The following is a 70,302-nucleotide window of genomic DNA, read 5'->3' as shown; positions in this document are numbered from 1 at the left end:
CCCTGATGTTATGAAGGGCGGCGGCACGGTTTAGTGTATTGAAGGCGTTTGACGCATCCACTAGCAGTACAGCATCGGTTTCATTGTGCTGGAATAAACTGTTCATTTCGTGCACTGCTGCCTCACTCCCAGATTTGTGTCCAGCGCAAACTTGAAGCGAGCCACTCGACTCTAATATGTCTTGTATGTCTAATATGTAATAATAATAATAATAATAATAATAATAATAATAATAATAATAATAATAAAAACTGTTTAGATTAAACCACTTGCCTGATAGCTCGGTTATACATGTAAAGTGTATCATTATCATTCCACTATTACCCCTTTTTACGATACTTGGACAGGAGAATGCACAAAATAATAATTATGTTGTCTTTATCATTCGCACGCGCCTTATGGAATCGGTATGCCTTCAAAAACTAGAGGCCGAAATACTAAAATATGGCTAAATAGCGGAATAATAAACCCTTATTCAATGGTAGTAGTCAAAAGCGAAATTTCATATGGTCTCTTTCACATGGTGTCTTTCTTACGCTTTGATTAAAAGAAACTTTGAGTAACGGATTACATAGTTAATTAGGGGGCAGAAATTACTCCAGTTAACTCCAGAAACAAGTGCGAGACTACCTCAGAGACTTGGACGCTTGTTAACAAATACTCTACGGAAAAGAAGGAAAACAGGTGAGGTCAAGTAAGTGGAAGAGGTGTGGTTCAAGAATTTGGGTTGACAACCCTCAACCGTCCAGACCTCAGATTACAGTGAGAAAAATGGTGTTGGCTATTTATCTCGTTCTGTCAAGTGGTGCACATCTTTGTGGGACGTTCTTTCAACTGCGCGTGCGTAGAAGATGATTTAAAAACGACGACGCCAAGAAAGGAAAACGACTACTACTGTCAAAACGGTTGCTGTTATAGGTCAAAAAGTAGTCAAAAACATTAAAAGTAATAGTTGTTTCGGCCTTACTCCGGTTACTATCACATGAACATGCAGATGAATACATCTCCTATGAACATTTTGACTCGTTATAAAAGATCAGCTCAAACTAACACGTAGGGGCCAAACCACCCCCCAAATGTTTCGTCAGTTCTTGGGTATTTCACATTATTTCGCATTCCTTAAAAAGTATTGACTCTTTCTACACCAAACTTGGCAGATGGGCAGGAGACATATTGCCAATTATATTCACGTGAAAAATGTCAGTAAATGTCAGAATTGTGACGTCACAGTGATGACGTCATGTTTTTTGCCACTTTTGAAGTTCTTAATATGCATACTTTTTATAATGTGTTCGAAAGAGCACATCAAGGGGAGTTGAAACCTGAAAACATTTTGTCCATATCACAAAAATTAAATGAAATATGGCATTTTTAAATATGAAAACTAACTCTGCAAAATTTGAGGTCCCCCCTTGAGAAAAATCCCCAAATTAAAGCCGTAATTTTGTTCCAGCAAATGCAGCTATGTTGCACATGTGATGTGCCAGATGACTAAACCAAAAATAAAGAAGAAAATCGGAATAAAAATTATCCCTCTAGTGTTCTTGCGTTAAAATTAGTTTTGTTACGTCATAACCTGTGACGTCACCCGTTTTTTACTGTTAATACCATCTTAACAAAGCCGAAAATCAAATTTCTAAAACCATACGATTTTTGACAACGTCAAGCCTTCCAGTTTTCTAGATTATTAGCCTTCCTAGAATAAAACTGAAAAAAATAAACCAGAGAGACTGACATAAGAAGGACAGTATGGTTAAGCAAATTCCGGGGGGGACAGCAAAAAAAAAATTTATTTATCGTATCTCAAAAAATAATCATCATAGCAAAAAAACGGTTTTCGGCATTTTACTCCTCAAGTTAAGGCCTTTCCAATGACAATCTTTACATCAGATTTTACAAAAAAAATATAGCAAGTATTGGTGACGTCATCAATTATGACGTCATAATCTGAGATTTTGTCACAACTTCCAAACTAAAATAAACTGGAGAACAAATAAAGCTCATCTGCCAAACTTGGTTCAGAAATATATAAACCAAGCAAATGTAGCCTTCATGAAACATTAGGGGGGGGGGGGGGGGTGGTTTGGCCCCTACGTGAATGTATTGTCTAGGATGGTTTGTCCAAAGCTTCAATTGTCTTTCTTACGTCATCTGACGAAATCTGCATCTAGTAGATAACGCACAAAGCGTGAAATAATCGATTGATGAACTGACGTTCTTAACTGAACAGCACTTAAGATTCGTGGTATTCCATTTATCGCATCAGTCAGTCAGATTTTTGAGCATTTCATTTACAACCGCTTCTCTGCGATAACTGAAATTTTCCTTAGATGGCTAGTTCAACTAGTTCAATTTTTTTAAAATCAAAATTCTGTTGATCTGGAATTTGAAAGAGCGGTTTCATTCGCTGGAGGCAGCGTTGCCGAGTCGGGCGTCGGATTTAAAATCCGTAGGTCCCGGGTTCAAATCCAGTTCTGACCGCTAGCTGATGTTGTTCTCGGTAACCCCGAGTTCAAATTCTCGGCTGTGCTTGTAAATAGCCAACTGGTCTGCCTCCCGCCAGTTGGGATTCTTAACCTAGTAATTTATTTATCATTGTTTGTTTACATTGGTCCTGAAAAGCCCCAATGGGGAGTGGCCAATTAAGTAAACACTTACATTACATACAATAGTTGTTGAAAAACATATGGAAGAGAGTTGGTCTCAGAAGTAAAACAATTTTCGTTCAGAGAGGCGTTGACTGAAAATGAGGTCAAGTGAGTGGAAGAGGGGTGGTTCAATTTTGACTGGTTGATAACCCTCTACCGTCCGGACCTCGAGCCTTGTCTCATTAACCTAACATGTTTATATTATTTACACAGACAAATGCCTTCCTTGTGGGGGACTGTGGGATACATGACCGCCTGCGCATGCTTCAATAATCTTGGCTTCACTTTAAAGGCACCTGTTTCTGTTTTTTGTTGTTGTTGTTGTTTCAAGTACTCTCAACAACGTTTGGAGAGGCCTACTCAATATAATTATTTAGCCTCAAGAAGCCTAACTAAGTAGAATTAGTAATATTTTTGTTTTTTGTTTGAATGAAAATTAGATGAAAAGGCAGAATCGTGTTACCCTTGAAATAGAATGTCTATTTCAGGTCTATAAAATATTTTAACAATAATATTTTTGACGAGCTACGTTTATTTTAATGCTTGTGGTTAAATCAATAACCTATCGTTAAGAAGTACAATTTATTCTCTTACTTCATTGGTTATTGCTATCCTGTTTTGTCTTACGTCACCCCGAAAGCGACAAAAAACTACGAAATTTGCATACGCACATAAACTCATTCACAGCATAGAATAATTTGAGGTAGGTAGGTAGGTAGGTAAAACTTTATTTATGCAGGGTGGCCCATTCAGCACAGTGGCTGGTATCCAGAGGGGCCCTGCTAAATACAATTTCTAAAAATATAAAACGTCTAATAGTATAAAATAGTTATAAAAATAGAGTTAAAAAAAAACTAACGTCTAGTAGTTGAAATAGTTGTATAAAAAGAGTTTAAAAAAGTGAAACGAGTTACAAGCATGAACTGGTAGGGAAAAAAATAGATATCATAAATTAGGTGCTATAAATAAAAATGGGCTTTGACAAGATTTTTAAAAGAGGAGAGTGATACAGCTTGTTGGATTTTACAAGGTAGTGAATTAAAAAGGGCTGTGCCAGAAAATCTAAAAGTACGTTTGCCAAGGCTAAGTTTGGGTTTGGGTAGATGGAGGTCAGCCTTCCTTCGAGTGTTGTAACCATGTACATTGTAGTTCCTAATGAAATAGTTACTTAAATACTGAGGAACTAAGTTATGCAAACATTTAAAAACTAAAACACATTTGTGGATTTTACGGTTCGTTTCTAAGTCAGTCCACCCTAAAACATTAAAAGTATCTCTAGAAGAGTCACGCTTGAGAATGATACGGGCAGCACGGTTTTGCAACCGCTGCAGACTTTTGCTGGAGCCAACACACAGTTCACCCCAAGCAGTGTCAGTATAACTTAAGATTGGCTCAATAAGGGTATTGTAGACACACTTCGCTGCTTTAAGAGTGAGGCAAGATCGTATGCGTGCTAGAAGTCCTAGACGCTTATTAACTTTTTTACAAGTAGTGTCTATATGCTCTTTCCAGTGAAGCTGTTCATCGAGCATAGTCCCAAGGTAAGTGAACTTCGTCACTCTCTCTATGTCCTTGCTTTGAATCTGCAGGACAAAGTCTGAGGTGGTTTGCAGCAGTTGTCTTGTTCCAAAGAGTAACCCTTTGGTTTTGCTCTGGTTTAGTATTAGCTTACTGTTCACCAACCACTGCTCAACACGGTTGAGGTCTTCTTGTAAATTTTCCCTGATGTTGCTAACCTCAGATCCAGAATAATAGATAACAGTGTCATCCGCATACATGCTAATCGACGAGTGCAGTAAACATTGAGGCAAATCGTTTATGTGTATCACAAATAATAGAGGCCCCAACAAGGAACCCTGAGGAACACCGAAGTCGAGAGGAAGGCTGGATGATAACTCCTTTCCATATTGAACTCGCTGCGAGCGGGTGGTGAGAGAGTTTCTGAACCAGCCGAGACTGTGCCCTCTAACTCCATAGTGCTCTAGCTTGTGAAGGAGACATTTGTGGTCAACAAGATCAAAAGCCTTTTTTAAGTCAATAAAGGCAGCGCCAGTCAACTGTTGTTTGTCCATGTGTTCTAATATATGATCAACCAAGTGGACAACCGCGGTTTCGGTAGAATGCTTCTTACGGAAGCCGGATTGATATACCGATAGAACTTTGTTAACCTCAAAAAATGCTAACAGTTGAACTTGGACCGCACGTTCCATGACCTTGGAAACGAGGGGGAGAACTGAAATCGGACGATAGTTGTTCTCGTCATCCTTTTTTCCTGCCTTAAAAATGGGAGTTACTTTAGCCTCCTTCCACTGAGATGGGATTTCGCCAGACGAAATTGTGAGGTTTATGAGATAAGTGATTGGCTTGGCTATTACAGAGGATACGTCTTTGAGGAGTTTTGCGGGGATTTTGTCAAGCCCGGTAGCTTTGGATGATTTTAGCTTTGACAGCTCATGGCGCACGAAACTGGCGCTAACTTCTTGCAGAGTAAAGTCATTGTTAACTCTGGGGGCTAAAATTCTTGGCAAGGTATGGTCTTTGAAGACGCTGCATAGATTCTTTGCAATTGATGAAAAGAACTTGTTAAAGTTCGTTGCCGACATTGTTTCTGATCCTCCGGACGCAGATTTCTTTTGTTTAGGTAAGATCTTGTTTAGTGTTCGCCACATTTCTTTCGAGCTTTGATCATTTGAGAGCTGGCTGGAGTAATAACATTTTTCTTTACGCATTTTTGTGTTCACAGCATTACGTAATCTTTTGTAGTTGCTCCAGTGAAGCTCTTTGTTTGTTGACATCGCTTTTTTGTGTTGATGATCACGCTGGTGCATGAGGTCTTTTATTTCTGGCGTTAGCCATGGCACGGATCTTCCGCGGACACGGCGCGTGACAACGGGCGCGTGTTCATCGGCCGCTGTGAGAAATAGGTCTTTGAATGACTGCCACGCATCATTAGGAGTTTGGTCAAGTTCTAAGATATCCCATGGGATGCTGTTTAGATCCTCGCAAAACAAAGCGGGGTCGTAATGTTTATAATTCCTGGCCTCAACAATCCTTGGCGGTGGTAGCGGAATTCTGTGAAGTTTCCTAATTCCAAAAATGGCCGAGTGATCGGAAAAACCGATCGGTAATACTCCAGATACATAAAGTTCGGGCTTTGAAGTAAAAAATAAATCAATAAGAGTTCTAGAATTTTGAGTAATCCTGGTAGGGTCGGTAATGAGCTGCTTCAAGTTGAATAAATTTGCAATGCGCTGGAAATTTTTTGTCGCCGCATTTGGTGAAGTATAATCAAAATTGAAATCACCAAGTAGAACAGTTTCGAGACTTTCATTTACGTGGTTATTTAACATTTCCTCCAAGCTGTCCGTAAATGTCGAAGCGTCGAGGATTGGTGGTCTGTAAATAGCCCCAAACAGGATCTTTTTACTGTTCGGTTGTGATAACTCAAACCAAAGAGCTTCGATATTGTCGGCGGGAGTATCGAGGCGATTTAAACTCAAATTATCTGCTATGTAAACAGCTATACCACCCCCATGGCGGTCTCTGTCTCTTCTCATTAGCTGATACGCAGGGAGAGAAAGCTCTACATCCGAGAAAGAGTCGTCCAGCCAAGTTTCATTAAGGGACAGGACGTGAGGTTTGAACTTGTCACAAAACAGCCGCAACTCGTCCATCTTATTCCTCAGACTACAGATGTTGATGTGAAATGCCTGGAGACCTTTCGCTTCGAAAGGCAGTGATGTTGCAGGCCCTGGATTTGAAGACACATCGTTAGCCAGGAGTACTAGGTTTGCAGCTAGTGTGATATTCAGAAGTTTCGCGGCAAGGACTAGCTTCGACGTCTGCGCCATTTTAGAAGATGATTTGGAGCTTGACTTCGTTTCGGATGGTGCAGAGTCGATTTTTGGTCGGTTTAGGTCCTGGGATGTCGATAGAATCTGTAGCCTATCATGCATAGGCAGTTTGGAAGCATTATTGAAGAACTGGACAGCGATTAAACCAACTAAGAGATAGATTATAAGGGAGCGAGAGAAACGTGACCAGCCCGCCATTATGCAAAAGAGAAAATGTGCACAAGGAACAGTCTGAATGAGCACAAGGAACAGTCTGAATGACCTTTTGGCATCATAATCTGTTTGTCTCTCCCAAACCTAGCCCCTTTGACCAGCGAAAAAAGCCGTTAGTGGTGATCTCGACCTGTCGAATAGAAGCCGGTGCGTGTTGTTAGAATAGAATAATTTGAGGACACGCAAAAATGAAAGACCCTCAAGTATGATAATCTGTTTATTTTTTCCAAAACGATTACCGGCGGAAAAAACCACTCGTTCAACCCGGCCGCTGCGGTGTTCTTCACTCAGGGCCATTTCTGTTTTATCCAGAGGAAAGCGATGTGTTTGGGCCTTGATCAAAAGTTTGTCTTTGTACTGTTTAGATTTAGGAAATGCAATATCATTGCCTCGAGCGTGGTGTTTGTTTTCTTTTCTACAAAATTAACTGTGATAAATAAATCAATTTTCGTAAGTGAGGTGAAGTCTATGGGTGAGGGATCTGAGGCAAAAATTCTCAGTTAATACTTGCAGTCTTAACCACTTCGATGGTTACCTGGCGTCAGCCGCTGGGTTTAGAGAAAAATTGCATATTTTATATAGCTCAGGTGAAAGACGACCTTTGTTGTTTGATACCATACGCAGAGAAGACAAACCATGGAAACTCTTATATAATAATAATATGGAAAACGTTTTCTTTTCCTTTCTATAACATCATCAGTGTAAAACTGTCGTTGTGAAGGCCTCTGATCATTGAGGTTATCTCTGTTTCGATCGACCATTGAACTAGGGCTTTGCAGACTTGTTCAAAATGCGATCTGCTTTTGGCCGCTACTTATTTAAAAAATACGTAAAATTATTCTTTATGACAAAATTGAGGTCAAGTGAGTGGAAGAGGGGTAGGAACAAATCAGATCTGTTTCGAAACAATGCTAAATTGATAACCCTCAACCGTCCGGACCTCGCATTATAGTGGCCAGAAGCGCGAGTATTTATATCGTTTGGATTCGAGTCTGCCTTCCTTGTGGGATGATATTATCGACTGCGCATGAGCATGCTTCGTGTGTTGTTTCATATTGTCGTCTGGACTTCAACGTGAAACCAACTGAGCCACACAAGACCGATCAGTACGTCTTTCTTGTCAGTAAATCTATGGATTGCATGCTACGGAAGCCACCCCACAGTTTCAGAGCGTTCATACAGAGTTGGATGATCCTTCTTTTCTGACATTTCATTTCATTTTTCAAATTGTATTTCTCAAATATATTGTAGCGGAAAAACCCACTTAGGGAGCTTCAACAAAGTTTGTATGTATGTATGGAAGTGAAGATTTTATTTGAACTCCAGGATAGCCTGCGTAGCTTGGCGGTTTAAGCAATTTGAGCGCGAGCGCACAAAGCGGCGAAGCCGCGTTTCTCAGTTGTTTCTTTTCCAGGCTGCTCACAGCTTCGCCGCTTTTTGACGCTCGTTATCGCGGCTTCGTCGCTTTCTTAGGGCGCTAAAATTGCGTAAAAACCGCCAAGCCAAGCAGGCTTACTCCAGGAGCGAGGACTAGAACGCTCTTAAATATTGAAATCCCTAGATTTTGTATGTGAAGCTCTGGAGTTTCGCATAGCAAGTCTGGATGGATTAGTTTGTATTAGTTTCCTTTCCAGTCGATTGTTTCCAACAGTTTCTAATAGTTCAACGAGCTCTTCTTAGAATGGCAAGCAAAATATTTTACATGTCAAACTTTCGTAGTCCGGTATTTGAAGCCGTTCTCATGAAACCTCCATTCTGATCTGATGGTTAACGATTAGTTAAGAGCCTGAGGAATATTTAAGATAATTTATTCGAATACAAATAACGCACAAAGCATGAAAGAGTCCCAGGGTAAATCGAGTTACCTTACAGCGTTTGATTATGGCATTTTCGCATCGTATTTAATCAGTCGATCCGGCAGATTCTTCAAAATACAATGTTACATTTCTTATGGAAAACTTTATGTGTATGCCAAAGTTTGGACATGCACCGAAAGGCGAAAGCATCCGTAAAAGGATCAAGAGCTGTTTCCATGGTGAAGAAAATTAATTCATTGTGATTGGCCATTGGCTTAGAGAAGGCAAAGTTTCGGTTTAAGTTTAATTTGCAATGCACTGCAAATTACCTTATAACAGGAATATAACGAAGCATGCTAACAACCCGAACAAAATTTACGCGTTATAAAATTAATGCGTATTGTCGAAAAGTTGTGTTTACATACATTTTATTAACGCGAATTTCCGTGTGGTACGTTTGAATAAGACGCGAATTTGATATTTTTCACACTTATCTCGTTAGAAAACAACAACTTCCATAAAGAGAAAAACTGCTTAGGCGTCTGTGAGAGCCTCTCAAAATTCAAATCGTGCGTCGCCACGCTTCAACAAGAGTTTACATTTGTTACATGGCAAAGCCTATCAAAGTGTTCTTTGATAAGCGCCTTTCAAAGAGTTTCTAGTATTTTAGTGCATTGATATAGAAATACGAGGCAGAAAATGAACCTGACAAGAAATAATATGAAATAAAAGCGTCATGAAAATAGTCAATTGTGAGTGATTTAGTGGAACGCAATCTGCGCACGCGCAGAGAACAGCACATGCAACAGGTATACCACAAAGAAGCGACACTATAACCATAACAATATAAATACCTAATTTCCCCCAAGGCGTTGACCGAGGTCCGGACGGCTGAGGGTTATCCCATTCTTTGAATCAACCCCTCTTCCACTAACTTGACCTCAATTTTTGTACTCCGCGTTAACACCTTTTTGCTTCTTTTTAATTTAAATATTTTATGCTTTAAGCCAGAAAAAGTAGACCGTGGCCGAACAGTTATCTGGATTATTTTTAACAAAAGGCTGGAGGCTTGTGGGAGAAGAGGACCAGCTCAGGATTATCGTTCGTCTGCTTGTAAGAATATTTTAACAGTTATTCTTTGAAATCGAAGTAAATCAGTGCTCTGCCTTTATTCACCGAGATTGAGAAAAGAAAATATTGATTTTAGCGTATGCACAAGACGTGATCTCAAAAACAGACGAAAAGGAAGCCATTAAAAGTCGATTTGATCGACCTCGCTATTCATGCGTGGAGAACGTGTAAACGGCACGCAGGCGCGAAACTATTTACAGAATTTTCAAACATGGCAGATCGGCCTGGAAGATCTAGTTAACCTTCGATAAAATCCTTGTCGCAATCTAGCACAATGGTCTTTTAACACGTCAGTTCAAATACGGCAATCTTAATCGAAAGTCTGCTTGCAAAACAAATTCACCGTTCCGTCAAAGTTTTCATTTTCACTTGAAATGAAAATTGAAAGAGCAGTTGGCGAAGGGTCAACCTGAGAGTGTGCGCAGGACTGTGGTGCAAACTGAGTGTTTTCTTGCACAAAGACGTGGAGGTGCTTCGTTGAAAAGCACTCAGTTGATGCTTCTGTAGATGAAACTTGCGGTATTCATTTCTGCCAATGCCAGGTGAGGAGCAACTTGGCGGTCGGTTTGCTTAGGCTGATGAAATCTGTGATTGCCAAGGACATGACCTGAAACTGCTCGAAAGTCGAACGTCGCTAAGTCTTTTGTTATACCAGTCTTGGAATATGCAGTGCCAGTGAGGCAGGGTTTCCTATCTAATGAAACTTTTACCACAACCTTTCTTAGGCTGAATGCAATATCATCCTGTCAACGTTAATTTGAATTTAAAATGTAGACGTTTTGGAAGCTGGTGGCTAAATCTATTGCTGACAGATAGGACATTTTGATTAATATTTGCTGAGAGAAAGGAAGTTTGCCAGCAATTAGAATGTTTTAAAAATGCATACGTACATTGGTTATGTCGTATCAAATGAAATCTCCCCAATTGGTTAGTTTTACGTAAAGCTCCCACCCCTACCCCCAAGCAATAACTACAACAACAAAAACCCAGCAGCAACAAAGAATAGAGCAGAATAATAATAATAATAATAATAATAAAAAACAAACAAACAAACAAAAAAAACCAAACATAAAACAGCAACAACAAAAATTACACTCAGGATGAGTCATGAAAAGGGAACACATTGGGGGCTTTCCCTTTCACAATAAAAAAATCAATGAAGTCACGCCAAGTGACAAACTAGTGACAAAAAGGCAAAATTTTTGATCACACATTAATCATACGCTCTGATCAAACTCTCAGCTCCCGAAAGACTGAGTCCAGGTTGCGATTTTAATTTCGAAGAAATTTGAGGCACTAAACAAAATGTGAAGTAGAACAACGACATAACAAAAGTGAAACACTTTGGGGTTTCCCCCTTCGCAACTGAAGTCCATAGAGTCACACAATGTAATCTGGTTCCGTCTGTGTCGGTGGGCAAATGAAATTTAAAAAGGCAACTTTGGAGACAGATTTCAAGCGTATCTCGCTCGTAAATTCACATTCTTTTTAACACTGGGTTATCTTTGATAACGCTATACACTTGAATGGAAAATTTGAAGTTCCTCCCTTAAAGTTTTTACAGGTGGCACAAATACCTCTTGCTAGCACCAAGGTCACCAGGGCATCAGTGAAGGTTGTATTATGACGCGCTCATTTAAATCTTAAAACTGAACGCCTCAGTGGAGACATCGATTTAAAGATAAAACAATTAAATTTAAAACGCTCAACATAACTGAACAGTAGAATATAATGAAACAAAACGAATATAATCACGTTACGTTAGAATGCACAATGTACTCATGTTTTGGTTGTACATTTTTTGCTTTTAACATTGCGCTAAACGACTTTCAGCCCCTGCACACATTTTAGTTTTATGATAAAATATAATGGAATAGCTTGCAATCTGATAAGGTGTTTTAAGATGGTACCTGGTTAGCATCAAACTAGTTCTATTTCCCCTGAAGAATTAAATTGAGGGACATTGCCTCTTAAATTGAAATCGTGCCTCATTTCAATCAATCTAAGCAAAATTTCGTGTTTTTCTTTTAGAGAAGGTCTTTGATTTTAACCGAGTCAAATTGACAGACTGAAAATTCGAGACGATAGGAAACGCTAACGAATAGATAAAAATCAATAAAAAAGGTTGTTCTGTATAACATTTTGCGTAAGTCTTTTACGTATGCCCAATCGGTGGTATATCCGACAAGGACACGATACTCTTGCTATGACAATATAAATATCTTACCTTAACCGAATATGTAGCGAGGTCCGGACGGTTGAGGGTTATCAATCCAATTCTTAGAATCATCCCTCTTCCACTCACTTGACCTCACTTTTTTTCTAACGTAAACACCAGTATTTAGTATTTGATTCAATATTTAAAGCCACGGAAAATAACTTATTCAATATTCAGTAAATATCCTTTTTAAATAACTATTTAACGAAAGGTCCGCGAAAGGCAAGACACATCAAAGAAAAAAAAAATTATTGATTGGGTTTTCGAGCGTTGAATCAGACGAAGTGTAACTTACTACGAGCGATTTCCTGCAGATGTACATTGGAAGAACAATAAATATAGAATGGTTTCACGGCTCGCCGCAACGAAACAATCCTAACAATCGAAAGCGAGCTGATGAGTTTTGAGGGAAATTTTCCTTTGAAAGTTTCACGGTCAGTCACGAAAACGATGCGGTAGTCGCAATCATTTCGCTTGTTTGTGAACCAATTGGATGCCAATAGATAACTTGTCCGTGTGTCAGAAGAATAAAAGCCCGAATAATAGATTCCACGTCCAATACTAAATTTGCTATTTTCTCTGTAAATCCGTGGTATCTTCCGCCAAATTCGGGTATCAGTTTTTTAGTTGGAGTGACCGAATATTGCTTGTCTTGTCTGTGATTGCTGAACTACACGTGGTCAGTGAGGAAGCGAAAAAGGTGCTTTATGTTCACGTCAGAGCTATAGCTAATTAGAAAAAATGTACCGAACCGTGAAAGTATTAACGAGTCAGGCATAACTGGTCGAAAGTTTGTATCAACCTAATCTCAAACTTAAAAAAAAAAAGAAGTGTAGTTATGAAGAAGGTTCGAAGGGAACCGTCTCCATAAGTGGACAAAATGTCAGGTCCAGTCAATGCAGTGAATTTATCGCTTATTTAGACTGCTTCAACCTCCGTGTTTAATCCATGTGGTAAACGGGGAATACAGGTATTGCATAACGTGTGCGTGGTACTGTTTCATGAGAAAACGATCTCAAATTATACATAAATATGTTTTTTTTTCTTTTTAACGCGGAAGTTCATCTGTCCATGACATGGACCGTTCAAAGAGAAATAGGACGGCTTAAGTGAAAAACTCAATACGACGAGATGCCAATTATTGGAAAACGGAAGTGGCATATTGAAGAGTAGGAATGAGACATAACAAAAGTGAAACGTGTCGGGGGATTCCCGCTTCACAAGAGGGTCAATTAATATAAGTCACGCAAAGTAATTTATCTCATTCTGTCTCGGTGGACAAGTGAAAATTAAAAGCGCACAATTTTAATACAGATTTCTAGGGCATACCGCTTGTTTTAACACTGGTCTGTCTTCGATAACAGTATATACCTCTGACGGAAAATTTATATTTTCTAATTAAACGTTTTAAAGGTGGCACAAGCGCCAGGCGCCAGCACTAAGGTGACCAAGGCTCAGCGAAGCGTAATTATCACGCGCTAATCCAACTCACATCAGAGGAGGTTGTGATTTTAAATATATGTCAAACCTAAAACACTCAACAAAATGAAAGGTAGAATACAACGGAACGAGAGGAGCGAGAAAAGTCAATACAATTACGCAAAATTGGAATGCCTGAGCTTGCTTATCTTTTGGCTATATTTAATTGCTTGCCTTTAACATTACACTGAACGAAATTCGATAACTCTTTACCCCTAAACCCATTTAGTTTTCTCATCTTGACACCCGATCAAGTGTTTTAAGTCAACAGAAAATTAAAAACGGCAATCTCACGCACACTATTTGTTCAAACCGCCAACGACTTGTCGAGTTATGACTTCAAACTAGTTCTATTCATGTATTCATGTATATCATTTTGCTTAAGTTACTTACGCACGCGCAATCGATAGTTTACCCCACAAGGACGCGATAATCTTGTGAGGATAATATAAATATCTTATTTCAGTGTCACACTACCTCGAGGTCCGGACGGATGAGGGTTATCAATCCAATTCTTTGAATTACCCCTCTTCCACTCACTTGACTTCATTTTTTTTTCCTAATGTAAACAACAGTATTTAGTATTTGATTAAATAATTAAAGCTACGGAAAATAACTCATTCAACGGTCAATAAATATCCCTTGCAAATAACTGACCTTCTGGTGGAACAATAAATTCCGTGTTCACTACTAAATTCGACATTTTTCTCTCGTAAATCCCTCGTTTCTTCCGTAAAATCTGGCGTCAGTCATACAGAATACTATAGCCGAAAAATAATTGTGTGTGGTTGCTGAACTACATGTGGTTAGTAAAGCCTGGTTTTCACTAGCGACGCAAGCACAAGCGCAAGCATAACAGCTTTCATGTCACCTTGAAAATGGTAAAATAAAAACGCTTGTGCTTGCGTCGCTAGCGAAAATTAGGGACAAGAAAGCCAAAAAAGGTACTTTATGGCCATGCTAAAGCTTGGACGCGCGCCGAGCCTTGAAACTATCCGTTTTACGAGTAAGGCATAACTGAACTGCGTTTTCATTAACCTTTAAGGTGAATCTCAAAAGAAAATAAAAAAGGAAGCTATGAAGAAGGTCTACTGTAGACCCCTACATAGCTTGGGTGAACCTCGCAAGGATGCGAGATCCGCTTGTTTCATGGTAACTATTAGTTATTTATAGTACTTAAAACTCTGTGTATCATCCATGTGGTAAAAATCAAATACAGGTATTGCACAACGCGTGCGTAGTACTGTTTCATGAAAAACCGACCTCAAATTATACAAAGGAAAAAAAGTAACAGTGATACGTGTGTTTTTTTTACGTGGAAGTTTATCTGTGAATGGAAAGGACTATTTGAAGAGAAACGGGATGGGCTAATATAAAACGCAATACGACTAGACACTGAGTACCGGACATCGGAAGTGGCACATTGTATGGTTATTTTCCCTAATAAAGTCATGCAACATTGACTAAACCCGCGATCGATTCAATGTCTCCTCTTATTCACATGAGTTTGAGCTCAACAATATTCGATCATTGAAATTTGTATACTCCTGAATAGAATTCTTATGTGTGTAAGAATTATTGAAATGGTAATGATATTAACAATATTTATAAAAGATGTTTTCGTGGCTCATGTAACGGTACTCAAGAAATAATATATTTGGAAGAGGTAGCCTGCATGCATTATTATTATGACAATTATTCACATCACCGTAATGTCACTGTCCATTGTAATAATTTTACAGGCATGCAAACAACCATTTTTAGCATTAATTAAACCGAGCAGCACCTGCTTCTGAGGCCGACTCAACTCTTGTCAAATTTTCCCCCTCCGCAAATAACTTGAATTTCACGAAGGAAGTCGGTCAAGAGTTTAACAAGCTTGACTGTGGCTACAACTGACTTCAATTTCGTTTCTGTTTTAATTCAAGCTCTTTCTTTTATTGTTAAAGTCAAAGAAGGCCTGTAAATTAACAATCAATGTTTTCCTTTTATTTCCATGGCTGCTGGGTTAAGGCTATTAATTATTTAACGCGAGGAAACATTTGCATATTTTTGCTTGTTTTGCAGACAAGAAGCACTTCGCGAACGAAGGAAATTATGTCCGATATCTTTTATTCTTCTTAAAGATACGAATTTTGTCAATAACTTAACTCTAAAGAAAATGCGGATCTCGCTAGTGGTACTTTTCTGCCTCTGGAAGGTAATTTTGACTTCATTTATTTTAAAAACTTTCGAAGCACTCCGGTTAAGCATTTTCTAATGTGAAATGAGTAACGGGGTTTTTAATGTTCACATTTTATAGGCTGAAAAGGTACTTTCTGACACAAGCACAATTAGTGGTAAGTCAAGATGGTAATGGTTAGAAATTTAACTACTTAGTTTAAAATACAGTATTTTATTTATCCGCAAAACCCACTGTTATCAAGACCGCTTTCAGGCATGAAGAGATAACACTAATTCCACTAAGCCACACGCTTTTAATACAGAATAAAAGTGAAGTACTATAGAAAGGAAATAAGGACGTATAGCGACAATTTTGTTTTAAGTTTAACTTAATCTTGCAAGGAATAAACTGCTTCTAAAAATCTAATTCTTTTTCTAGTTCATACATTTTGGTTGTTGCTATATCAGTGGTTTTGCGGGGTAAATAAGTTTCCGCTTATTATTCATTATTAGCTCTCGGTTGGTTCTCGCGGAAAGCTTTATGACGGACAGACCGGACGCTATGTCAGGCCTGACCTGCCATAACGAAGCACAAGTTTACCCTTTTTTCTTATTTTCACAAACCTTGGATTTTTTGTCGAAAACAGCACGGACGTAGCGGAGCAATTGAATCCGCGCTCCACAACGAAAGCGAGTTAAAAACGGTGTACAAATGTTGCGTTTCCTGGTAGCAAGCTGGTATACTATCAAGCTAGATTAATCACGAATAAACGTCTTGCAAAATAAATATATGGAGGCTGACAAACCTAAGAAAGACTGATTGAGGATTGTTATGTGATTACGAACGCCATACTGAAAATTCTGAGCATTTTCTCGTGTTCAGGTGTTTTCAAAATTATGTGCAGTGTCGTTGCTATGCATATGTCCTTGCGTTATATCTAACGCATATACCTCGTTTTCCCAGTAATTTTTTAACCTGCCGTTTCCTGGTAACTCTTTTCGGCCCGATTCTCAATACAGCGCTTTTTCAAATTGTCGCTCTAATGCATTACAATTGTTAGAAGAGTTTGCTCAGTTTCAAGTTTTCTCACTGTTAAAATAGACATATCACCGGTTAAGACATACATTAAGGCCCCGTTTCCCAGCTGGGGAATAAGCAAACATTTTGCATTTGTAAAGCAATAAGTGTGAACTTGCAGCTTTTGTGTTTCTCCTTCCATAGTACTGCCAACTATGCCCATTCTAACTTTATAAGCGTATCTTCTACACATATCTTGATACAATTAGACATTGCTAGTTGAGGAAATGTGGTGACACATTTAGATAAGACTGATCCCTGTTCCAGTTATTTTTTTTAATTCTCTCTTCATACACTGTCTGCTTGAAAACATGTCTCTCCAAAAATGGCGATAAATGTACATGCCCTAACCAACATCTTGAACATTGTTTGTGTTGTTCAAGAAGACATATTCTGTGATATCTACATGTAGCATCATCATATACGATCTTTGCTGACGTAGAATCCTATAAAGGGCCGACCTAATCTTGATAAGTTACACTTGTTTTCAGAGAGCTCGATCTCAGTTTCTCCGTCAAGTTCCTCGGCCAGTCTAGCATCAAGTGCTTCAACGAGTATCTCGGTTGGCCTAGCAACAATGACACTGGATTTGAGTTACTCCATGTTCAATAATGTTCCTAGAAATACCATTGATCCGACGGCAACTGCTAACCCCAAACAACCCTTACAGACTATAAATTCGTCTGAGACGGGTAAGCTTGGAGTTGAGTCACATTTTACGATTTACTCTCTGTATATAAGCTCTATCAATACTATTACCTAATGAACTATTCGGTGTTAACTTTCACAGAACGTAAAATATTCTAATGAAATTTTTGTTATAACAAATACCATAGATTCTGGATAGCAGTGTTTGTGCCAAGACATGGCATCAGAATTCTTGTTACATGACACCAATACCTCGTTATTCTAAGTTTTATTGCGTTACATTTACACTATTCCAGGTAACGTCACTTCCAGGATGTCACGCCAACGAAATGTTCACTAAAGCAAAATTAAAGATTTTTGTCGTTGCTTAGTTTTCCAGTCCTGTCAACTGGAGACAATTTTGACGACACTCCACTCTGGTACTTTTGGATTTTTCAGAGTTATTTAACAGCGTTATATTGTATTTGTCATGTTGTTCATTTCCAGTCACTCCTAAAAAGGATTGCAATGACATCAACTGGAAAAACGCCGAATGCGCTGATACAGAGTGTATAAAGGTAGGTCAGCAAAAAGAACGAAATGCAACGCTTTACTTATTGAACGACAGTGCTTTCCTAGAAATAAAATCACCAACACTGGATTATGAGAATTACCAGAGTGTCCCGGATGCCGCATAAAAGTCATGCACATTTTTGAAAACGTCCAATAGGTTACTGGCAGCTCATTTAAAAGAGCTCAATCACAGTATTTTAGAGTTATTTTGGCCACGTACAAAAATACCTTTAAATAGAAGGAAACCTGATAATAATAGTTTACTAAGATAGGAAAACAGCAAAGAGATAATAATAAACCACGAAGGAAAAAGGATGGTTTAGGATGGAGAAGACTGACATGGATTACAAACGACGAACTTGAAAACTTTAGGCTAAACTTTCAAAGATGCGCAAACTGCGACGTTGTTCCTTTAATTATGTTCCTTGCGCTTTCAGAAAAGTTCTGAAATATTCAGGTATCCTCTGAAATAGGTCGACTATTTGGCATGAAAAACAAATTGGGTTATGAGTTAAAGTGGAAACAACACATACATTCAAGTGTGGAGAAGACTACAAACAAGGAAACTTAAATTGCCGGAGGGCTGGGGGCTCGAAGGTTAAACTTTAGCTAACGTTTCCCGTTAAGAATTCATTGATAATGCAAATTTATGTTTTTTGGCGCATTTTCTCCTTAGGAGCTGATAAATTCGATGTCGACCTGCATCAAGGTAAGATATGAACCACACTTTATGGGATCCTTATGCACCGGGCTGCCCGGGTCGTGTTGAAAAGTTCCATATACAATATACTGTACTTCGTGCATATACAATGTACTATACTTCATATATCAAATTAATTGGGCACACAAACGTATATGCAAACGAGCAAGAACACCATGAGCAAAAAGTAAAAACAAGACGATATTGGTCATATTTTTTATGCCATGCTTGGAAACACACTTTGAACTAAAAGATACATAGAGAACTTTACATGATATCGTCTGAGTAAATCAACAAATAAAATCACCTGAATATTGATGTAAGAACTGTAAAAAGAGAATTTCCCCCTCCCCCCCCCCCCCCAAAAAAAATGAAAATAAAAAAAGAATTCGTGGATTCGTGGACCCTATTACCTTACTAAAAATGTAGTCAGTTATTGCAATGCATACAACACAAATACAAGAAAAGACAACCAAGAGGTTTGGATAAGGTTCAGTTAAAACCTCTGAAGTTGGCAGATTTTAACCATCAGCTGAGAGAGTCTGACTTGAAAATGATGAAATGAGCTGAAATTTTACTGGTCGCTGAGAAATCACCGATTTCTGAGTTATTGCTGGTAACTTAGATTCCTGTACTCCCATCCAGACCCTACAAATGAATACAATTACAAAAACAAAAACAACAACGACAACAACAACAACAACGAAAGAAACAAGAACAACACGATTATTTTGTATTTATAGGAAAAGCCGGGAAATTTGTCATTCTCAAACATGGATATTCCTAAACAAGCCATGAAACTGGGACGGTCCCTCGCTGAAGAAATAAACCGAACACTGGAAAGCGGTGACCCTAATGTTACTGCCACTGCGGTTATTATTACAGAAGGAATGGGTGAGCCAACTGAATTTTGTATTTTGATTAAAAGATATACGTTAGGAATTACCACGAGACGGGCAAAACAAGTATTTTCACTGTTAATAATAAATGTACTTAACGAAGACAGAAAGAAATTTGAATGTTGATGTTTGTTAGCCAAGGAGTCCTAATTAAGTTTAGTATGACAGAGTATAGTACGTTTTTATATCTTGATCACTCTGTCTCAGATGTTGAGGTGCATACTTGGCATGGTGCCTCGGGCGCTTTTTGGATGCTCCCCTCTCCACTCCAAGTTTAGACGGTTCCTGTAATTTTTTACTTGGGATTTCTTATGTTGTGTGGACTAACAAAATAAAATAAACAGGGAAAGTAATTTGGAGGAAAAATCTAAGATGTGTAGTAATAAATTGCTGTCTCTCCTGGAGGATCTGGGGTGCTTACCATTTACAAAAACCATCCGGTTGGAAATTTTAGGCATAAACATTAAACAGTTGCATGCCACGTTGCGGGAGAGGGAATCGCTATAAAGTATATCCACATCAGCTAGAGAGACTTAAAAGAGCAGAAAAATAGCATCACCTCAAATCACAGTCCATATCTTCTGAAGCTTCCCAAACGGAATAGCGCGAACCATTTGATTTTCCTACTGGAATTTCCGGTTTTCCCATGTAAATGGTAAGTACCCCTGGTTTCCCTGCACTAGCTCTGTCACTGAGTCTGGGCCTTACTAACTCTACATAAATCAGGGTAAAGATATTCTGTTGGGTTCAATGTTGCATCTGACTGGTTGAAAAAGCTCTACTGCGATTGGCTAGTCTTTTTTTCAACCAGTTAGCTGAGCCAGCCACAAAGAGTAGCTCCTAGCTTGGCAGCTAAGGGTCACATCAGAAAAGTCTCACATCATATTTTAATGGCCTTGTCCTACCACACCTAGATTATGCAGATATTGTCTGGGATGACCAGCCTGGTCTTACAACACAGATGAAACAATTACAATCTCTTCAAAATCGCTTTGCGAAGAAGATCGTTAAGTCGAAAATGCCATCAGCAGAGGCTCTGACGTCGTTGCGGTGGGTGTCTTCACATGCGAGGCGGTTCGGACATCGGTGTTGTGTTGTGCAAGCATCCCTAACCCTAGCATCCCCGAACATTTCGGTGTATTCAGATCCACCATGAACCAAAAACACGGTTATAATACCCGAAATGGCTACATGCCCAAAGTCAGTAGGCCAAGAACGGAATGGGGAAAAAGCAAAACATATTATAAAGCCATTAACGACTGGGCCACACTACCAAGTGCTTTAAAGAAACTGATACCGAAAACTATTTTTAAATACAAACTGAAACAGTTTTTATTGAACCATTTTAGCCTTAGTTAGTAGTATTTTAATTCTTGTTTTAGTTTTTAATCTTAGTTAGCTTACCGCATAGGTTTTTGTCCTTTTTATTGTATTTTAGATTTTAATGTATTTCAAAGGTTTAACATTTATTTTCTCAGAGGACCCTCCTGAAAACCACCTTATGGTGATTGGAGGCCTCCTCTTAAGATATTATGTATTATGTATTATTATTATAATAATAATAATAATTATTATTATTATTATTATCATTATTATTACATGAACTGTTTTTCATAACCATTCGATTATTATCTCTTAAATTTGTCAAACATTTGATTCAATTGACTAACTTGCTATTTCCATCATTCTCTTTCTTCTTTCAATTTCCTGTATTTCTAGATACGTTTAATCATAGCACATAGTATAACAATTTACACGTTCTACATGACGTCTAACAACAAAGGATGTATTACTTTGAAGAGTCACACGAGGAAGCTGTTCAGTTTGTGTAAAACACTAAAACGTGCTAGATCGCTAGAGTCAGGCTTATTGATTAATGAACGCTTTTTCATTTTCAGCAATGCAAGTCGGTGTTTTTGATAGCGCAGACTATGTAAACAACGACAAAATGAAAATGCTCACTTTTCCAAACTACTCGGACCCAGCCTTCACCGAAAAGTGGAAGAACATGGGCGACTCTGTGGCTTTCCCGGTGGAAGAATTGCCTTCAGAGGGTGAGTAAAATAACATCCATGTTTTAACTTGGAGAGTTCATATGAGGGGAACACCGAAATGTGTTTATCGCGTTTCAAAATTGAAACTGTTTTTGGGTAATTTTTACACGTATTCTATGAATTTTATTCATCTGCAATTTGGGGTATAGTTCATCGTCAAAACATTTCCTTAGAGCCGCTTATTTTGTCTTTCAATCATATTGGTTTAAACGTTTTCTAAGGGAATCCTCGGACAAATATTGAATTTGCACAAAGCTTAAAAAAGTTCAAGGCTGAAAACCTAAACTGAGTAAGATTTGCCTTTTTTCGTATACAAGGCCATTCTGTTGACAAAAAGAGAAAGACACAAGATTATAAATTACAGGAGACACGTCTTAATCTACTTGATGGCTCCACCCTTAATTCCTGCTTGGCCGGACACCTGCATCCGTGGCGAAATCACTGTAAAGTGAAATAACGAGTGGACGCTTTTCTCTTTGCAGGAAAAGTCCTTTACGCTGTCGCTATTTTACCTGATGTACTCGGTGATAAATATCTGGACAGAAATGAGATGGCCTGGCACGAGAAGTGAGTGTCGATTAGTTTCCAGGTTCAATTGGTTATCTGTAACAAAAAAGCCGCCATCTTAAATTTCGTTGGCAAACAATTGTGAAAACTTACGTATTTCAAAAGAATATTTCAGACTTCCAAGAAACAAACAAACAAAATACTACAAATCCTACATGTTTGTTTCTTCCTTGGTTTTAAGCTAAGCACTTGCTTCCTTTAAATTTATTTTATATTGCAAATATATGATTTCAACTTAACATCTCATCATCCATTCGTCTCGCATTATGGGGCACACCTTTAAGGCGGAGTGTCTTTCGTTTAACACATGCAGAATTAATTGAGTAAACTTCAGTATCTTGCTATTACGTAGATTGCAAGAAGTAGATGTAACAAGCTCTTTTTGTTTTTGTGCATCACCAGGGTAAGCGGAAGTATAAAAGCAGACTAATTTCTCTAACTGTTTTGACTTTTTGTCCTACCCTCTATCAAGCCACATTCCAGATTCAGACATATCCGAGCTGTACGTTGTTGGTGACAAGCTCGAGACTCGTAAGAAGGTTCCCAAGAAGCGAATCAACAGCAACTTGTTAGCAGTGGAATTTGTTACAAACACAGGACTCCAATTGAAAGGACCACTGACCCACCCAGCAGTGATCACTCTGAAACACCTTCATGTAAGCTGTAACAAATGTAGACTTACTACTCAAGATTCTGATTTAGACTAAGTTAGACGCTCTCTGTTCTCGAAAGAAAAGCATCACTTGTGAGACGATGGCAGCGGGAGAAATAGAAAAAAAACTACAATATCATGTGTTAACAAAGACGAAATTGCCAGTTACATACCGCCAGGGAAAGGACTGGAAACCAGGACAACAAGGGAACGGAAGCGAAAATTCAGATACTCACTCTCATCCCACCGGAAACTAAATCAATGAGAAACGTAAATGAGCTCTTGACTGAACATGATCACTATTTTTATGTTGGTGAATGGCGTTTTATTTTTTCCTTTTTTTTTTCAGGCGGACCAAGACCATTTTGATCCAGCTTGTGGCTACTGGGACGAAAGGTGAATTTTTCAAAAGTTGAGATGATTTCAGGATTCAAGATCATCATTGATATTAGTAATTTTACGCACCTGCGTTGCCTTAACTAACGACCCGTCATCCATACGAATTTATTCATTCTTTTTAATTCTCTTTTTCGTTCTCAGCATGTGGGCCAAAGACGGATGTAAAGTCGATGAAACTAGCGTGTCAGAAACTGTCTCTAAATGCACACATTTTTCAACTTTTGCAGTGATAATGAAAGTGGAGAAGAAGGTAACGCAGTCAAAAGGCCATACTTGTATTCCCGGTACTGGACTGGAACTAGCTTGCAAGTGAGGCTAATGCGGGGAGTCTTTTCAAATGCAAATGACATTAATCTCTTTTTAATAATATTCCACTGCATAAGCCTCCTTTACAAGCTAGTTCCAGTCCAATACCGAGAATAAGAACACGGCCTATTCTTGCCTATGCCATCAGAGGTTGCTCCGTTCAATAAAAACAATGTTCAAATGTTTTTGATAGCGGTAAATGCACTTAGCTACACCTAGCTACTAGTTCATAAGCATGTCACTTAAACCGAAAGAAACAGACATATCAACTAAACATAATAGGCTTAAAACTCCCAACTGACGAGAGGCACACCAGTTGGCTATTTACAAGCATGACTGTGGAGCTGAACAAGGGTCTATCGAGGAACAACTTTCAGTTTGGTTTAGTGGTCAGAGCGGGACTTGAACCCGCGACCTCCGGATTTCAAGTCCGGCGCCCTAACCACTCACCCACGCTGCCTCCTCAAAGCCGTCTTCTGAAACTTTCATGGCGTTAACTAATTGAACCTCTGTTGGATGTTTTTCACTCAGGTGGATGATTCAGATCGTGAAATGGTCGTGACTGTGGCTACTGTGTTGGGATCATTCTCCATCCTTGGTCTTCTAATCTGTGCTATCGTCGCCATTGTTATCAAGTAAGACACGTGATTCGTCAGGATAATTTATAACGCTAATACTAGGAGGCTAGCTGTGTAAAGTGCGCATACGCATAAAAAGATCACTTCTCAATGAAGCTTCACTCTAAGGCCTTAAGAGCAAGCATGTTTTTCTCTACAACCTCGAATTAGTTAATAATTAGCTCTTATTAAACGGGCAGGAGGTCTGTATGGGAGAATCTTGACCGAGGTCGTGGGTACAGACCGAACGCAGTGAGGTCTGTACAAACGACGGAGGTCAAGATTCTCCCATACAGACCGATTTAGCTCGGTTAATAAGATATTTATTATATGGCAAACAAGAACAATTTAATTCTTTGAATGTACTAACAGACATTTTGGTTGCGAACAGCGATGAACTGGACTTAATTCTGCCAAAGTTTGCTCGTCCTCTTTGCTTTTTTCTCATCAGGTTTTTTGGCACGCCATGAATAAATATTGTTAGAAGAAAATTGTCAATAGTTTTGCATTCTAGGTTGCAACTTTTTCTCCGCAAAATGTAATCGATCTAGATGCCGGTCTAGATGGGAAAATCTAGACCGCTTTCAATATCGATTTCAGCCAATCAAATTCGTGAATTCGGTAGTTCCCAGTCCTTGTGAGACATAGCCATATAATAAATTAGATAAATTAGCAGGTTTAGAAACGTTTCATCACAGTTACTACTAAGCTCACAGTATTATTTTTCAGCCACACTGGAATTTTTGTAGTGACGATCATTTTAAGGTGACTAAGCGGAAAGAATAGTGATATAGAAAACAAGGTTTTGCATTCAACACTCTATCATTAACTCATACAGAATTCGAAGACAGAATTTCGCAAAAAATAGAAACATGTTTTAAACCATGATACTTCTTCTTCAATTTGACAATAGCATTGGAGTTTCATTATAAGGCTTACAACATGAGGGAAGAAGATCGTATGTAGTTTACAGGAATATAATTAGTATCCTTCTACTAATAGTGCCTTGTCAATTGCTTCAAGTGTGGAGCTTTTCTCAATTCTTACTGAAATACCTAGGTTAAAGTAAAACACTAACCGCTCAATTTGCCATACTCCTGTTTTTCAGTTATCACCAGAAAGACCACATGCGTATTGCTTTGAACATTGACGTCGCTCTTCTGCTGAGCCAGTTGGTTTTCTTTATAGGATTGTCGACAGGCGATAACATGGTGAGAAAGTTCGATTGCTTCTTTTACCTATCAAAAGTGTGAACAATCGCGAGGGGTGACGGGTATAGATTTCTTTACATCCTTCGTTTTCAATCTACAAGCCAAAAGTTACAGGCACGTCACTATAACCAATTTGACGCCTTGCGTACTGGATGGCACGGCATAGCATAGCCATAGCCATAGCGTGGCATAGCGTGGCATAGCGTGGCACTGCGTGGCATAGCAGCTGTATTCGCCGGTCAGCTTCCACACAGTGGTAGAGTGTCTGAGATTATGCCAAAAGGCTTCAGCCCCGACTCCTGTTGCGAGAGATGGAGAACTAGGACCATTTGTTGAGTATCTGATACAGTTACTCACGCGTAAAATTACTATCCAAAATTTCTACTGTCACGTCTGAGGTGTAGTTAGTAACTTTAATCTCATTTGATCTCTCCTCAGTTCTTCTCCAAGCCCAAAACTTGTGACGTCGTCAATCCATTCGTTCATTTTTTTGAGCTGGCGGCTCTAACTTGGTTGCTGATGGAGGCATTGTACTACTACTCGACCCTGAAACCGCTGTTCAACGAGAAAAACACCGTACCCATTGTGTTTTACTTCGCTGTGGGGTGGGGTGAGTCAGTGCAACTATCCCATATATTTTCATGCCAGACGCATCATTATAAACAGTGAACGTGTGAATATTTTGTGGAAGAGTTGCTTTGTGTTTGGAACCTAGCCTTACTTCTGTGAGAAACCTTACGCTTTATGTTATGCTCATATGAGAAATCTTCGGAAGACATTAATTGCCAATAAGGTTTTTCAATTTTTTGAAGGTCTTTAACATTTATATACTGCCCTTTAAATTATTTATCACGTAGTTGCTTGATGGAGATATCTATGTAGAAGCTGATTAGTTTATTAGAAGTTATTTTTTGTCTTTTTCATATTTCTCAAACCATCAGGTTTACCCGTAGCGTTTGCAAGCGCATGCGCAGAGTATGCCTATCCTCACTTTGGCACTCCAGAGAAGAGCGAGTTGTAAGTTGATAGACAGCTTACTGTTAACAAACAAATAAAAGAACGAACAAAGAAACAAAGAACCAAATAAACATACAAACATGTAAATAAACAAACAAACAAGCAAAGCAAACAGACAAATAAACAGACAAACATGTAAAAAAGAAACAAACAAAACAAACAAACAAACATGCAAACAAACAAGCTAACGAAGAAAAACAAACAGCAACACTGAACGAAAACAACCAAACAAATCAATAAACAAACAGGACACTAGATTCTCTAAGGAAACAAATGTGCATGTACACGATAACCAGGCATTTAAATTGTAAATGTTCCTCATGTAGCAGGAGCATGCAGTTTAATATATTGGTTTGTTCAAAGATTTTTTTAAATAATGACTTCAAAACTGCATTTTCCTGATCTTTAACCATAATTAGTCATGACGAGAGCTTTCTAGTTGTGGTTCACATAAATACCGTGAACAAAATATGTTTAATTTGGGTATCGTTATGCATTTTGGGTGTAAATAAATTGTAATAAATAATAATATGATTTTCTTTTGTTTGATTGGCCACAGCTGCTGGATGTTTATTGGTGGAGGTGAGGCCTGGTTCTTTGGAGGACCTGTCTTGATTCTTGTACTGGTAGGTCCATAGATTCTGATCAAAAACTTTTTTTCGTTATGATACCAAGAAGACAGAGTAAAGAAATCATCAACCAGAGGACATTGTCTTGAAGTCACCAGTGGTAGAGACCCCATGAGGTCCGATCCAAGATCTTAGCTGTCTCGTACAATTACCTCCAGAATTAGGTTTTGATGTATTTTTAATCATATACTTTGCTGCCCATCATTTCTACAGACGTATTCGGTTATTTTGGGCAGCTAGTGCCCAATTGAAATTTCCTTTTTCCCGAGTGGTACAAATAAATGTTGTTTTTGTAGCTATTTATTGTATTGTCTGATCAATGCGATATTTTTTTAGCTGAATCTTCTCGCCCGAGTATTTGTCGTGAAAGAGATTGTTTGCTGGCAGGATGACCCCGATGATATCAGGATCGAAAGGGCCAAGTAAGTAGTAATAAGTTAATAATAACAACAGAAGATCCATAAATTATACGAATCTCATTATTTTCTTTTGTAGTATACCTAGCTATCCGGAGCTACCTTGTATTCCGTGAATCTTGGAAAACTTACCCGAAATTTCCTTCTCTCCCTCATCATCCAAGCATACAGTCTGTGTTATTCTTTCCTATAATCTTAGGCATCCTTTGTGGTTTTCTACTATAGTAATCCATCAGCCTGATCTCTCTTTAAGTTCGTAGAATTTATTTATTGAAACGAGGAGCACAATTTGCACAGTTTAGGCCACTACTGTAAGCTAATTTCTTTGATCTGATTTGGCAGAACTCGTCTGATGACGTCATCAGCGATGATGGCGGTGATTGTGTTGACGTGGCTATTTGGTGTCCTGGCAGTGAATCACTCCGAGGACAAAATCTATCACTACATCTTCATAGTGTTCTACACATTCCAGGTTAGCAGACTTCACTTCTCGTGAAAAGACGTCTTCTTAGATTGGGTGGAGAAGGGAAGGGTGGTAGAACTCTTAAAGAAGTATTACGTAGCCTATAAAGATGACCTGTGTTTATAATAATCCTCATGAATTTTATTTACGTTGAAGGGTCTTCTTGTCCTGCTCTTCTACTGCATTCGCAACCAAGAGGTAAGCTATGTTTTTGTTTGGCACATAAGTCCCCAGAGATTTTCGGGAGCGGGTAGTTAACATCATCTTTTAATTTCACAGAGCAATGTAATGATTTTTTGTGGTAGAGACCAAGAAAATGACTTTATGAGAAGGCTGGCACAGAAAACATGTTTTAAAACTGAACCCGTACTTACATACGTACATCGCGTTGATCATGTTCAGATGAATATGTTTCTCTTATTATTGTAGATGTGGGACTATCGTAAGGATAAGAGGGACGAAGAAGAAAGAGAAAAGGTACAAAAAGCTTATAAATGTTACTACTGTTTTGAACAAAGCCACGTCATTACCACCGTTAATTTGTTTGTTGTTTTACCAATCGATTGGTTGGTTGATGTTAAAGATTTTCGTGTATGCATTTTGGATGATAGCAGTGTAGACAATTAATTGATTTTAGCTAACTTATCCTCAATTGCGATTTGCGACACACAATCAGTTGTATTTCTGTGAATACTGTCAATAAAAAATACGTGAACCAAACAATTGAACCCGAATTGATTTCCTCTTAATTAAATCACATTGGTCATTTTCTCTTTCAGAACAAAACCTACGACTTCGTGTACCACCCATGAAAGCGACAGGAGCTTCGTGTTACGTCTAATATGCTTACAATAATTAATAATAATTAGCATAGCTCACCTGAAGCAGAATGCACGTTGCTAAGACTCACTAGTTTTCTAGGCCAAACAAGAAAAAACAACAAAACCAAAAAAACAAAAAGCTAAGCCACAGAGTGGTAATTTTGCTTAAACCTGAGATTGTTTAGGTAGGTACTTACGAGAACTACTGTCGAACCTCCAAATGCAAACGCCAGATTTTAACGGATTACACGCGGGCACCTCACTTACTGGGGCTCCCTTTCTGGTCCCAAAGGCGTCTGCTTACGGGAGGCCCGACTGTATTTGAGATATCAATGATTAGATAACCAGCTCTGTTGAATGAGAATCTAACTTACTTCTCCATGATATTCACGTTTTATAGCATATGTTCGATCGGGCATTAACTGAACACACTGATTTCATAATGTTAATTATGTGAGTAAGTCTTTAAAGAAGGACAAGATTTACATATAAGATAAGATAAGAAAAGAAAAGAACTTTATTAACGTGTCGAAGTCGTTAGCATACAATGTATACTATCTGGGGACACCTATATAGTTTAATAAACTTTAAGCCTAGGAATAAAACGGCCTTGGAACAGTGGCAATTTATAATAATCTCTCCGGATCAGTTAAAAACAGAGGGATGTACGTAGGCGAAGACCTTGACCAATCTATCAATATCAGATCCATTGATGACTACAGCCAGCCTCGCTTTGGGAAACCTGACAGTGAGGTTGAACTATTGTCCTTAACAAAGAACTCTCCCCAGGTCTCCTGAGTCTTCTGAGTCTTCTGATCATTCTCTTGACCTGGGAAAATGGCGAGCAGAGCGTAAAAGCCGTGATGTAACGGGAAGGGGGTAAGACTCGGCGAAGAGCTGGTACGGGTATCCATTTACATGTAGTCATCTGTGCTGCCTGTGGATCTATTTTCTTGGCACTTCTTTTTAAAAACGGAACTTAACATACATCAAATTGTAAATGGCGTATCATGATTTCATGGACAGACTATTTCAGTCTGGAATTTCATAGCTTTCCTCTGTAGCATCCACATAAAATAACTTGTTTCAGGCTTAAAGTTCAACAAACACATTGATTTTATTGTTATCGTTTAAGTTAATCACTTTTATACGATATAATACAATGCAATAAAAAACAGAAGCGTTAAGTGAAGCTTGGGAGCAGATCAGATGGTTATTAACTCAGCTGATAAAAACATCATGACCACATTTCTTGCTGGTCCCATGTCGCATCAAGTCGGGGCTCATGGCTTTGTCATATAAAGAAGTCTCTCGCTCACCGTTGTCTTTTCTAATCCCACTCTCGACAGGAATTTACGTGAGAAAGTTTGTGAATTCCCTGCATATCTAACTACCAGCCACAATATTTCGATCGAGACATGGTGGTACTTTACAAAATGCAAGGCACATTTTGTCGGGCTCCTTTTCGAATGGTCTATCGATATGACAATCTATGAGAAACAAAACACAAACCGCGGTGATAAACATGCAACCAAAACGCATGTTAAACAAAGTTAATTTCCTTGACGTTTCCTATGTACAACATACATCTTCAGAAGTGACCGTTAACTAGATTACAATCGAAATTTAAACGCGAAGAAAAAGAAAAAGACTGGTATCTAATAATATGTAACAAGACTAACAGTTAATAACAAACAGATGAGTCTGCGGGAGAGAAAAAAAAATTACCATAATAATAATAACAATACAAAATGCTAGTAAAGAAAAAATTTTTTACTGCCAACGTTTTCATTCAAGGCTGGCTTTAAATCGCGAATTAACAATGTTTCCTTAATTTTACAATGTATATCTGACCTACCAGTTGCTAAGATATCAAAATTGTCCCATTTAATATTATGACCCGTGGAAGTAACGTGATCCGCAATGGTTGAGGTGTGACCGCTTTTAGCAAGGGCCTTAAAATGTTCAGTTTTTCTATCGTGTAGTCGACGCTTTGTTTTTCCTATATAAAAATCATCACAGTTCCAGCAGCTTGCCTTGTAAACCACCTTAGACATCTGAGAACGGCTGAACCTGTCCTTGTACGGGAAAAAAGATTTAATTCGGCGGGTGTTTCGGAAAATTATTTTAACGTTAAAACAACCATAAAACGTATAGATACAAGACTTAAGTTGCTGGGTAATTACTTAACTTAAATTAAGAAATCTGAACACTTCTAGCTATATTTCAACATAGCACCACCCATAGCAGCCATTGTTTACAGTCTAAAAGTACTCACAAAATGGATTCAATTCAGTACATTTTAATGATACTTTGCACAAACGCTTTAAAGATCGATATCATTGTGTAGTTACGAGAATTTTGCATCAAGGTCCTGAAAATTATTTCTTCTACCATCTTATACGCTCCTTATACTTGGTTAACATTTCTATGACTGGTGTGTATTCGGGTGTTCAATGAAACATTTATGTAAAACCTTTAAATATACCCATCCCCCTGCCCCTAACCTCCCCCCCCCCCCTAGTTCACAACGCTAATTTGTGCTCTCGGAGACCGAAGTAAAACTTTAAAGCCTTATTTCTCAAAATGACCAAATAGACGAATCATCAATATCTCGCACACGCTATCTCTACTGGGTTTTAACCGAATGTTGTCAAATTTTCAACATTGATGAAGGACACAATTATCTAGGTCTTAAACCTCCAAAATTTGCAATTTATGAAATTTTTTCCTGTTATTTAGTTAATATAGTTAATATTAGTTAATATTAATATACTTTTTCAACATTTCACGAGAAAAACCCCCTCAAAACACTGTTTTCTGAGGTTTGTCTCCTGGATAACTTGCTTATGGACAGGATGAACTTGATTCCATACTTCTCAAACCATTCATTATTACGTTATCGTGTTTATAATGAACACCACTTTTTAACACTAAGGAGCTAGTTATTCATTAACTATCGTGGCACGTGAGCTGGAAAAGCTCATTTTTGAAATCAGAGTGCAAAGTCCTTTAACGTGATACCAAAACTGTTCCACAGAGTTGTTTTGCAAAAAAAAAAAAAAAAATTAGGTATAAGACCACCTTAAGGCCCTTGCTAAATCGGTCACAACTCAGCCATTGCGGATCACGTTACTTCCACGGGTCATAATATTAAATGGGACAATTTTGATATCTTAGCAACTGGTAGGTCAGATATACATTGTAAAATTAAGGAAACATTGTTAATTCGTGATTTAAAGCCAGCCTTGAATGAAAACGTTGGCAGTAAAAAACTTTTTCTTTACTAGCATTTTGTATTGTTATTATTATTATGGTAATTTTTTTTTCTCTCCCGCAGACTCATCTGTTTGTTATTAACTATTAGTCTTGTTACATATTATTAGATACCAGTCTTTTTCTTTTTCTTCGCGTTTAAATTTCGATTGTAATCTAGTTAACGGTCACTTCTGAAGATGTATGTTGTACATAGGAAACGTCAAGGAAATTAACTTTGTTTAACATGCGTTTTGGTTCCATGTTTATCACCGCGGTTTGTGTTTTGTTTCTTCTAAAGCTACGATGGCCAAGGAAAAAGAGTTTTTATGACAATCTATACCCTCCTTGACCTTATGCTACTTTCACTTTCTTTGGATAAATACCGGCAAACAATGAACTACCATTCACGTGACTCGACTCGAGACGTTACAAGCGCAATCCTTGTGTCTAGCTTGAAACGGAATCATAGTCCATACTGAGAAAGTGACGAACATTTTGCTTTCTACAGTGAAGCGTATAGGCAATTAAACCGGCCCTCAAAGGTAAGAATCCACAAAGCTCGGTAAAGAAGCTATTAGGGCCTTGTTGATCTTAGCTGTAGCTCGGAAAGCATATCAGTGACTTGCGCTTACATCTGTCCTAGTAGAAAGCCGTATTATTTGCATGAATTTCAGAATTCATAGCGCGCTAGCGGCTGCGTTTAAATTCCAAGTTCGGATCGTTCGCTATAATACTCGGCACTGTTAGAATTATTAGTGCAATTTTTAAGATAATTTGCCGAGACCCAGTGACGCTTGATCACAAGTATATATCGATACGCTACTCGACGTGATTCGTCAGTGACTCGTAGATAACGCTTATGAGTTTAAGAACGAGTTTCATTTTAAAGTTATCAAATGTTAAGTAACAGGTTATCCCCGAACTTGCGCCAGGGAAAGCACGCTTCGCTTAGGAAAGGCGACTTTACATTGTTATTGGACCGTTGTCAGTATGCTATTACATATAAAGCAACCCTGTGTAGGCAAAACGTCAGTGAATTGAATGGAGCTAATGCAAATTTCTACTGATACGTTTGACTGTGTTATATTTGATTCATTTTACGTACATATGATTCATGCCTGCACCGGACAGGAGCTGAAAACGCGACAGATGATTTGTCGTTATGGTTAGCTAGGTCAACGTCAAAAACGCTGCGACACACACAGTCACAGACACTAAATAACACGCATGTGGTTTCTTTAGAGACAATGAACTGTCGGCAGGACGATGAGCTCTCTTCAATCCACGATGTCTGCGTTGAGACGCCGAGAGGAAACGCGGGAGCTTGTTTACAAGAACCAGCTCCAAGGAGAAGAAGATATCTTGTAGTTCTTTGTATTTTATTTGTGGAGCTTTGTGAGCGCCTCACATTCTATGGCGTGACAGTTAATCTGGTATTTTATTGTAAAGATGTCCTCAAGCTTGCCTCGCCGTTACCCAGTACAATCACTTTGGCATTTCAAGGTAAGATGTCTGTTTAGAACATCACGTAGTATAAGAGTATGATCGATGCCTAAAGGCAGAGTTAGAACAGCCCGACTAAAGCTGAAGGCAAACTTGAATAAAATGATTATTTGTTAATTTTGACTTGAATTTAGCGAACTTTAACATTTGAACTGAAAAACAATATTTACATATTTTTTCCTCGAAATTATGTCACATCAATGTATATGATGTCGTAGAAATATAAGTCTAGCGCACTGCTTTTAAAATTAAACGTTCATAGCCTGAGTTAATTAGTCAAGTCTAGCAGAAGTTTAGGATTTTAAAGTAGATTGAAACATCGCTGTTCTTTTCTTAGGAACATGTTTCTTCACTCCTGTAATCGGTGGTTGGCTGGCTGACACCATAATTGGACGATACAACACCATATATGGATGCTCACTGCTTTACGTAGTTGGTACCGGTCTCCTCACGGCTATTACTTATAGTTACCCTTCGGCCTATGGTTTGGGCATGTCGAGTAAAGAAGGATTCCTTGCTGTGTCGCTCCTTTTCATCGCCATAGCAACAGGAGGAATCAAGTCAAATGTGTCCCTAATGGGAGCAGACCAGGTAAACGACGAAGGTCCCGAGATGGTACGAAAGTTCTTCGACTGGTTTTACTGGTTTATTCAGGTTGGGTCGCTGTTAGCTTATACCGTTGTGGCGTACGTCCAACAAGAGGTCTCGTTTTTCTATGGTTTCCTGATAGCCTCAGTCTCTATAGCTTGTGCAACCATTCTACTCGTGATAGGAAGAGAGCACTACATTTTACACCCACCACAAGGAAGTTATCTGGCAGATACGCTCCGCATCATTGGTGGAGGACTGAGAGAAAAACTCTGCTGCAGGGCGAATCCATCTCTGACCCACTGGCTGGATGGAGCTAAAGATTCTGTTGGAGGAAAGTTTCCCGAGGAAATGGTGGAAGGAGTTAAGTCAGTAGTTCGGTTGATCCCAATATTCCTAACCTACATATTCTATTGGACATTGTATGGTCAGGTAAGCTGGTGCATGGGAGGTTTGGGGGATGGGAGGGAGGGGGGGGGGGGGTTGGAGTGTCACAATGTTCTCGACTGTACTTGTTTCGATTCACCTGTAGTTGTGAAGCATGGCAATAAAGAGCCTAGCCAAACGGAGTCACAAGTCTACTTGCTACTCTATTTCGGTGGACTCGTGTTCACCTGTATTGACTTGCAATGGCTTATTAAGATCACTTTGATCTTGAAAAGGGATCAAATTTGCATGGCAGTCGACACAAGATTTCCACCGTTTGCATGCCCAACGACAGTCAACAAAAGTCTGCGCTCGCCTTGGAATGGCTTCAGTTTGCAACTTGCGTACACTATATATAGCTAACCGCACCACTTTGCTTTACTTTACAACACAAGTCTGTACGCATGTTCGATTTGCAAGTACTTGCGACTAATCACGATTCTTCAGTCGCAGACTCTTCCTTTCCCTTTTCCAGGCGAGGAGATTGAAGAAGGGGAAGAGGGTGGAGAGGAATGGAATCATTTTTCTCACCCCTTCCCCCTGCTTCTTATTTTTTCGCACTCACTCGCAGTTTCGTTCCCTTCGCGTGCTAATAAATTAGAACGCCTGTACGCAGGCTACCTCAGTCTGTTTTTCATAACCGGCTTTTACCTTTCAGTTACTCACTGTACCGAGCCCGCTACTATGACTCTTTCACATCTGGTACTGAAACCTTTAGTAATGTTCATATATGTTCAAATGTTGAGCAGTAAGTTCATACTGACTTTCGCTCTACCGAAGTGGTTCTTTATTTTGCATTGCTACTTTATAAAGGAATGAAAACCACGCGTTTAGTACTTCATGATGAAGTCGGTTCCAACTTTTAAAGTGATTGATGACGCGAAAATTGTCTGAACCTCGGTTAATCATTGCGATAAGTTTCCTAAACGTTAATGGAAGGCGGCGTGGCCGAGTGGTTTAGGGCGCTGGATTTGAAATCTAGAGGTCCCTGGTTCAAATCCACCACCCCACCGCTATCTGGATTTGTTCTCGGTAGCCCCGAGTTCAACTCCTCGACCGCGTTGTGTAAATAGCCAACTGGTCAGCCTCCCACCAGTTGGGATTCTTAATAGTTATGTTTAATTTGAAATATTTGTTTATTTATTTACAGTGTCCGCAATTAGCACATTAGTGCTAAATACATCGACACTTAAATAAAGTGATTATTATTATTATTATTATTATTATTGTTATTATTATTATGGCCAAAGGCGCCTCATGACTACATGCATAAAATAATGTGTTTATTTGACCTATTCACGCGTAACATTTGACCACCCTTGCTTCTTTCCCCCCCTTTTTTCTTATAGAGTCTCACCACCTTTGTCTTGCAAGGTTCTTACATGAATTTGAGAATCACAGAGCAACTCTCATTTCCTGCAGCATCTCTCTCCATATTTGGAATCGTGTCATTACTAGTTCTCCTTCCTTTTATTGACCGAGTTGTGTACCCAGGCTTTCTTCGTATTGGCTTCAACTTCACCCCATTGCGGAGAATCAGTGTTGGAATGCTCTTCGCCGCTGGTTCGGTAGCTCTGGCGGGGATCATTGAACTTGAACGAAAACACCATGGTCACGGAACAATCGAACAAGATGTCTTCAATAAGACAGTAAATGCATCTACCATGAGTGTGTTTTATCAAGTGCCTCAGTACATTCTGCAAGGAACAAGTGAAGCTTTGGTGTCTGTGACAGGTATGACAGTTTGTTTGTAGTTTAACTCCCAACCTTGGTAAAATAGTTACCCAAAGGGTACGTGAGTGGGATACCTCAATTGCATTAACGGACACGAGCCTATGACAATAGTAAAAGCTAGTGGGAGGCGCGGGGATCTCATGGTTAATGCGCTCGTTTCCTGATCAAGTGGTCCGCGTCTGAGCCCTGGCCGGGGACGTTGTGTTGTGTTCTGGGACAAGACACTTCACCCTCACAGCGCCTCTGTCCACCCGGGTGTATAAATGGCTACTGGCGAACTTAACTTAATGCTAGGTGTAACCCGGCTTGCGATGGACTAGCATCCCATTCAGGGGGGAAGAGAGGGGGGTAAGCTGAGCAGTAGAGATACTAGTCGCTTCAAGGTACAGAAACCGGGATAAGATCCGGCCTGATGGGCCACTTGGCTCGTATGCAGACTGAAAGAACTGAGGAAATGTGATGAATGCAAGGAACAAAGAATGTTCTCACACTTTTCGAGAAAAAGACGTTTCAAGCCTCTTGAAACTATTTTGTGTTTGTTTGTAAATGTCTGGCTGTTCAAAGCTTACCTAGTTCTCCTAACTTGGACTAGTCAAGTCCCTGCCGGACTAACCTTGAAAATACTGGATTCTTGCTTTCTTCGTGATGACGTTTTCCATTTTTCTCAGAGTTAATTTGTTATATTTTCAGGTCTTGAGTTTGCCTATTCCCAGTCCCCTGCCGAATTGCGTGGCGTAATAATGGGTTTGTGCTTGGGTATGATTGGCTCAGGATATTACGTGGCAGGACTGTTGGCTTCCATTGTTAAAAACGCTTCAGACAGCAAGTGGTATCCTGAAGACCTCAACAAAGGCGCGCTTGAATACTACATGTTCCTCTTAGCTGGTCTTATGCTGATCAACGCGGCTGTGTTTCTTATCTTAGCAGTTAGATATCGATATGCTGACCATGCGCATCAAAGAAACCCTGTGAATAATGACGACAGCGAAGTCGAGGGAAGCCAAAGCACAGAAGCACCGAGTTCTTTATTTTATTCCGATGAGGCGCATCAACCTCTTTTGAACAACATGTTTTGCGATATCCGAAACTTTGGGCCGTGATAATTCTGGTCCTCACGAGAAATCGAATTTTAAACAATTAAAATCTTTTCTTCTATATACTGACATTTATATAAAGTGAAATCTGTATAAACTGGAATCCGTACCTCAATAAGTCCCAAACATTTTTTCCCATTTTGTCTGTAAAAAGAATCCCGGCGTATCAAGTTTACACTCACGAGAGTCCTGTTAGTGATCGCTAAATACAGACTTTTCTTTTTCTGTTGTCTGGTTCGAATACCTGAACAAGCAGTTGCAAAACGTGGGCACCGAAAAACCCCCTCGGGGCGGGGAAGGGGGGAACTCCCGCGACAAGGTCGCGGATACCGTTCGGAAAATTTGAATTTGAAGTCCCTAAAAGATACCACTCTGGGCATGGTTTGTAAAGGAAACCATTTTATAACGGGGCAACCCTGAACGATGCCTTGGCGGGTAAAACAATAGTTATATTCTAATTCGCTGCCCCACTCAACCGAATATAAAACATTTATCATGTAATAAGCAATCGCTCGTGGGGTGTGTCAACACGAACCGTGTATAACCCTCTTTATTATGTCTTATCAATCAAAATTACATAGAATTATCAACAATGTAAGCGCAAGATAACAAAAACTAAAAATACAACTGAACAATAACACGTAGTGTATAGTATAAAGTTGACATCAATCCGAACATAAGCTAGTATAATGTAAATACAAAACATGACAAGCCAGTACTTGAAAATACTAAACGAATTTAGTCACTGGGTATTTCATTTAGAGGGCGAAGAGGCGGTCGTATGACTCGAATGAATACAAACTAGACGCTTTGCTGCGTGTACCCAGGCAGTCGTTATACTGAAAAGCAATAGCTTTATTGCAATTGAGCTAAATGTTCTGCATTCGAAGTTGTACGAAATTCAATAGAATTGATGTGCTTAAGCTATTCTGCTTTTGATTGCATTTCTTGGAATCGATTAATAGCTTATTACTCGTTTGCAAGTCTTTAGGGTGTGAAATGAGTCAAGGTCTTTATATCAACCTATAAACGTTTCAGTCTATTTTCCTTAGCCTTTGCCGTTGTTATTTGTGTTTCTCAAGCAAGCGAGACATTTTGAATTTCACAGTTATGGCGATGCGTGACATAGACCTACGAACGCGGTTGTCGAAATCATATACTTATCTCGTGATTTTTAGCCCATTTAGAAGTTAAAGTATTAGGAAAAGTGCTTATGTAAATGCTTGTTTGTTCAGTATAGTTAATCAGTCGCCTAGATAGCCAAAGTAAGTTCCAGATGTTTACAATATTTTCCGGCCGCAATGTACCGCGTACCGCGAAGGTACACCAACATGGCGGTTCCATACTGGTCTCTGTTAATTTGTGCAAAATATTTCGACGAATATCTGAGTTTGGGAAAAAGCACAGACTTAAAAATTCGAGGAGTGTCATCTTTATTAATCTCCTATAACATCACAATTTCTTGATTTTATCCACTAAATGGTTTTCGAATAAATTTGTTATTGCGTCAGGTTGCGTGACAGTGCAAGCCAAGAATTGTTTTGCTGGGGTCAACATACATTAGTTTCTTTCAGCTTAAATGTACAATAATTCGCTACATGAGTTTCACTCTTGTTGAGACACATAACTCTGTTACAAGCAAATAACGAGAGAATATCGTTTAGTTCGAGATTTTATCTTTATTATACTTTACGAAGTTTCTCAGAGCATTTTACTTAGGTGTACTCGAACAGATGAATTCGTAAACAAATTCTCTGACCTTTCTGCTCTTGTTGCTCAGACGTTCTTGAGCTCGTGCTGGGATTCTGCTTGGTTCACGATCACGTCTAAAAATACGAAGACACTTCTGAAGATGCTTTTTATCAAGCTGAAGAGTTGATACCCCCGGTTGATGGCTCCTCTGGTATAACAAGATTCATGATTCACTCAAAATGTTCGCTCGTAAATTGTTCTCTCGTAAGGCTTGCAGCAACCCGTTCCGAAAACGCTTAACGTCCTTTGGTGTTGGTCTACCTTGAACGGTGTGTTCGTTTGTATGTGATTTCATCGCCCTAGAAATCATGGAATCCGTGCTAACTTTCCTCGACGACAACGTCTGTAAATTCCACGTTCTGTACGCATGCACAGTTGGCGCATGCGCTTTAGAGACCAGACGGCGATTTGTGACTGAACGTGGGACAAAAAAGAGGAAAAAAAAAAAAAAAAAAAAAAAAGCCGAAATTTAAGCCCAGGCCTCACTGCCTGGGTAATGAAGACAACGCAATATATATACCGACGCCCCGCTAGCGAAGCATTGTGACAAAGTGTGACATAACACCCAAAAGGAGGTTACGTACTCCATGATAAAAACATTGGCGTTTCGTCTTAAACACTCTAAGTGAGACTTAAGTCCGTGATTTGATATCCCTAATGGAGCGAAGAGCGTCCCCAACCTTTTCACATGAGAGTGCCCCTCCTGGGAGACATGCTATTGAATGTATTCACGAGGCAAACAGATCTTTGCTGTTATGTACAGCACTCCATACAGTTTCAGCATAATAAATGGCTCTCGTTTCCAGTGTTTATCTTTGGCCCCCAGAGCCACTCCACTAGTCAAGTCTAACACCAGAGCTGGGTTTTTCAAAAGGTCGGTTAGCGCTAACCCAGTATTAAAAGTTAACTGAAGTATTAATTTTTCTTGTATACAATTGGTTTTCACTGCTCGTGTTTTGTGGAGTTTGAGATTATTCAGACTCAAAACAGCGGAGAAACAATTTAAAGTGACAAACTTGCCGAAAAACTGACATCAAAATCCTTGCTAATCCTACGTTACAAATGTAGCTTGATCTGGCTTTAAACAACCTGGCCCAGGTGTACTCTATCATTGTAGGTTGAATTGTTTTCTGTTGGAGTAGCTGTCAACGCGGGAAAAACCAAAAATTCAATTGCGTTGTTTGTTTAAACTCGATCAATGCTTCTCGAATCTTAGAAACATCTGTAGATGTTGTAAATAATGAAATGGAAAAGTTTCAGATTAAAAAAAAGGGTGATCGAATGTATAATCGTCCATATATAATGGTGAAAAGGAAAGGTGAATAACAGCCCTGAACAATGCATTTAAAGCTGTTTCAGATCATCTCTACAATGTTCGCACGGGTATCAATAATGGACTATTCAATTTGTTAACGAGGGATGCACACAAGATTACCGGTTTTGAAATTAAAAAAACTGGACTTCTGGCAGGCTTTGGCTTCGCCAAATGTTTTTTGATACAAATATATGAAACGCGTGTGAAACGTTTCAAAACGGTTTTCTGTTTTATTCTCTAACAAAACAACTTTACATTGAATCAGAGCGGGAGTAGAATCTAAAGTCAGCTGTTATTACATACACCAACTTATAAAGAAATACATCATTTATTTACTTGATAGTTTTGGGCATGAAAAGGTGCAGAGTATTTTAATAAGAGATTGGTGATACTTCAATTTTGTTTAGAGCGATGTTCTTCCCAGCGGTCAGGCCAATACTGACATCGGCATCTGTCGGTGAAGTCGGATCGGCTCGGCTTTCCGTCGCAGACACATCGTGTATTCGTGTCTCTATTTCCACACACCACAGCAAGGTTCTCGACTGGCTTACAAATTGAACTTTCCTCAGAACGGGGCACGTCTATAATCCTGAGATTATCTTGATGGTAAGGTGGCTTACATTGTCTAATTGCACATGCGCGAGCCCAGATAGGTAGCAGAGGACCCGTTTTGCAGTCGATTTCGCAATGTGCAACTTTAGGATTAATAAGATCGCCCTTTTTACAAGTCCAGGGTCGTACTGGATCACATTGTACTCCATCGTCTATTCGACAATGGGCCATGCTATTTAACACTTCAACCATGTGCTCGACTGTGCTTTTGAACTTAGCTTCGTACGCTGCATCGAGGAGGCACTTTCGAAATTCCACGTTGCAATAACAAGGCCTGTAACTAAATATGGTGCCCTTCTTTGGAATGCTTTCGCCTCCTGCGCACGTCAGCATTCGATAGCAGCACAAGTCTAACTCGTTCTTAGGCTCCACTCCGCCCATCCTGGTGAACGTTTCTCTCGAGATATCACAGTAATGAGTGACTCTCGTCAAATATTTTACAGTGCCCGCCGGAATGCAGGCAAAGCCATCACCTTTTTGTTCATTCCCAATCATCCATCCGACATTAGTGTCGTACAGCTCGATGCACACGTTTCCCTTTTCTGAGCAAAGTCCTGGATTGGCTCTGCACTGGTTTATTCCGGGCCTGCAGGATTTGTCTTTAGCGGAGCACTCACAGCGCAGCTCAGATCCCCACATTTTGCAGTCTCCGTGGTGGGCACAGACTTTCGGGATACGGCAGAGATTCACGAAATATTGACATCTGTCGACATACAGTGTAGGAAACGGATTGAGCACAACTTGAAATGAACCAATTAATACCTTCCCGACTCATGCATAGAGGAAACAACATTTTGTTATAGTTTATGTTGCTCAAATAATGCTGATAGTTTGAAATTAATTGTAAAAATTTCACTCCCTTAAAAGGCCAAGAAACTACTTGCGAATTTTGACAAAACGCGCTTGAAATTATTTACCTAAGCTTGTTTCATTTGTCACCATTTGATTACACATTCTAAGTGGAGTGATCTAACATGTCATCTGTTACATTTTTATCCCCAAGTTCAAATATATATTTCGTATATCGCGCCTTGAATCCGGAATTGGAGTGAATAAAAGGCAGAATTGCAAGCTTAAAAGAAAAACCATGGTTTCGTTTTTTAACATTGATTGTTCAAAGCGTCTTGGCTTTGTCCGCCCCGGGCTTTTTAGGGCTCATAAACAGTGCCATAGTAAAGAGTTTCTTTAATTTGGGAAATGCTCTCTCTCTCTCTCTTACCACTCCTCTGTTAACTACCTACCTACACTTATGCTTCAACCATTGCGTTGCGTATTCATTTTTGTCCGCAGGGGCATCACACACACAGCGGGTTCCGTGTTCCCCACAGACGAAGCTTCCATACCGACTAAGGTCTGTCGGGACACACCGGGGCTCCCCGTAGCTTGGGCCAACATTCCGCCTGTGGAATATATCGGGACCTGGAATAGCAGGAAAACACCTGTAGCCATGACTTACTTGGACTTTGTCATCCACCAAAGAGTGAAAGATGTTTCCGCTGAATTCTAAATGACAGTCTGCCACTCTTGGATCGATTAGATCGCCAGTTTCGCAGCTTTTTGACCTCAGAGGGTTGCAACTTTCCTTCAGGGGCAATATGAATTGGTTTTTCATCGCAACGCACTGGATGAGGCTAGGCTTTATATCGCACACGCTGGAGGATGAGATAAGCAATGGAAAAACAGAGAAAATAGAAATGAGCTGAAGTACAGTTTGCATGCCTTCCTTTTACAATGGCAAACCAAGTCAGAACGTCATCAAACGGATACTGCGCGTGCTCTTGCAAGAGTTTCGCGCGCGTGTGAGAAATATCTGTGGGAACAGTTCTTCCCTTTACCGCTCAATGATGTATAAAATGTATAAAATTTAAGAAAGCCTTGCATATATAAAACAGCCTATTGTAGCCGGACATATAAGTAAAAACAAACAAACAAACAGACAAACAAATAAAAACAAGCAAACGAAATAATTGCCAGGTTGGGATTCTCTTTAAACAGTAACAACATCAAGCCTCAGTAGCGAAAATTAACCTTAAAAAGGTGGGATTTTCATTTTAACTGACAAACCAGAAAATTCAAACACTGACCAATTGGAAGCCAATTTCGAGACTTCAAATAGTTCAGCAAGTTACTCTGCCCCTATCCCCTGGGGTTGGTACTCCCTTATTAGGGGTATACGGGGACGTGCCGCTGGACCGTTGGGGTATGGTTTTTGGCCTCGTTGTCCTCAACAGGGTATACAATTTTACCCGCCCCTGTCCTAAACAGGGTATGCTATTACGAGCCGAGAGACGTTAACCGCGACCGGCCATTATTATATAACAAGGTCATCAATCAACATCAGATCATTTTCTGGACAAGAATGCTACTGTTATCGGTATCCTTTAATTTAAATAACTTAGAGCTTAATGTTTGATGGCCTTTTGTTTTGTTCAAGTGTGAAGAAGTAATAACTGTTTTTTAGACGCTACAAACTGGAATGGCTTATTAAAGAGTTTAAATTGCTGTAAAACGAGAGAGTGTGTATTTTGTTTCTTGTCCTAAACGGGGTCTTAAAATAGAAGGTGTTGTCCTACACAGGATAGGGTTTTTAGATTATTTTTGTCCTTAACAGGATCAGGATTTCAAACCCTCGGCGGCACTCCTATACCCAAACATGGGTCGAGTAGCCTCCGGGGCCCCTCCCTCCAGGGGTACGGTCACTTCACGAATCTCATGAAAAAGACCAATTAAATATTTCATATAACCTCTTGGTCTTCGGCCATAGTAGCTTGATTAAAAATATAAAACAGATCAATTTCAATATATTAAAATTCAGCCTCAATAGACAATAATAGACCTCAGCACGAGGCTCCGGGGAATAATTACAGAGTTTGAGGGGTTTATTCCCCTGAGCCTCGTGCTGAGGTCTATTGTTTTAGGCTGAATTTTAATATATCAAAATTGGGCTATTGATAAGCTATAAAGAACTTAAGTTACAAACAAAAAACAGATATTGAGATTTTATTCTTGGTTAATCTACTCAACCTACGTCTCACTCCTTTTAACAGAAAACACAGGGTTTTGTGAAGGGTTTGTGCTCAACTCTCTCCAGCTCTGTCCTATGTCGCTATTCCAACAGGCCGAGCTGGATTGAAGGAGACTGGATATGAATGTCAAAAGTACGCATGTACAAGTTTCCCACGTGATGCCGGTAAGAGAAATATCCGAGAGATTTACGACGATTTTGTAAAGTTATTATGGCTTCTGGCGATGAGTTACCAGCCAAAGATCAAAAAGAACAAAGTAAAGAAGAGGTAAGATGTTAAAAGGATTATTCAAATTTATTGTATTTTAATTTGAGCGGATTTCGCGGTTTTATTCTCCGAAAAATCAATGAAAAAGGGCTTGGAATACTGAGTGCATGTCATATGTTAACAGAGCAATTCAGAGCCGTATTCCTTTAATTTCCTACAATGAAAACGTTTTATTTATGTAATACTGTCCACCGATGAAATGAAGTTTTGTTTGTCAACGATTTTGCCGAGTTGCAAGGAACTTTGTTTGTGCTTTCTTTAGATTTTACCGCGATTGTATTTTTTTATCAGTTCTTACAGACGCGATTACTAGTGGGAGTCATTAAGAACAGATGAACAAGTCTTCAACTTATTTTGTCAGAACTTTGTTCGCTTGAGTTATGTTATATCCGTTGGCTGAAATAACTAAAAGCGATTTTCCCACATGAGGTAGTGATGACTCTGATCGACGCAGGTCTTCATAAACTGTGTAAACTTGTGTCACGTTCATCAATGGCATGTACTTTTTTTTAGCAGTTTAACCTGATATTGTGTAACTTTAACTTGGTTGCATAATTGGAAAGTCGTTTTTTTTACACTGAACTAGTACACTCCCAGCGGAAATATACTAAGTGACCATTACAAAATTCAGATAGTTGTGTAGCAAAGGGATTTTTAACATTAGGGATTGTGTGATCTGTTTTGAAATTAACTTGTGTGAATTATTAGTACAGACGTGTAAATTGGTCCTGTTAGACACCACTATACAGTGTGTTTTATACACGGAATGGTTTCAATCAAATTATCAACTGCAATAACTGACTTGCACATGTTCCGTGAGAAAGCGAAAAAGGCACTTTATCCCCAATAGCTTTCATATGCATCCATCCATTAAACCATCTCTTTTCAAGTTTTATTGCCATAATGTAAAGATGACATTACACAAGGCAGAGCAGTGATGTAGTGGGTTTCTTTACAATGTTGCAGTAAAATTATAGTAATTCAAAACCTTCAACATTGTTGCCAACATTTTAGATGCAACACACTGTTGCCACAGCAACACTTGTCAGTCTGTGTTGGGCCAAGTAGTCCATGCTCTTGGGGCTGTTTTATTCAACAAAAAACTCCAGTTTGTATTTCCGGAAATTCCCACTGGGGAATGGAATAACATTGTCCCCAATTTCTGGAAGAGAAGACATCTGGGCAGGCTGTGTGCAAATTTAGGATCATTTCTCATCAGGAATGGGTTTTCACACCAGACTTTCAGGAATTTTCAGTTGAATGGTTTGCATTTTGGAAATTTATCAATTTTCAGTTTTTCTGAAACTTTCCAAGAAAAATTGCCATATTTTTTGCCCCCACTTCAAAAGTTCCAGAATCTTTGGTTGAATGGAAAGCACCGTTGGAGCTTATATCAGTTTCTGTAGTATTCAACAAGTACTATATAGTGTCTCGACTCCCCCTGGTTGAGAAGTTAGTTCATCGCAGGGTTATACCCAACATTTAAATTAGTCTGTACCCTTTTAGATTGTCCTTGGTAGAGGGGGGCACTGCAAGAGTGATTTGTTCAAGAACACAGCACAATGCCATGGTGAGGGTTTGAACCCTTACCACTTGATTCGGTGTCCAGCATGCCAATAGGTCACCACATTTCCTGCTAAAATTAAGCTAACATTTGGGATTTTCACAACCTTTTTTGTTAATTGGTTAATAGCTATATCTTGATAGACTGGCCCGCCTAGACTAGCACTAGCTATCCCCAGGCCAGTCCAACTGTAAAGTATAAATTAAGAAATAAAAATGATTGCTTGCTTGCTTGCTTGGTTGATTAAATGAGTCCAAAAAATTGTCAGCTACAAAAGCCATTTTATTAAGTCTCAGTAGTTCCTGATTTACTTCATTCTTATCAACAGTGGGCTTGATAACTTACCGATTTTGTAAGGTCAAACTTAACAATTGATTCATGCGTTACTGTGTGTATGCAGGAAATTTGCAGAACAAAAAAGAAGTGCAACAGTTGCTCCAGGCACAGCTGAGAGCAACTCTAGCTTCTTGAGTGTTCTCCAAATCTCCCAAGTGGATTGTAACTTGATGAGGCACTGCTATAAAAGCATGACATAGCATTGTCAAGCAAACATTGTCAATGAAAATAAGTTTCTCTTGCATTGCGAACCATACTTGGTTCACACCATGAGTGTTCATCATTGGATTATGATGCCAACTTCCCTATACTGTTTTTGATAGTGCTGCTTTACTAGCTATGTTGTGATATTTATTGATCCCTGTTTTGTTCTTCTTTTAGCTGGAAAAAGCTAAGGAAGGTCAGTCAACAGATGATGGTGCTGTAGCTTCAGCTGGACCCGGACCCTACATTAAGCATCCCTTACAGAATAAATGGTCTCTATGGTTCTTCAAAAATGACAAGGCAAAATCATGGAAAGATAATCTTCGTCTTGTGACTTCTTTTGATACTGTATCCTTTATGTTATACTATGTTAATGTACAATCTAATAATAAAAAGTTTACGTATGTTTGCCGAGTTTAAAAAAAGCTATAATATTTTAAACAATAGACTCCATTTGGCATGAAAATATGCACCGATACTTGTCCACTGACATATTTATCTGTTCTGAGAAGTGACAGTTTTCTGAGAGTGTAGCTCGAGGAAAACTGTGAGCTTTGAGGAACATATCACTTCCAAGGACAAATATCTGAGCATATTTTCTTGCCAAATAAAGGCTATTGTGTTTAAAATATCCTTCAAATATTTTTTGCAACACATGCATTTTTGAAAATTGGGCAATGGCACTGAGATATTCCTCAGTTTTAGCTGGGGAATATTCAGAAGTGTTTAAAGGAATAATTGCAAGTGAGCGAAAATATTTGATGGATTATGAGTACAATGTAGGATTATCTGAAGCAGTGTTGTCATTCATTTTGGGAAAAGGAAATCAAAAGTCCACGATTTGATGCCGTTAACAAAATGCAGAGATGACAAATGATTACATGTTATTCTCCTTATCAGAGGTTTAAAGCTCAGTAGCCCTTGCATGAAAACAACATGAAAAAGAAAACTTAAAATTCGTGCAGGATCCCTAACATGTGGAAGGGTGGGATCCAAGCACTCCATTTTTCAAAAACCTAAACACAAATGTTGATAGTGCAGAAGAATCTGCCAGTTATTACCAAATTAACTTGTTAACGTTTGGGAGAAACACTACCATATCAGTGACTAGTTGATGGCAAACCAATACTTCTGAGAAAATGGTTTGCTAAGGGTATCCACACATTCCCCAGCATAGACTTTGAATGAAAATGGTCAATAGTAGTGTACAGGTGTAGTTATTTGTACTCTGTATTCCTCTGTTTGTAAATTATCCACCTTGAATGATTTTGTAAATTGACCTTCACTTGCTCTACTACTGATAACAGGTTGAAGATTTTTGGGCGTAAGTATTCTTTTTTTTTTTGTTTTAGTCACTGTTCATGTGTTATCATTACAATGTATATATGTAAAAGTTATTGTGTATATAAACATATCCATGTTATCTTTAATGTATGTTGTTCCTGCTCTCCTATTTTTTCTGATTTGAATGTCCTGAATTAAATATGAAAACCTAGGAACAAGTTTTGCCACAGTTGATAGCTGACCAAGGTTACTGATTGTAATGTCTTGTCTGTCAAATTTATTGCGAGACTGAAGTCACCTCATTGTCTACCAAATAATTGCCTTATATAGACATCACTGTGCATGTATCTGAAAGCTGCCACCTGACAGAGGAAGTGATCTTACTGTTTTGATTTTAATATGGACTGCTTCATGCTTGTACATGTATATTAAGGTTTAACTTTCTGTTATTTCAGGATATATAACCATATCCAAGCTGCCAGTAGATTACAGTCTGGATGTGACTATTCACTGTTCAAGGTATACTTTGCCCACTTTAAACAATATTGGTAGCAACAGCATTTAATTATTTTGAAAATTGAAGAACCATAGCCAGGACCATAGCCTTGAATTGTTATCTCAATTGACTGACAAGGGTTCTTTCTGTATTCACAAGATGCTACTGTAGAATCATGGCACACCACTTCAATAAATCATGGAGATAACAGTTCAAGGCTGCTCCCTGATCAGTACTCTATTCTTAAAAAAAAGAAAAATTACACGAAGTTTATTGACTGTTATATTTTTTTCCACTTTAAAACATTCTTTTTTATGGGACTCCCACCTATTTTTGTATAATTTATATTTGTAGTTGTCAGTTTTTCCATTTTTATCTATGGAAGGCTGTAGTCTGATAGCTGAAAGCTCAAATGTTTTAACTTTATATAGCTAGTGAACATTTAAATTATGAAATTTTTAAAACATTTAATAATTATACTGATATCTAGAAATATATCTGGGACACAAGACCTATGTTGGGCTTTGTAGAATCAGCAAGTAGGTTTTATAATTTTGATGGCATCAAATGAAATAGCAAGTTTATTTCTCTCTCAAGTGTGTGTGATAAATTGTTCTATTTACAGGAAGGAATTCAGCCAATGTGGGAAGATGACAGAAATAGACAAGGCGGACGCTGGCTAGTTAACACACAGAAAAATTTTAGGCAACAAGAACTTGATAGATTATGGGTTGAGACTGTAAGTTTTCTCTTTTTTAAGAAATAAAACATAGTCTTAGTGTTTCTGTTTTAAAAGTTACAAATTGAAGTCCAATATTGGGAAAACTAGAAATGCTGTGGGAGCATGAGTAATTTTGGGAAAGTATCGAGAGGAAAAACAAATGTAAATCACTAATTTTTTCCAATTATCAAGACAAAATTCTCTATTTGCTTGTTCTACAGGTACATCTTTACAATACAACAGTACTATAACCCTTATTATTTCATCTCGCATTTAACACAGCAAGATTTCTAATATCTTTGAGAAATAAAATAATAACAATAATAAGATGAAGAACATGAAGAACATGAAGAAAAGAAAGAAAATGAAGAACATAATGATAAAGAAATGGAATTACAAAATGTATGATTTTGGGACAAGTTACATGTAAAACCAATTACAAATAAGTATACAAATGTATAATATATCTTATATTATTACAAAAGGCACAGCAGACATTATCAGGTAGTTCTGTGTAGTCCCATGTTTCTACAAAGTAACAGAAATATACCTTTTACATGTAGCATGTGTTTTCTTATTATCATAAGTCTTCTATTTATGCATGTATGCTATGTACATATACACTGTAATATTAATTACTTCTAATCAGTGTCTGGCATTGGTACTATTCAATGTTAAAGGTACATTTACCCTAATATGGTGGCTTAACAGGGCAATTTGTAATGTCAGCTCTCTCTCAGATCTCCTCGTTAGCATATAACTGTGTCAAAATGTACATGTGGCAAACTTATCAAGAGTCTACATTATAAACATCACTATCTCAATATTGACTGAGTTGAAGGGCTGGACAAGAAAATGTCAAGCGAAAATCCACAAATTATGTATGATGTTACTGCTCTCTCATGTGCACCACATGGCTTACTGAATAACTTAAGTGTGCAGCTGAAAACTGCTCTGTTTACTTACATGTATGTATGTATGTACATTGAACTCGGCAACTTTCAAACAGCCTAGCTCTGTGTTGGCTAGCTATCAAAGTTAAAACTAGACCAAGTTGAGTCAGTGTTGTTGCAAGTTCTTTTCTTTGCAATTTACAACTGGTTAAATAAAAAAAATTACAATATTTGTTTGTAGCAGTTTTTTTTTTTTTCATCTTGATAAATGGAAAACGTGAAAATTATAATAGCACATGTAGTAGTAATTCCAACATCCCTATTTCCTTTGTCTTAGAAACTACACTAAAGCTCCCCTTAATTGAGATAAATTTATTCTTTGGTAGATGATGCTTCTCATTGGGGAAATGTTTGGTGATTTTTCTACAAGTGTATGTGGAGCAGTAGTTCAAATCCGTACTAAGGGAGACAAGCTGGCAATATGGACAAACAATGCGGCAGATAAAGAGGCCAATCTTAGTATAGGGTAGGTGTTGTCATTTATTTAGAACTATGTACAGAATGCCTTTTTATATTAATGATAACCGTAAAATCACTCAAGTGTGATAAAACGTGATATAATTTATCATTATTATGACATCTTGAAATAAACTAAAGAGGGCATAAGTTGCACTAATATGTAACTGGAAAAAGTTGTATTGTGTTAATTTAGCTAACCAAAACGCCTGTTTGGTGTGTTAACATCCAGGTGGTTTTAAATAGATATGCGTAGTTTCCCTTTCAAGAATGCTGTCAATAAGATTTGGCATGAATCACTCACTAGAATGTTAATAGTTTTCAAAAACTCGCCCTCAGGAGGAAGTTTCAGTGGGTCACTCTCTGTTTCCTTTAAGAAGTATTCTAAGCCTTGAATTTGGATCTTAGGGCAGATAATCAGAGATAAGAGTGCGGAGAAAACCATGTTTTGAGCTTGCCCTTTGGGCAAGTTCTAACTATGATGTACTGCCCCAAAAGTCATTCTCACTAACCCCCCCTTCCCCCCCCCCAAAAAAAAACAACAACAGCAAAAAAAAAAAACCAGACAAACAAACAAACAAATAACACCCCCCCCCCCACCCCCCATAAAGAGAAAAGAAACAAAACAACAAGGATATTAAGAAAAAGAAACTTTGGGCAAGTTGTAACTATGATGTATTACTGCAAAAGTCATTCTTATTACCCCCGCCCCCCCCCCCCCCCTCCCACCTCCAAAAGGAACAACAACAAAAACAAAAGGAAAAACTTAATGCCTTGATTAGTTAATTCAAAATTGAAATTTAATAATAATTTCATCTTTTACAGCACTTCTGTGTTTTGAATTCTTAATTTACTTGGCATGCACTAATTGGACTTTTTACTTTTGCAGACGCAAATTCAAGGAGCGTCTCAATCTTCCTCCAAAGCTTGTTATAGGTTACCAGGTGTGTTGGCCAATCACATTATTCAGAACATTTTTTCCAGACGTCTACTTGCTTTGTTTTGGTTGATGTTGTTTAGGAATAACCTAATAAAATAAGGTATTCTTAATAATACCACATGTACATTAATACATGTAAGTTAGAGTAAAAATAGCCATCTATACATATGCATGATGGAAGGCATTTGTGACATTGAACTACAGTGAGGAATTCTGTGTTTGTATTTTACAGGCACATGAAGATACCATGAGCAAGACAGGATCTACTACAAAATCGATGTTCCAATTATGATCATAAAAAGAACTACCTTTAGGCAATATCAGGGTTCTCCGATATTTTAAGAAAACTTTAGGATTAATTCTATTTAAGGCAGCTTGCTGGCTTGAAAGCCACAGTCCTTGCTTCTGCAAGGTGTGCGTTCTGACTGTAGTGTGAAGAGACAATGCTGCATACTTTAATAAGTACATTTATTTCAGGTATAAGATTTACTGTAGAAAGAATTGTGGCTTTTTAGTTGACTAAGGAACACTGTTAAGGTATAAAAAATGATTATTATGTTGCAGCATTTGGTCATTTTCAAATTACACCTGAAAGGGAAATGGTAATAATCCAAGAAGGTTGGTTGGACACAACACACGCAAACATTTAATTAAAAAAAGTTAAAACCTTACATTTTATCAGCTGCTTCAGTTGCTACCCAAAGCAAGTTATCTACAGTAGCGAAACTTGCAGTCTGTAATAACTTTCTGACAAACATAGTTACCTTTTCCCAAATTTATGCAACTTACTTGAGAGTGACAGGATTATCGAGACTTGCCTCTGCATGTGGCAGTTGTTTCTTCACATTATGGTCAGATACTGCCTATTGAACTGAGTTGACAAGGACTCTCGGTACGAGACTGAGAGGTTTGAGGTTGAGAATGGTACAGATGAAGTAAGATGATAACCGAGATATCAAACATATATGTTGTCCAAGACATGCAGCATGTTGCAGCACACAGTATTGATGTGTTGCGTCGAACCCTTGCTCAGGGATAATTATGAAGTCCTGGCCTTCATTCTTTTTTTGGTTCGTTTCCTTAAAGGGGCTAGGTCAGGGTAGTTTAGGTAATTCTGTTTGTTTTTGTTCCCTATGAACTCTAAACTTCAAATTGACAGAGCAGTAGTCTTTAATTGATAAAAGCAGTATAAATGACATGTTTACCTCAGCAAATTGTCACAAACTTGATTGAACAAAATTGCGCTGATGTTTCGCAAGTTTACCCTAATTCCAACCCATTTTAATGATCTCCAATTTTGGCCTATCCATTCCCCGTTTTTGGCTTTTTTGTGTTACAGTTGTTATTGTGATATTTCAGTTAATTCTATGAGCAGTTAGTAAGTGCAGAAATTGCCTAAAATCTGGTGATCTAGCCTCTTTAGTACATGTCAGTGGTACGTAACTAACATCATTGTGGTTTGGTAATTGTAAGCACTTTCTTTGTGAATAGGAAAATGGATGGACTTGGACAGTCTTGAATGAACTCTCCATGAACAGGCCTGTCTGTATGCCAGGTAGAAACTTGCTTGAAAGTACTGATGTACTTTTCAGGTACTTCTAAAGTACTACAAAACTGCATAATAGGACTGTATTTGTGGAGAAATGCACAGAATTATGTGAAGTGATGTATAGTTCTTGATGTGATGTTCTTGTTATCATGTGTTTTTAGTCCAAGGAACGGTGTACGGCGTATCTTACATTTGTTGCAGAGAATTATGAGCAATTATTATCATTATTTGGCATGTGTAATAAGCTGTGATTTACTTTCCTTACCTAATTGAGACTGGTAGATTAACCTTGATGACCACTCGGTTCTAAATTTCCTTTTTAAACCCATAAATCGACACTAAAATTCTCCTTGCACTTTTAATATGCATTGTTTCTGTCATCTCATCTCGTGATGGTAGCGAGATTTCGCTTTAGACTAGCCAGATTTTCGTCTGGTGGTTACTGTAGTTTTGACCTTGTCACCACCTGTACTCTTGATTTACTATCGTTCTGTTGGGAGAAATGTGATGTCGATTAAATTTTGAAACGTAAGGGTTTGGAGTCCAAGTGAACCTAAGTTACTTTTTGGAACACGGCCGTTTGGTAATTTATCTTTGTATTCAGGCCATGTAAAACGTCACGTGGACACTTGGTAACACATTATTGAATACACAGTGTATCCCACAACTTTATTATGTAAAAGGTCACGTGATGCTTGATCACGTGGTTTCAATGATTGATCGATGTACCTTATTGTATAGGTGTTAGTATGTCAAGTACTGTGTATGGAAATGTAAGGTAAATTTTGTTACCTCTTCAAAGCGAGATATTTGCAATTAACTTAAATTATAATTTAATTGAAACGTGTCATTGTTTTAAAACGCCATATTTGTGTTAAAATTATATTTTGAACCATTGTAGCTATTATTATTATGATATGAGAAAGGCGTTCACTTGAAGTGACTCTCAAGGAACACGATCAACATTCTAGAACTGATTCATTGCTTTGTTTTCTGTGTGTGTGGTTGGCTTTGTAGCTGAAGTAAGGTTACACGATCGTAGAATTTGCTATTAAAATTTTTAAATAGCTGTGGTTATGTGAGCTTGATTGTAAAGTGTTTTTCATGGTTATAGGAATTTGGAAGCTTGGTGTGAAGTAAGTCGTAGAAGTCTATTTTCTCGCAGAGGAGGCAATATTAATCCTCCTTGATGCAATCGGTAGCATATGAGAAGGATCTCTTGTATAGGGCTTCGCTGCACCCTCAGGACGCAACCTACTCAAATAGGGCTGCTTGCCGCAAGCCTTATAGTCAATTTTTTTCATGGAAATTCACCGTAGTGTGTTCTTATTAACGTGGGCCGGGTTGTTCGGAATTCGGTTAACCCTAACCCAGGATGAAAAGTTAAGCGAAGTTTTAGTTTTTCCTGTATAAAAATGTGTTTTGTGTAGTTTGAGATTACTCCCGCTCAAGACTGAAGGTAACCAATGTAAACCGAAAACCTCACTGAAAAGTTGCAAAACTGAAATCACAGTTCTCGTTAATCCTGGGGTTAGCTTAATCGGACTTTGAACATCCCGCCCCTTTTGTGTTTGATTCTGTTATGTCTTCACATGGTTCCACTGATATTGGGGTTCTTTTCCATAAATTTTACTCTTACTGGGGAAGAGTATCGTGGAGTTATTCTAAAGTTTTGTTAAATCGAGGTTCTACTGTAATCAACAATGAAAATATTGGGGGGGGGGGGGGGGGGAAGTAAGTTTAAGTGATAACAGCTTGGAACACTCCAAATATAGATAGTTAGGTTTTTTCGATATTATTTTAATGCTCACCTTCTAAAGTTAGAAAAATGACAAAATGCGTCCTTTGTCAACATTATGCAGCCGTGGCGGAGAAGAGAAAAATGCCTTTACAAAAAAATACGAGGTTTGTAGAACTTGTCAAAGTCAAAAAAAGGATCGCCTATCAATGGCTGCGGAGAACGGCGTGAAGTTTCCCTATCGTAAAATACCAAAATCTCGCTATAGCTAACATATTTTGCCAGTCCTCTGGCCCTTCGTTGTAACGAGGTTTTACTGTATACGCTTTTGTAAAAAAAAGTCGAACAAAAGTTCTAAATAGAGGTTTTGCATGGCAGCCATGTTGCATGGCAAGAACAAAGATGTTTTCCATTAGAAAGAACATTTTTTTCCCCACAGGAAAAAAAATCTATTGTTTCTACCATGCAACATGGCTGCCGTGCAAAACCCCTATAGAGTAGGATGATGAAAGCATTGAAAGGGCTAACACATTTTTTTCAATCTTGTCATTCGACAATTAACATGTAAATCAGACAAAATATTTTCGAGCGGCCTTCAATTGAGTGTTGGAAAAAAAAAATCCCTCTGGCCAATCACAAATAACACAGACAATCCAGAGAACCAATGAAAACTTGAACCAAATACACGAGGCCGACACAAAGCGCGGGAAAACGTGTACGAGGCGAGTGAGGCGATTGGTTTGGTTTTACTTCTGATTGAGTGAGAAAGTGGCGCGAGAATTTTAAACCAATCACAAAGCGTAGTAAAGTGAAAACAATACAAAAGCGAAGTACTTACGTCAATCAAGTGAAAAGCGCTCTATCGACTAAAATTTGGTTTCTCTTGATAACCAGGATAATAATCAAGGTGGATTTGATTCAGTTCCGGATATCTTAAAAAATCCTTTTACGCACTAATTATTAGACTAGTTATTATGAGTCTGGTTCTCCTCTGTTGCGACTTCTTTCGCGGTCGTCATGGTTTTCAGTTTCTGGGGTGTTTTGATGCGCATGGTCAACATATCGATATCTAACTGCTAAGAAAAGAAACACAGCCGCGTTGATCAGCATAAGACCAGCTAAGAGGAACATGTAATCCTCAAGCGTGCCATCGTTGAGGTCGTCAGGATACCACTTGCTATCTGAAGCTTTCTTGACAATGGAAGCCAACAGACCTGCCACGTAATATCCTAAGCCAATCATAGCCAGGCACAGACCCATCACTACGCCACGCAGGTCGGAGGGGGACTGGGAATAGGCAAACTCAAGACCTGAAATGAAAACGGTTTCACTCCACATATGTTACTTTGACTTGCAAGTAAAGCCTCGTCTGTTACTCTTTACTCTTGTCTGCAGGCAATGGTCCTCGACTTATCAATTGAGAGTTTTAAAACATTTCCATGCCATCTCAATTTGGCTCGCTGCAAATTAAGGGTCATCCTAAATCCTATATATTGCAAACGCCGCGTCAAAAAAATGTGTCATTTGCATGGAAGAAGTTTTTATGGAGCAATTCAACTTTAGAACTTTGCCGTGCTACTTTCATGGTTCACGACTGACCGACCCAGGTACTGTCAAGACGCAAGACATGCAAAAATGCAATAGCCTGGAGAAAAGAATCATTAACTGTACAAAACTTTGCATCAGGGCAAAAAGATCAGGAACTCACGATTTCGTAAGCTGGGAACGGTGAGAGGGTGAACTTAAATTTGAAAAACATGCAGACAAAGAAAAAGAAAAGAAACGGCTCTTGGTATGTAACAAGACACAAGACAGGTCACAATAGAACACCGGCTCACAAACCTACTGTTTTTATTGTTTTCCTTGTTCTTTTGTCCTTTTGTTCTCTATCGTTTTACGTCAACTGTGTCTTTTACACTAAGTAATTATGAGAGCCAGAGAAACGCTGCAATTTTAAAAGCTAGAGTTAAACTATGTCCGAGAGCTGTTACTCACCTGTCACAGATACCAACGCTTCACTTGTTCCTTGCAGAATGTACTGAGGCACTTGATAAAACACACTCATGGTGGATGCTTTTACTGTTTTATTGAAGACATCTTGTTCGAATCTGCCGTGGCCATGTTTTCGTTCAACTTCAATAATTCCTGCGACAACCACCGAGCCAGCGGCGAAGAGCATTCCGACACCGATTCTGCGCAATGGGGTGAAGTTGAAGCCAATACGAAGAAGGCCTGGGTACACAACTCGGTCAATGAGAGGAATGAGAATCAACAAGGACACTATTTCGAACAAGGAGAGTGACGCTGCAGGAAATGAGAGTTTCTCTGTGATTTTTAAATTCATGTAAGAACCTTGCAAGAGGTAGGTGGTGAGACCCTGCAATAAAAATAGTATGAAAAACGATAGGTGTCCATCATTGAACGATACCAGGGAATTCTTAAAAGGAGACTAGAACGTGCAGACTTTGACTGACTCACGACTCTGTTTTACAATACACGCAATAGAATGGGCACACACTACAGAGTCAGTACAGTGTCAATTCCAGGTTTAAAACTGAACAAGGTAGTCCAACTTAATGAACAACATTACACGAAAGTGCTGCTCATTAACTCTTATCAGAGTGGTCTCCCATTACAGTGTCGTCCACACGACGCTGTACTGTTAGAACTACCTTGTATAGAAAAATAAACAGTACAGCATTAAAGTACTGCTTAATAGCTTTTATATATATTATTATATGACCACACACTTGGCGCTATCCTAGCAACATAACAGGTAGAACGACGTGGACAAAACCTGCGAGGTGTGTGTGTGGGATTCAAAGGGACAAAATTAGTAGGAACTAAAACAGTGAAAGGAAGTGAGTGGCTTGGGGAAGGCAAACAAAACGAAAAAAATCGTCAAGGACTGATCGGTCTCTGTTAGCAGCTCCAGCTAGCAGCTAGCTGCTACCCACCTACATTATCTGCCTGCCTGCCTGTCTGTCTGCCTGTCTGCCTGCCAGTCTGTCTGCTACAAGCTTGCCTGTCTGTCTGTCTGTCTGTCTGTCTGTATGTCAGCCTTTTTGTCTGTCTGTCTGTCTGCCTTCCTGTCTGTCTGTCTGTTCGCCTGCCTATCTGTCTGTCTGCCTGTCTGTCCGCCTGACTGTCTGTCTGTCTGCTTGCCTGTCTGCCTGCCTACTTGCCTTAATTCTGACAGTCAGCCAGTTAGTCTATCAGTCAGTTAGTAGGCCAATCGTGCATTATTACTAGTGATTATTTTTTTTTACACGCTAGCTCCTCGGAGCTGAAGAGCACGTCTATTAAATATACATATGCTAATCTAAACAGGAATCTTTTTTAACAGGAAATTAAAATAAATAGGTTTCATTACATACCGTCTGTGATAGGCTAAACAAAGTTAAATAAAGAGCCAAGAACAATCGGGATCCCACTAACTCACCTGACCAAATATTGTCCAATAGAATATAAAGGTTAGGAATATTGGAAGCAACCGAACTACTGACTTAACACCCTCTACCATTTCATGAGAGTACTTTCCTCCAAGAGAATCTTTACCTCCATCCAGCCAGTGGGTCGAGGATGGATTCTTCTTACAGCAGAGTTTGTCCCTCAGCCCTCCACCAATGATGCGGAGGGTATCTGCCAGGTAACTTCCTTGTGGTGGGTGTAAAATGTAGTGCTTTCTTCCGATCAGTAGAAGAATTGTTGCACAAGCTATAGAGACTGAGGTTATTAGGAAACCATAGAAAAACGAGACCTCTTGTTGGACGTACGCCACAACGGTATAGGCAAACAGCGACCCAACCTGAATAAACCAGTAAAACCAGTCAAAGAATTTTCGCACCATCTCTTCTCCTTCATCCTGTAGTTGGTCTGCTCCCATTGGAGACACGTTTGCCTTGATTCCACCTGTTGCCAAGGCAATAAGGATGAGTGAAACAGCAAGGAATCCTTCTTTACTTGAAATACTCAGAGCGTGGGCGGGTGGGTAGTTATAGGTAGTGGCTGTAAGGAGTGCGGTGCCAGCGACGTAAAGCAACGAGGATCCATATATGGTGTTGTATCGTCCAATCAATGTGTCAGCCAGCCAACCACCGATTATAGGAGTGAAGAAACATGTTCCTAAAAGAAAAAGAAAATTATTTTATTTTACTGAGGTCAAATTAGCCACGGAAAAAGAAAGCCCACTCCCCTTAAAGAAATAACGTCCAAAATTCGTGTATTTTTAAGAAGGGCAGCTTGATCACGCTTTTTGTGTCAATTCCTGCAGTTTGCATCAGCTATTTAAGAGATTGAAAAAAATGTATTCCGGGCATTTTCGAGAAAATTGCGGTGAAATTTCAAGGTGTCAAAATACAACAAAAACAAAGATGTTTTTAAATGTCATTGCAAATTATTTCCAAAAGACTTAACTGAATGGTACTTTGGTCTTAAATCGATCTTGTAACATCTAATTACCTCGAGTGAAAATCCCAGAGAAATCGTTTCATTTGATATTCAGAAACATTGGCTTGAATATCATACATGGCTGCCAATTTTAAGTTGTTTTGCATGCATTTAAATTAGCCTCACTAAAAGTCGTTTGAGAGTAAATATTCTTTTGAATTATCTACTCAAAAACGTAACATAGGTCAAGTCATGTGGCGCATGCTAAAATATACGTCTAACCCGTAAATTGAAATTTGATGGTCAAATATTTGCATTTTTTGACGTACTTTGAAAAGCTCTCGCGTCGCTCACAATCATTTGCCCAAAGAAATTTTTACAGGAATCTGTAGACCATCCTTCTGCGATTCAACCACCTGAAGCTTGATCCATTTGAAGGTTTCGCACATGGTGAAAATTAATTATATTCACGAAGTACTTTTAAGTGAATGAAATACATGTCTTCGAAATTTAATTATTTTGCGCCCAAAAAGACAACGCAGCATTCCCTAAAATCAACCCAGTACACATTTAAACATTGCACAAAAATATTTGAGTGTTTTAAAGACGGAAGAATGATGTGGTTTTGCATGCGAGGCTCTCAAACTTGTGTAATAAAGTGATGCGCTAAATGACGATTTTAACGGAATTTGGTAATTTGCATATTTCTTTGAAATAAAAGGATATTTTGCCAAAAAAACTATCCAGTAGTTTTTGTCATGCCCTAGCCTATCTAACATGAAAATATGAGCGAAATCGAATTTTCGACCCTTGCCGAGTTATTTTCCATTTTTATGGACAGGGACTCTTAAGACCGCTAATTTTTAGCCTCAACTCAAAAAGCTATTGGGCCGGTTTTCAGTCATGTTGTTACTTTCATTATTCCTTTGTCTCGAATCACCATGCGTGCTATCTACATTTCTGTATATCATGAATTCAAAAAACGCGGCCGGATTCAGTGCTCTAGTCGCTCCAAGTTGAAAAGTATCGTTAATCAAATTAGAGCCACCTTAAGACAAAGCAAGCAAAGATCACTCGGATCATGACGCATCACAGAAACCGATGAATGAGGATGAATCCACACCGCAAAATGATCCGAGTGATCCTAAACCGGATCATCGAAGAGGAACGCACCCTTATTTATCTATGATATTACTTTGCCTCCAAGAGTTTAAAATGTAATACAATTATCTTTATCTAGACTTTAATTCAATGGAAAACACAGGCTCTGCCCTTAATCAAACATCGAAGTCTTACATAAAGTTCTAAACAGACATCTTACCTTGAAATGCCAAAGTGATCGTACTGGGTAACGGCGAGGCAAGCTTGAGGACATCTTTACAATAAAACACCAAATTCACTGTCACGCCATAGAATGTGAGGCGCTCACAAAGCTCCACAAATAAAATACAAAGAACAACAAGATATCTTTTTCTTCTTGATGCTGGTTCCCTCAAACGATATTTTGAGATAGCGTTCTTTGCATCTGCGTGTTCATCGGGGATTAGAGAGAGTTCATCATCGTGTTTGCGAGATACCATTTTGCCTGCAGGAAACAAAAAGTATAATGTAACTAGTGTAGGTCGTGTTGCGTTGTTTACAGTGGGATCCAGATTTTTCGACTCTTCAAACCAAGTCTTTTCCCTCCGCTCAGTCCAACACTAATTTTACCGCTGGATTTCTCGAACTACCTGATTTTTCAAACCAATTCTTGTTCCTCTTGGAGTTTCGAAAAGCCGAGATTCCACTGTGCGTGTGGAGTCAATTTTGTTCTGCATTCAGTCTGGTTGCTACAGTCCAATGAACTGATCGATTCAGCAGTTTCGGATACAATCAGCTGAGCGGAACTGAGTCCTCGAATTTCTCATAGCTCGCCGAAGCACGTTCAGACCTCTTCTGTTTTCCGCGTCATTTGAATCCATGCCAAGAACGAAGAAAAAGAAAAGAAAAGAACTATCCAATTCAAGGCTAACCGATGTGCCTTTAATAGCTTTAAAATGAAACAAGGTAAGATCATTGACATTATTTACGAATCACGAAGAACATAAACAGTTAACTGAAGTGGAATCCCACGTTTTATGTGAAATGAAAGGTGAGCGAAAGCTAGTATCGTACCACGAAACTAAATATTTTTCAAAAGATAAGAATGACGCATCACTCACGCATAATACTGAGCAGAAAGATTCCAACTTGTGCTACAAACGAAATTCAGTAATATGAATTCAATGGAGGAAGACGATACAAATATTGGCTTAGGAGCCGGAAATATGGATGCGAAAGGTTTAAGAAAGAGAACTGTCGTTACATTACGACAGATTCTTACCTTCGAGCTTTCAGGGCCGGCGTTTCGAATGAAACAGTCTTGTCATACGTCACAAAACGATGCGATTCTGCCTGAAATCTTTTCGAGTGCTTTACTTTAGATCACGTGAGGAATGGTTTGAGGGACATTGCTTACGCACATGTTTGCCAGGGGCATTACAGGTCAAACGTAGCGTGTTCCCCATTTTTATACCGGATAATGACGCAGTACTTGTTGTTAAAGGGTACGGTTTAAATTAAGGACATTGTGTATCTATCAATATGCCAGAGAGCACTTAACAGACACAAGAAAGGAGAGACCATCTTTTCATGGCGGGAAGATCACACTTTTCGGCCATCCGGGAATCTCTGAATACGGGTTTGACAAATAAGGGCATGTCACGCAACATGCCACAGTTTAGGCATATAATTTTGCCGAAATAAGATGCAAACAGCAGCAACAAACATAACACATTTAAAGAAAACACTGCTTCTAAATGGTTACCCGAAAGGCACAATTTCCTTAAGTATGAATGATGTCTTAAACAAGCATAGGAACAGACCTTCCGAAACTGTTACCACGGTTCCCAAGAGAGATGTAATCCTTGTGCTTCCTTATTTAGGTTTCCGAAGCGAAGTTTTTAAACGCCGTCCTAAATCTTGTGTTAATAAATTTTTTGGTTTCGTCAATCTTAGGTTGATTCTTCAGAACACGTGCCGAGTTAAGTTCTTTTTTTCCTTACAAAGATCGTTTAAATCGCTCGCAAAAATCTAAAGTCGTATACAAAGCCAGCTGCTGGGATTGTGACGCTTTCTATATCGGCAAAACAAAGCGACGACTGCATGACAGAAAGGTCGAGCATTTTAAAGCCCTTACGCAAGTGGGTCACGCTTCCGCTGTTGCTGATCACGCAATCTCCACCGGCCATAACATCAAATGGGACAATTTCGAGGTCTTAGCTAGTGGACGATGTGATTTACATTGTAAAATAAAAGAAACATTGTTTATACGAGACTTAAAACCAACACTTAATGACAATGCTAGCAGTTAAAAGCTGTCACTTTATTAGCTATCACCTTTTGTTTTCGTTATTGTGTAGTTAGTTACCAGTACCTCGCTTTGTACTTTTTAAGTTTTAAATCTCTCGTTTTTTTTGTAACCGCCACTTCTGAAGATGCGTGCTGTAGCATGCGAAATGTCAAGAAAATTTTAGATTGTTGTTCCAAACCATGCGTAGTTCATGTGTTATGTTTGTCGCCGCTGTTTGCATTTTATTACTCGTTAAATTGAAATGGCCAAAGAACAAGAGTGTTTATAATTTTGTTGGTTTTTTTTAATTTGATACATCCGGGAAAATGAAGCAATACTTAAAGGATACGAGATACGGTATATTTTGGGATCGTCCTATGCATAGAAAAAAGTGTATCAAAGGCAAACCGAGAAAAAAAGACGTAACTGAAGGAAAATGAAAAATAATAATAATAAAAAAAAACCAGCCCGCATGCTCCGAGGGCCTTACCTTATCGATTGGTATTTGGTGCCTGCTCAGCCAATCGGATGGCAAGTTTGCTGCATCTTAAAACTGTAAGGCTGAGTCACGAATATTTAATAGTGGCTATTCGCTCTTGCCGCGGTAGACATGGTAGAAATCTAAAATACCGGGGATACAATTAATGTAACCCATATGTTTGCCCTCGGAATGTCATAATTAAAAACTGACGACAAACAATTCAAAAGAGGATAAAATTTTGAATAAAAAGTGAACAGTTCAGTTTTCGCTGGAGGATATTCTGTCGCACTCGCGTTTCATTAGAGACTTTTAGATTCACGTTTCCCGCAAACGGCAAACCGCTAGGGGTCATGTGACCAGAGTCAGACGTCATGCACGCTAGAAGTTTTCGAGTCCCATTTTGAACGTCAGGAGGTTGGTTTTCGCGTAAGTGATCTACCTCATCTCAAGCTTTATTGCCGTCATTTTTTTTATGTCAAGTACAAATGCTGAAATCGAATAAAGTAAGCCTTTTTCTACAAATTGGTTATAATATATAGGGAAATAACAATTACCTAGCCTTTTGTTGTTGTTTGTAGAAAGGCACTGATCCTAAGTGGAAATCCTATATGGCGGCGGCTTAAGTCTAATGTGTGTTTTATGACGCTTTATTTCTCTTAGAAAGCTACACATGCTAGAAAGCATACAATTTTTTCCACATCGGCGTTATATTGACAATTTCCATTGCATTGACAGGATGATTTCTATAACTGGTTTTCACATGACGTTACCAAAATTCGAACTACAAAACTATTGGTCTTCCTGAGATTTTACTTAAATGAAGTATAAGAGCAGCTGAAAACTAACATTCATAAAAGTTTTCGCTCCGAATGGGTTCTTGGTTTTGTGATACACTACGCTTGAATTTCTAAGCTTTTACATGACGCGGCATTTACATGACGGCCTAGAGAGCTGTCATGATGGTTAAAAAAGTCTTATTTTGGGGAACTTGGCTATCTGAACAGTTCATGTCTTAGAAAAAGTATTATTTAATGTTTTAGAGTTCCTCGAGGGATAAATTCACGCTTTTGTAGCAAAACTCAGTGACAGATGTTTCTGTTGGTTTCCGGCCGCCATGTTGGTACCCATACGGATGGGCACCAGCATGGCGTCTCCATACAAATCTCTATAAATTCGGGTAAAAAATATCTCCACATATCTCGCATAAGAAAAATTGCTCTGACCAGAATTTTGGCGAGAGTCTTTGCATATTTACCTTCTTTCATTTCCCAGATTCTCGACTTTATCTATTGACCGGTTTTGATTTTTATTTCGATCTATTTTCAATTGCGTGACACTGAAAACCAGCAATTCGCTTCAATTTACTCCAATCTCAATCGACTAACGTGCGAACAGCAGTGAGACGTTTGCGGTGAACATGGATCCAAAGGTCTCTATGGGCTCATGTCACACGGTTAATGGTGCGTCTTATGTATTCCAGCCTAGTCATCCAGTCGCTAAACGTCCATCAGACTGAAATATCCACATAAGGCCGGATGATTTGTATTGTTATGGGAGTTGCAAAGCCGACCAAGTCATACCGAGGTTAACCTGCGTGCATAAGTGACATACGTCTACTGTGTGAAAGCCATCCTCGTTCCTAGGGTCTCTAATTTTCCCGCCCTTTGGGAAGATGAGAGACCCTGGGAAGTAAGTTGTGTGAAAGCCCAGCTCCGGGGTAAGTTGGTGAATAATTAACTTGAAAACAGAGCTATTTCATCCGCGCTTGTGGGCGTCACGCGTGGTTTCCTTGGTTATCAATCATCTCTTATTCACCGCTGACCCACTGGTTTGCACTCATGATTGCAAGTTGAAGGTTTTTACTGTTAACAAACTGATTTACTCTTGAGAGTAGGAAGATGAGATGGCTCATAATACATCAAATAGTTTCGCGCGATTGGTCTAAATGCGTAATATGTCTCAGCTAAAACTGGGGAATATCCGAGTAATATTCCCCAGTTTTCAAAAACTGCTCGTGTTTCGAAAACTATTTGAAGGATAATAAACGCAATAGCCTCCTCAGATATTTGTCCTTAGATATATCATCCCCACAGTTTTCCTCGAGCCTAGCTCGAGGAAAACTGGCTAATAATCGGAACAGATTATGTCCCCGGACAAATATTGAAGTATATATTTGGGCCAAAGGGAGGCTATTATTTGCAAAGAATAAGTAAAATAAAAATAATGCACTCAAAAAACAAATCCATCTGTGAGAAGAGAATAATGTCATGGACTCAGGGAGAGAAGTTAGATTTTCCTTCAATATATGGTCATATATATTTGTAATTTACAGCGGTATAAGTAGTGTTTGAGTGTTATCCGGCGTAACAGTAAAGGTCAAACAAAATCAATGCGATTTTTCCCAGGAGGATTTTTGGCGCTTGCCTTTACTTTTATAAATTTCATAAAATTTCCGAATGTGTGGCTGAATGGTAAGCAACCAGTCACGGCCTTCCGACCTGTTATCATTGATCACGTATTTTGTGGATTACATTATAACTGATAATGGCACTCAGCTTTTTATCGAGCAGTCTTACGCATTAAAAAAAATAAAATAAAGTAAAAGAAAGAAAGAAAGAGACAGAGAAAGAAAAAAGGAAAATAAAAATATAAATAAATAAACAATAGCCTCCATTTGGCGCGAAAGTATGCTCGGATATTTGCCCGTGGGGTTTATCTGTTCCGAGAAAACTGTGAGCTTTGAGGATACCCTTCGAATGTTTTTCGCAGCACGCGCAGTTTTGAAAACTGGGGAATATCAATTGGATGTTTCCCAGTTTTAGTAGGGACATATTCAGTCACGTACGTGGTGCGTTTAGATCAATCGCGTGCGAGCGAAAATATTTGGTAGATTATAATTCTTAGTATTCTTATTATTACATGGCAAGGTAGTCTTGAGGTAAATACGAGCGCTCTGATTGGTTCTTTCTTGGTCGAAATTTTGCAATACGGACCGTTTACGGACGGTGAGAAGCTGTGTATTTCTTCTTTCCGGAAGTCGGCAAATTCAATAAACAAGCATGTTCCGAGCGCTATTTAATTAACTACATACTAACCTAGCTTTCTCGAGCCGTACTGAGGAATATTGGCCCTCGGTGCGCTCGGCCCATACTGTCCTGACCTGGGGCCAATATTATCCTCGCGCTCGGTTAGTAGGAGGTTTGTTTCTCGAGAACATGGTTGACCACCAGAGACGGTGTAAAATTCATCTTTAACACATATTCCAGCAAAAGGATCGTTGCTTTTTTATTTCGAACGAGGTTACTGAAACCTACCTATTTATCAAAAGTGGTGACTACAGTATTGTGCAACACAATGCACGAAGTTCTCGCTCTCTGCGATTGTAAATATTGAAAGAGATATATTTCAAATATTAAGTGGCACACTAAGTGCCTCAACATGACAGTATCGGAAGAGTAACCGGAATAATAAATCCCTGCGCGACGAGTTCAAACTTAGCACAATTTTAAAACAGGTCTGTGATCTCAATACAGAGAGATCAGAAGCAACCGGTTGTACTACGCAGTTAAAATGTCGACTAAGACTATAGAACAGGTTGTGTTTATCAATATTTCGTGCTACCTGCCTTTTTCAATTGACCTGTAGTCTTAAGTACAAGTCATGGTGTTGTGTTGATAATGATTATATGGGCGACCTCTGTCCCCGTTATCGCTTTACCTAAACAAAGAGTGTGGTTTACCTACCTGAAAGGGTGAACAGGTTTCTGTTTTGTCATCAGTCCGGGATCGTTATCAGATGTGATAACCATGTGACGTCACAGCATGGCGGCCATTTCAAAAATCGGGAATTTTCGTATTCACTTCGCTTTGCTCGTTATTTGTTCGATTATACTCGGGTAATTTACCCATAATTCTATTCGATAATTACCAGAAAAGAAGGAGCCTCACGTATTTTGAAGATGGCGGTTGAAGACCAGCGTAAACGATGTAAAATACTACTCGTAAAGTGAAACAGCGCTTGCAATTTTGCATCCAAACCAGGTATGTTCTTCATTTTGTCATTAGATTTAAGTTACTTGCAGATTTTTGCGAAAATCACAAAAATTATGTCGTTAATCTTCACGCCATATTCTTGGGATTTAACGTGTTTTTAGTGTTGTGCACGATCTGCGAAAAAAGTGCACGGGGGTATTTTGATTTGCGATGTGTTGTTCGTAACGGCGGCCATATTTACAGCTGTAATTGATGCGTTCCTAGGTATTGAGATGGCGGATGCTGGTACCCATAGAATCAAAATAGCAAATTTATGTCGATTTTGTGGATATAGCTTGGTCATTACATAGGGTAGGTTTATTGTTGTCGAGTTTTGCAGCATAAAATTTTCGTTTCTTTTAGGCCTGACAGACACGCACCATTCAACTTTAAGAATTACTGGTGGAAAAATTAAGGGGTAGGTAAAAGTAACTTACATAAATCATCTAAGCCCCTTCAGAAAAAAATTATAGCTCTTAGTGAGTCGCTCGATTCATGGTACGGCAGTCCACGTGGTCGGGAAACCACTTGCGAATCTAAGGCCCAGTTCAGACGCCGAACTTTTCATGAGCCGAACCAAATACATTGAATTAAGTACATGAAAAGTTCGGCGTCTGAATCAGTTAAGAACGGCTATTTGAATTTGGAACGGCCCAGCCGTTCTTCCCGCCTAGCTCAGCCGGGAATTTCGGCTTTGGAACGGTTTTGATTCAGACGTCGAACTTTTCATGAGCCGAACCTAATGTATAAATTATTATAACGTATTTTACAAGCAGTTTTTACTTTGCCTGAAAATCGCTGACATTTCGATGTGTTTTGGTTTAAACTAAATAAAGTTCGGCGAATTAAGTTCGACGTCTGAATCAACAGGTGTACTTTTGATAATTTGGGTCGGTCCAAATTCGAATTAAGTTCGGCTCATGAAAAGTTCGGCGTCTGAACTGGGCCTAACATTAGTTGCTTATTTTCTTTTGAAGGGTTACCATGAGTTCAAAATCAAGGGGCCAGAAGGAACTCCTTTTCATGTCCTTCCTGAAAATGGAAACAAAGACCCGTTCGCACTTCGTTGTGTTTTGCCAGAAATTAGAGAAATACCCGAGACACTTCTAGACGTGCCACAGTCTGGTATCAAAGAGCGCTAAGAAAAATTACACTTCGAGAGAAGTTGCTGGAAGACAGATAGGCCGGGTGCAATACTTCTTAAACAGGGAACTAAAACACCTTTCGGACTGCGGGAAAATCGGCAATCACATTAAAGGGTAAGTTGCCTATATTTTAGAGTCCAAGAATCAATTTCAACAACTCGCGGTCCTGAAATATTTTCCGGAAATGCCGGCCAAACTAGGTCAGTTTTCTGGCACACCAGTCGTTATATAATGAAGCTTATTGTTGGATTTAGCGAGTGAACTATGGTACGAAAACATATTACTTGAATTATAGGTTCTTTTATGTGAACCGGTCATTAAAAGCGTTTTTCCATATCACCGAATGCACAACAATAGACTACTGATCTACAACTAAAACAATTTTTTTCCGGAAATGCCAAGACTTCCAAGTTTACTGTCACATCTCACGACATAAAGTGTTGCATGTACCCATTCCACTGAACGGAGGTGTATCACGAATTAAAGTAAATATACCTGCTATATTTTTGTTGCTGTGCCAGAACCATATCAGGCGAGCCCACAACGACAAAGAGAACTCCGGTGCGTCAAAGATGGAAACGAAATGTACAGCACGGCGGAGGGGATTGGATTAGCAATCGCAGAAATGGAATTAGGCGAGGGATGGGATATGGCCATCGAGGTAAGCTATTCTATCTTCAGTATATCTGGACAGAGAGTCGACAGAGGGAGGATCGCGAACTGTTTCGATACTGTTATTTCCATTTCATAGTGATGAATCATAGCAGGAGATGTTTCGGTCCTAACCACGCTTCGCTCATGCAAATTGAACGAAATTCTGTTACAGCTCTCCGCTTGGAATATAGCCGGAAGCAACTTGTTTAGTGTCGATTTGTAAACTCAAGATGTATTTACTGTTAGTGTTTCGTTTATATTTTATACAGACTGTTGAACAAACAGCTTCGCCAACTACCAAGAAAATGAAGTCTGAGTGAAAATAGAAGCTATCATATTAGTATCAATAAACAATGCTTTTGTGAGCAGAATAAATGTTGTCTACCTTCGTGTGTTTTTACGCGGAACAAATATTATACGGTGTCTATCTGAAAGTGAAACTTTTCGCAGTAGCTTTTGGACAAAGACAGTTTTCTTCCATACATCTTTGTTTCTATTCCATAATCCAGTAACCTGTTGTGAAGCAAACATACAATTAATTAAATGAAATTGCATTGTGATGTTGTGAAAAAAGTAACTCCTTTCAACGCAGCGCCCCATCGACCGCCATATTGAATTATACACTGTTGCTACCAAATAATGTCACGTGAACGAAAACTGACGATCGAAGAGAATAAAGAGACTTATCGAATGCGGGGTGTTTCTTTGATTTAACTAGTAACGAAGTTCTTAGGGCAGGCTTTCGAATGGATGTACGAGGAAGATTAATAAAAAGAATTGGTACATGTATTGGGAAAACATCAACTGCTGAATTTGGCAAATTAGCAGTATCTGAGTTACATTGTTCCACTGGCATTCGTTAGGACCTTGTTACAATTAGAAACAGTCCTAAGATGAACTGACTAAATGATTTATGGAGATTAGTTATTCTCGATTCAGTCGTCAGGGAATTTGGAAAACAGACACACCCTCAAGCTGCAATCCGAACGTCGCCGGAAGAGCTTATATTATTGCCAGCTTGGCTTTTGACTCCGGTGCCGTGCCTTTTTGTTGCGGGGAGGCTTGTGTACTCTTTCGACCCCTGAGAGCTATTCTTGCTAGAGCCATGTAATATTGGGAAAGTCTATCATTCCTAGTTTTTCTACGGGATAAGGGTTGAATAAAGCACCCTGGTCCTCCAGATTAGGAATTGTGAGTGTGGCTAACGGCCTCAACACGTTAAAAAGTTCTAACACGATACGAATGGTTTCGGGAGTGAATTGGGTATCTCGGATCTCGGGAATTATGACGGATGACTGGCATCCTCCTTAAAACGTAAACTTAAACTTAAGCTTAACTTGCATTTACTGGAAATTCCACGAGTGGCTATACGATGGACTCCAGCTGGTAAGAAAGCAAATAAAGGGGCTAAGCAAAGGAGACATGGAGACGAGCGGTGGAACGAAAGATCGTTTGGCTGGGTTGGAGTCGGCGTCAAGTGTCTTAGTTGGCAAGGGACAGGTGTCAGACGACCTTAAAGAGGCTCAGTCGACACGGTATTTTGAGTTATTTTGGCCACGTACAGAATTGCCTAAATAACAGTTTACTAAGATAGAAAAGCACTAAACAGATAATAATAAACCATAAAGGAACAACGATGGTTAAGGATGAAGAAGATTGACTCGGATTACAAACGACGAACTTGAAAAATTCAGGTTAAACGTTTCAAGATGCGCAAACCAGGAGAAAGCCCTTTTAAAATCCTTTAAGTGCGGAAACGTTCGGCGTGGATTGGCTGATTATCTTGCTCAGTGGTTTTCTTATTTGGCAACGCCTGCAGTAAGTTGATTCAGCGATTCAGCGGATATCGACCTGAAGGGAGTTGGTTTGACGCATCATACCGCGT

General features: G+C 38.9%; 5 protein-coding genes and 1 long non-coding RNA gene across 10 annotated transcripts; 4 read left to right on the top strand and 2 right to left on the bottom strand.

Annotated features, from left to right (window-relative positions):
- Positions 1-15,172: 15,172 nt before the first annotated feature.
- On the top strand, positions 15,173-29,723 carry LOC110059340 (adhesion G protein-coupled receptor L3-like). The gene is made up of 22 exons (XM_089277791.1): positions 15,173-15,301; positions 15,407-15,539; positions 15,642-15,678; positions 17,072-17,272; positions 17,715-17,785; positions 18,457-18,489; positions 19,224-19,374; positions 21,278-21,433; positions 21,916-22,000; positions 22,473-22,656; positions 23,002-23,048; positions 23,193-23,301; positions 23,889-23,992; positions 25,083-25,185; positions 25,624-25,795; positions 26,127-26,202; positions 26,762-26,828; positions 27,168-27,253; positions 27,590-27,719; positions 27,867-27,908; positions 28,140-28,187; positions 28,490-29,723. The coding sequence occupies exons 2-22, from the start codon at positions 15,501-15,503 to the stop codon at positions 28,520-28,522; spliced, it is 1,974 nt and encodes a 657-aa protein (XP_089133917.1). The 5' UTR covers positions 15,173-15,301; positions 15,407-15,500; the 3' UTR covers positions 28,523-29,723.
- Positions 29,724-31,649: 1,926 nt separating this feature from the next.
- On the top strand, positions 31,650-38,181 carry LOC110059343 (solute carrier family 15 member 4-like). The gene is made up of 5 exons (XM_020766035.2): positions 31,650-32,331; positions 33,032-33,292; positions 33,630-34,312; positions 35,656-36,040; positions 36,731-38,181. The coding sequence occupies exons 2-5, from the start codon at positions 33,037-33,039 to the stop codon at positions 37,138-37,140; spliced, it is 1,734 nt and encodes a 577-aa protein (XP_020621694.2). The 5' UTR covers positions 31,650-32,331; positions 33,032-33,036; the 3' UTR covers positions 37,141-38,181.
- A 2,373-nt stretch (positions 38,182-40,554) lies between these two features.
- LOC149098521 (uncharacterized) lies at positions 40,555-42,575 on the bottom strand. The gene is made up of 2 exons (XM_089276632.1): positions 42,055-42,575; positions 40,555-41,516 (listed from the first exon to the last, which is right to left on the bottom strand). Exons 1-2 carry the CDS (start codon positions 42,528-42,530, stop codon positions 40,595-40,597), a joined length of 1,398 nt encoding a protein of 465 aa, XP_089132758.1. The 5' UTR covers positions 42,531-42,575; the 3' UTR covers positions 40,555-40,594.
- A 1,390-nt stretch (positions 42,576-43,965) lies between these two features.
- Positions 43,966-53,691, top strand: LOC110059350 (eukaryotic translation initiation factor 4E-1A-like). The gene is made up of 8 exons (XM_020766041.2): positions 43,966-44,106; positions 46,388-46,558; positions 47,518-47,534; positions 47,950-48,013; positions 48,616-48,729; positions 49,991-50,130; positions 51,010-51,064; positions 51,293-53,691. Exons 1-8 carry the CDS (start codon positions 44,050-44,052, stop codon positions 51,350-51,352), a joined length of 678 nt encoding a protein of 225 aa, XP_020621700.1. The 5' UTR covers positions 43,966-44,049; the 3' UTR covers positions 51,353-53,691.
- A 697-nt stretch (positions 53,692-54,388) lies between these two features.
- LOC110059348 (solute carrier family 15 member 4-like) lies at positions 54,389-61,271 on the bottom strand. Of its 2 annotated transcripts, none has more exons than XM_089277150.1 (5): positions 61,099-61,271; positions 60,058-60,321; positions 57,790-58,472; positions 56,343-56,724; positions 54,389-55,657 (listed from the first exon to the last, which is right to left on the bottom strand). In XM_089277150.1, the coding sequence occupies exons 2-5, from the start codon at positions 60,314-60,316 to the stop codon at positions 55,320-55,322; spliced, it is 1,662 nt and encodes a 553-aa protein (XP_089133276.1). In that variant the 5' UTR covers positions 60,317-60,321; positions 61,099-61,271; the 3' UTR covers positions 54,389-55,319. The 2 variants fall into 2 exon arrangements, with proteins under 2 accessions (XP_089133276.1, XP_089133278.1); XM_089277152.1 differs by lacking the exon at positions 61,099-61,271 and adding an exon at positions 60,467-60,778.
- Positions 61,272-61,594: 323 nt separating this feature from the next.
- On the top strand, positions 61,595-68,792 carry LOC149098520 (uncharacterized). Of its 4 annotated transcripts, none has more exons than XR_016203536.1 (5): positions 61,595-66,627; positions 66,982-67,036; positions 67,596-67,877; positions 68,285-68,424; positions 68,687-68,792. It is a non-coding gene; the product is annotated as an uncharacterized LOC149098520 (long non-coding RNA). The 4 variants fall into 4 exon arrangements; XR_016203535.1 differs by having other exon boundaries at positions 66,844-67,036; XR_016203537.1 differs by lacking the exons at positions 61,595-66,627; positions 66,982-67,036 and adding an exon at positions 66,634-66,930.
- Positions 68,793-70,302: the final 1,510 nt, after the last annotated feature.

Source organism: Orbicella faveolata, unplaced genomic scaffold (genome assembly GCF_042242905.1).
Source record: "Orbicella faveolata isolate gen_17 unplaced genomic scaffold, um_ofav_v1 contig_46, whole genome shotgun sequence".
Taxonomy (NCBI): domain Eukaryota; kingdom Metazoa; phylum Cnidaria; class Anthozoa; order Scleractinia; family Merulinidae; genus Orbicella; species Orbicella faveolata.
Note: the sequence above shows the minus strand (reverse complement) of the source record. Positions and strands in the feature narration are given on the sequence as shown.

Excerpts from the sequence above, each read along its gene's own strand:
- LOC110059340 (XM_089277791.1), top strand. The coding sequence starts at position 15,501 with ATGCGGATCTCGCTAGTGGTACTTTTCTGCCTCTGGAAG. Across the intron at positions 25,796-26,126 it reads TTACTTCGCTGTGGGGTGGG|GTTTACCCGTAGCGTTTGCA; the intron begins GTGAGTCAGTGC and ends TCAAACCATCAG. Across the intron at positions 27,254-27,589 it reads ATCAGGATCGAAAGGGCCAA|AACTCGTCTGATGACGTCAT; the intron begins GTAAGTAGTAAT and ends CTGATTTGGCAG.
- LOC110059343 (XM_020766035.2), top strand. The coding sequence starts at position 33,037 with ATGAACTGTCGGCAGGACGATGAGCTCTCTTCAATCCACGATGTCTGC. Across the intron at positions 33,293-33,629 it reads AATCACTTTGGCATTTCAAG|GAACATGTTTCTTCACTCCT; the intron begins GTAAGATGTCTG and ends TTCTTTTCTTAG. Across the intron at positions 36,041-36,730 it reads AGCTTTGGTGTCTGTGACAG|GTCTTGAGTTTGCCTATTCC; the intron begins GTATGACAGTTT and ends TTATATTTTCAG.
- LOC149098521 (XM_089276632.1), bottom strand. The coding sequence starts at position 42,530 with ATGCAAACTGTACTTCAGCTCATTTCTATTTTCTCTGTTTTTCCATTG. Across the intron at positions 41,517-42,054 it reads TGGTTGAAGCATAAGTGTAG|ATGTCAATATTTCGTGAATC; the intron begins GTAGGTAGTTAA and ends GTATGTCGACAG.
- LOC110059350 (XM_020766041.2), top strand. The coding sequence starts at position 44,050 with ATGGCTTCTGGCGATGAGTTACCAGCCAAAGATCAAAAAGAACAAAGT. Across the intron at positions 44,107-46,387 it reads AAGAACAAAGTAAAGAAGAG|CTGGAAAAAGCTAAGGAAGG; the intron begins GTAAGATGTTAA and ends TTCTTCTTTTAG. Across the intron at positions 51,065-51,292 it reads AGCTTGTTATAGGTTACCAG|GCACATGAAGATACCATGAG; the intron begins GTGTGTTGGCCA and ends TGTATTTTACAG.
- LOC110059348 (XM_089277150.1), bottom strand. The coding sequence starts at position 60,316 with ATGGTATCTCGCAAACACGATGATGAACTCTCTCTAATCCCCGATGAA. Across the intron at positions 58,473-60,057 it reads GATCACTTTGGCATTTCAAG|GAACATGTTTCTTCACTCCT; the intron begins GTAAGATGTCTG and ends TTTTTCTTTTAG. Across the intron at positions 56,725-57,789 it reads ATTGGACAATATTTGGTCAG|GGTCTCACCACCTACCTCTT; the intron begins GTGAGTTAGTGG and ends TTTTTATTGCAG.